Source organism: Apium graveolens, chromosome 9 (genome assembly GCF_009905375.1).
Source record: "Apium graveolens cultivar Ventura chromosome 9, ASM990537v1, whole genome shotgun sequence".
Classification (NCBI taxonomy): domain Eukaryota; kingdom Viridiplantae; phylum Streptophyta; class Magnoliopsida; order Apiales; family Apiaceae; genus Apium; species Apium graveolens.
In genome coordinates, this window is record NC_133655.1 from 224,632,155 (window position 1) to 224,704,243 (window position 72,089).

Below are 72,089 nucleotides of genomic sequence, written 5' to 3' on the forward strand. Positions count from 1 at the left end.
TATCACTTTGTGCCTAGAATTTTTATTCTTTGTATAATCGTAGGATTGCCTTGAGGATAGTCTAGTCATAGTAATTGGTCTAGTTCCGAAGCATATCTGTTAAGCATTTGCACACAACACGTTTCTGGCTGTATGTCCGTTTGCATGAGTTTATTGATCTTTAGTTGTCTAACTGCATTCGTTGAGATGTGACAATTTGGTTGGTTAATTGTAGTAAGGGGGATCGTTGCATTTTCATATAGATTGCATTCATGCATATTTTTATTTGTTTTGAGTCTGTGACACTTGAGGACAAGCATCGATTTAAGTTTGGGGGTGTGATAAGTGGCATTTTATACCACTTAGAACGTCTTAAAATGGCTTAAATTGGTGTCTTGAAATCAAGTATTTTGTGTATTTGATGCGTTTTTCTAGTGTTTATGCATTTCAGGGTATTAGTTGCATTTCGGAGGAGGAATCATCAAGAATAAGCCTTGACATGTGTTCACCATTGCGAGAGGAAAAGAACGGGCAGATTACGGCGAAGAAACGGAGCAAACCTGGATTTTTTCCAGTAGGGTCCTGCGCGCCCGCGCAGCAATGCTGAGCGGCCGCGCAGCAGCCTTGCGCGCCCGCGCAGAAATGCTGAGCGGCCGCGCAGGGTCGGGGAAAAAGCTGAATTATTTTAGACTTCTACTTCTGTTTGGCTTCCAACTTCTATGTAATCTGAGTTTTATGGGACTATTATATAAGTAGATTTGAGACGTTTTCACAGAGGATATGAAGGAGATTATGTTTTAGATTGTGTTTTGCGCAAGAAGCGAAGGAGATAAGGAAGAAGACCGATTTAGCACACTGCAGCGAAGAGGAAGCATATTTTCTTGTGATTCTTGTTTCGTTGTAACGTTGGATGCTAGTTTTCTTGCTTTGACTTATTTACTCTTGTGACGTACTCTGTTTTAATATAATTAGTTTAGTTATTATTTTCTTGTGTTGTTTATTATGATTTCATATGAACCCATGGTGGCGATAAGTTCTATTATGGGCTAATCGTGATCATGGGGTTGCAACGGATTTATTATGGAATTCTTTAGTTAATTGTTTAATACTTTAGTGTGTGATGATTACATGATATCTAGTATTGGTTGTGCGTATTCGTCTTATGTGCGTCGCGAACATATAAGATAGGGTGTTAATCTCTTGTGAAGCGACGGTGGATCTTGAGATTTAGAACTTGCCATGCTAGCATAGGTTCATGTACGTTGAGCATGATTAGTGGGTAATTCTAACAGTTTTATTTGCCCTATGTAATCAAAAGGAATAACTTGTGCTTAAATCGTTGTGTTGTCAATTTCTGTAGACATATAGGAACTCAACATAATTGATGACTATTCAACTTCTATCTTAATTGTGGATGTTTGGTAGAATGGTATTAGTACAATGAAAGTTGGCTTTTATCAGTTTCGTGTTATTCGATTAATGTCATCACTGTCACATGTTAAAGGTAATAACAATGGCTATAGAAGGAAGTAATAATGAAGTTGTGATCTCATGAGTGTTTTATTATTGATAAATTGAAGTGTTAGTTAAGTGGTTAATTAAGTAGTTAATTATAGTTAATATTTAATCAACAATTTTAAGTGTTATCTTAACATTGAGAAGTAGTCATACATTGGTGAGTGAGTTTAATTAGACAATAACTTAGTCTGAGTCTCTGAGGGAACGAACTAGAAAGTATTCTATATTACTTGCGAACGCGTATACTTGCGTGAATATTAGTGCGTGATTACGCCCTAACACTCGCTCTTTGTCAATAGGAGTGGGCTCGCGTCTTAGAAGCTCCTCTACTTCAAGTGATGCAGGAATCTTGGAGAGGTCCACGGGTATATTTCTCCAATCATAAATATTGGTCTCTTTGGTGTACTCTTCAGGATTGGGATCAAGGTGGATGTTCAGCGAGCTGGAGCCACTGGCTCGCATCGAGTTTTAAAGTCGAGCAATATTCATGGCCCTTTGTGGGGTGATGGCGGAGATGGGAGAGATGGGTTGACTAAGACGGCCAGAAAGAGAGTTCAACTCATGTTGGATATCTTTAGAGCCTCGCTGCTCAGGTGGATATTGATTGAGGGGAGAATGGGTAGCTGAAGAGCGAGATGGGCTCGAAGAAGAGCGGGACGATCCGTAGGAGCGAGCTGAAGATGCACTCAACATCTATAAAATATGGTGAATATTAGTGTATGGCCTTATAAAATGAAAATAAAAATAGGGTCGCATCTAATTGTCCTCGCATCGTACACAAAAAAAGGCCAAATTTAAAGTTAAGCGAGCCCATGGGTTCGCATCGTGATTTTATGAACGTCTGTGTTAAAGCGGGCTCGCATCGAACGTGTGGTGTATACTCGCATGTGGCATGGTAGATGATGAACAAACAACAATGAAAATACATGATTTTGGATTAAAATGGTACATGTGGATGATTCGAAGGATGATCCTGATGAATCAGTTGCCGGAGAATAACGTCGCTGGTAGACGGTTCTTGTGGTGATGATTGTTTTGGCCATGGTAGATCCTTAAGCAAAATGGCAAGAGTTTGTTTCCCTTCATTCCTCCTCTATGTTGTTTATGAAATCACACCCTTATCTCCTATCAGAAAAATTCCTAATACTGTTCTTGGAAAAGTGAGAAATAAAATGTAGAACTCACATTTTATAGAGGTTAAGAGAGAGAAGATAGTGTTGACACGTGTCATCATCTCAGAGGGTGACACAGATCCACATGCCAGCTATCTTACAGCTGTTAAACATTCAAAAGTCACGACCTTTGGAAGGAATGCGAGGCGGTCGGATGCGACCTCGTGGGCTCGCACTTGTAGGAGCAGAAAAACAAATGTTGGAAAATTACTAGCCCCAAAAATATGACCAGGAATTTTGGGGGTAGTTGTTATGCCCGCTTTTACGGCATGGGCCCTAAACAGGTCCCTATGGGTATGTTGTATAATTGGCCTTCAATAATTGGATGCATAAGCTGGGTTTATGAGCATATGCGTGCTGGGCTAGCAAATGCGTGTTGGGAGCATGAGCACATGCGTGCTGGGCTGATGAGCACATGTGTGCTGGGCTAGCACATGCGTGCTGGGATCATGAGTTGATGTGTGAGCTGGGCTCACAACATGTGAGTTGGGCTCACAACATGTGAGCTGGGCTCAAAACATGTGAGCTGGGCTCAAAACATGTGAGTTGATGTGTGAACTGGGCTTACAACATGCGAGTTGGGCTCATGGCCTGGTAGTGCGAGCTGGACCTGTATTGTCTACGCTGGACTCGTAAGCTCATCATTAAATGAAAGATTATATTCACACATGAGCTGGGCTCTTGTGCTAGCATCTAATGGAATAACGAGGGGAAAACCCCCTAGTAGATTGAATAAAAGTAGGTGCGGGCTGACGTGACTAGGTCAGCTCGTACTTAGATAATTTATTTGGAATAATATAAAATGACTCATAGATGACTGAGTTATTCGTAAATTTCGCGACCGACACGGTATATTCCTACAATCACGGGAAGAAATGCGGAGATGCCGCGAGATTATAGGAAGCGTGTGGGGCCGGTCGAGGTTTACGTGACTAATTGGCTGAAGGCCTGATTTAGGTCTGGGCTTGGGTTGTGAACGTAGAAAAACCCTAACCCTAGCCTAGATGTCTTGTTCCCCAAGAACTACGTGAAGTTTGATCCGTATAAATATGGTACGTAGGCACTTGTATGAGACATGAGTCGACACTTGAAGAAGAATAAAGAAAATCCTATTCTTTTTTGAGGGGTCATCATACAAGCTCAGCCACCACCACAAAAAAATATTCCTCCGCACTTAACACACCGCCCTTGATCTTTATTCCGGCTAACAACCTCCAAAATACGGTTATACGAAATTCTCTCTATAACATTGCCCAATAATATAAAACTGCAGGACTTCTGGTGATGTGCTGTCTGTTGCTCCAGGTAAAAGTTACTTGAGAAAATATTAGGTAGCCAAGGTGAAGCATGAGTGAATCTGAGTTCCGCATGGTTCATTATTTTATCATGCATAAAATTAATTATCCTCTTATTCAGTTTCCAATCATTATCAATCCAATGTGCTGTCAAACACATATAGTTGATATTTTGAATTGAAGTCCATGTATCAGTTGTGAAGCACACTCGTTCACCTTTTAACATATTCTTTAACTTAGCTTTTTTCTCCCCGTAAATTTTCATACTGTCTCTGGCAATCGTTACTCACGATGGGATGGTAAACCTAAACTTCAGAGTGTTACTATATGCTCTAAATCATTCCCCTTCCACGAACCTGAATGATAACTCATCACAAATTATCATTTTAGCCAAAGCCTTCCTACAATCTTCGTATTTGTAAACATGAGTTCTTAATAAACCAGTGCTATTAACTTTCTCATTATTTTTAACTGTAAAATTCAGCACTGATTATTTATCACGATTTAGCCTAATGGATATTTTTGCACTGACTCTCCAAATATGTCCTCATATTAGTATTTTCGTTCCTTTTCTGTTGACGAGCATACAAAACTCCACAATAATTACAAACATTTCGAGAATATTTGGGATCTAAATTTTTGGTAAAATGATCCCAAACATATGACGATTTCTTATTTGTACGAGGAGTTGGCAGTGACTTACCTTCATCAATGGTTTCTAATGGTGTATCACAATTAGCATCCCCCTGTCATGTTGGCAATGATTCGTCAATTTTCTTAACACCTAATATTTTTTCTTCATTGAACTACATAAAATAAAAGACAAATTAGACACACATCATTAAATTAGATATTATCATACATATTCTATAATCTATACACCTATTATATAACATATCCATTCAAAGAAATTTAGTGAGGCGCAGTGAGAGGTTGAGCACAGAGACGTAGAGGAAACTTGAAAATTGAAGTTGAGAGAGGGTTTGAGAATGAATTGGGATGGGTGGGTAGTGGACTACTGAATTGGTCATGACTAGTTGGGCTTGAGTAATGGGTTTGGTAGGAGTACAATTGACAAATATTTGTTATTTTAAGCTTTTTTTAAAAGAAATTAATATGTTCACGTATTAATTTATATAATATTAAATATATTTTTTGAAAATATATTTTATTATTAATATATATCGCGGCTTGCAGTTGCGATTTAAAAAATATGAAATCGTATCCAAACCGCGAATAAGGAATTTTTAAAATTTAAATCCGTAACTAACCTGCGTTTTGCGATTATCCACAAAATGTGATTCGGTTGCAAGCGGTTGAGCGATTACCAACGGTTGAGCGATTGACAGCGGTCGGATTTCGAAACGTGGGTCAAGGGGAGGCTGAAGTTGATTTATTGAGAGGAAATTCAAAAATTGAATCCGTATTGATCTGTTAATTTCTTTACACATAAATATTCAATTTTATTACATTTTGAATAATTTACGAAAGGGAACACAATCCAAAACCAAAACTAACATTGTAGACCGTTTACGAAAGTGAAAAAGAAATTGCCCCCCCCCTGTCAAAACAAACCGGTAAAAAGCTACGTACAAGCTTAATTTATGGCAGTAAAAACACGAAAAATAGAAATATAAGGGCAGTAAAAGACTAAAAGTAGAAATTAGTAAACAGTTCCAATATTCCTTGTTTCTGTTTTGTCTGTGGCGCTCACTCCTTTCAACTTCATTCCTCTGTACCCCGTCCCCTCCTTTGTATATCTAAAATTTAAAAACACACCACACCATTTATTTAGTGTAAAACAAGCTATCCAATTACACACACTGCTACCTCTACATACAAATAATAAATATACTTACAGCTAGAGAGAACCATCACTTGCACCACCTGAAATGACGGTGTTTGGCCATTCCAGCGGCGGCAGCAGCAAACAAGTTGTTCCGTTGGACTACGAAACCGAGGTTTCGCAACACCTTCTCGAATCAGCACACTTGAATGATAATGTATCGGCTTTTCAATGTATTGCCGATCCGTTAGTAGATGTTAATTACGTCGGTGCTGTGTTGCTAAATGTTCGAAAAGCTGAGCTGGTGTGTTGTGATGAATCGCCTATTGAAATCCGGTTTGAGTCGGACAAGTTTAAGACGGACGTCACGCCGTTGTTTCTCGCTGTTCATAACGGAAATGTAGCTCTTGTCAACAAACTTCTGGTAATTTTGTTAAACTAATTTTGTTAAATTTTTTTCTTTGTATGTGTCTATGATTTTAGCTTATCATCTATCGGGATTTCATTATCGTACAGTTAACTGTTGATCTGTTTATAGTATATCAATTGCTTGGATTGGAGTGTTGAATTTTATAGTAATCTTATACGTTTAAATCTAGTAATGTTTTTTAGCGCACTTTTGTTTCAAGTTCAGATAAAATTTCAGGTGAATGACGGCTAATTTAAAAGGATTTCTAATGGAAAGAATTATCAAGTTTGAATATCTGTTTGTGCTCGAATTTTTTTAGTAAAAATTGGCTGTCTTCATTTGTAATCAGCTGTTCTGTTTTGGTTCACATTTTTGATGATACGAAATACATTATTTTGATTCTGACGATTTATGAATTCAAATAGTTGTTTTATAAATAGTTTGATGAATAGGAGAAGTTCAGGTTGCACCTGTTATCGACAATTCTCATTGATTCCTTACATTTTTTTTCAATTTTTTCAGTTAGAATGTTTATTAACTTCGAAGAACTGAGTCCTGTTAGTTACTCAACGTAAAACTTAGTTATTCTAATATAATGTACCAATCTCCTCTCTCTGAAGTTTACACAGATTTGGACAGGATTATTTGTACATCTAGTCATGATGGCTAATGCGTTGTATGCTGAAGTTAATGTCATTTTGTTTTTGCTCTATGCTAATGCATTATGTTTATACTAAATGCATTTTGAATCTTTGATGCATAACTATCTAATGAATCTGAAATTTTTGCATTACTAATTAATTTGGTGAATTTAGCCTGGACTAGATTTAGGCAGGAAAGAGGAGAAGAAGGGGATTTTGCCATTTTTCTTGGCTGACATATACATCTGTTTGTAATCTGTACTAAATTTTAATTAGCTCATTGGCTTCAATTCCTTATTATTTCTGAAATGAGATGCTAATTCTTCTGTGGCTACCTTCAATATTTTAATGCAATTTTTTTTTGATTTCTCAGCTGCCATCTGCTCATATTTGTAACATCTTTCTTAATCTCACTTTTTTGCTAGAACCCTCCTCAAAGATTAAGCTAGAATAAACTCTTATATGAAGTTTCTTACAAAGAGTTCAAAATCATCAACTCTAATAAAAATGCTACATGTTTAGTTATTTCTATATACCTCATTGATTCTGAAAAAGAAGCAGCATAGATCTGATCTTAGTCACCTAAAGATGGTGAAAACACACACTCTTTCCCTGCTCTATGCATTGAGCGTGCCATACATGATTCATGTAATTTACTTAAAACTTGTTTTTAAATTTTAGCAAGCTACATAAAATGTAAATTTGTGTAGGCCATGCACATTTGGGTTGTCTAGTGCAGTATGCATGTACAGATGATACATTCCCCCCTTTACTTTTGTATTAATTTCCTCTATGTCCTTCCAAACGGGATTTCCATGTTCCAATGTCTGCCACATCACTTATGTTCCCTGTTATTACATAACGTGGCTACGGTTGCCTGCATATTGTGAAGAATCCAAGATAACTCACACATGGTAGCACAATCATAATAGTCTTGGAAGACTAGAAACGAAACTAATATTTGTGCAAATAATTCCAAACAGAAATGATTGTATTGTATTTAGAGTGCTTTTGTCATCAAGCATTGTATGACCGTGTTTCATATTTTTTTGACAATGAACAGAGTTCTGGGGCTGATGTGAATCAGAAACTATTCAGGGGCTTTTCGACAACCGCAGCAATAAGGGAGGGTCACCTAAAGATTTTGGAGATCCTACTTAAATCTGGGGCATCCCAACTGGCTTGCGAGGAGGCTCTCTTAGAGGCTAGCTGTTATGGACATGCAATGTCCGCAGCGCTGCTTATGGGATCTGATCTTATTCGGCCCCATATTGCCCTACATGCCCTTGTCAATGCATGCAGCAGAGGCTTTGTGAATGTTGTCAATACCCTTATCACGGTAAATACTTTTTAAGCATACACTCATATCAGCTTTTGAACAATCGTATAAACATTGAATAATATGTTGACCACTTCAATTATTAATACTACAGTCCAAATGAGAAAGTAATATAACATCAAATTGGTCCATATTTTAAATTAGTTTCATATTTGTCCACAAGTAGTTTTAACTCAGCTGTGACTTTCTCGTCTCTAATCTGTACCGACAGAGAACATTTTTGCAACCACAAAAATCTCATGCAGCTATTAATTAGGGGCGGAATATCTACATTGAATAGGCATGGTTAAAATACATATAACTGATGCTATTCATGCGCACAACCAGTAAGCTTTGGAATTTTACTAGTATTGGGTACTGGGTAGTTAAATATTAGAGATTGTGTCAATCAGAGACTTCTTAATTAAACCGGTGTTTCAAGGAAGTCTTCATTATGCAATTTTGACATGGTTTTTCTTGCTAAATTGACAGTGTGGAGTGGATGCTAACACAACCAGTCGTGTGCTGCTCAGATCATCAAAACCATTTCTGCATGCAAATATTGATTGTACGGCTCTTGTAGCTGCTATTATTAGTAGACAGGTCTCTGTTGTAGATCTGTTGCTACGGGTAAACTTCCTAACTTGTATGACCAAATTCAATGTCTTTTAATTTATGTGCTTGAGATCTCAGAAGGTCATGTCTTTTATGATGATGCCATTATGGCATCTCAGTGAATATAGTCATGTTTCCTGCTTATATTCATTTAAAAGCTTTTATTATATGAAGCACTGTCTGCACATAAAAAGACTATTGCAACCACCTGAAGGACAAAATAGTTCAGAAAGTACCCAAATAATTTACTTTTATATAGAATAATAAGGATTTTTTTGTAAACAGTCAGGATGAAAGGACTATTGCTAGTTGCAAACACCTGAATGAAAATATAATTCTGAAAGTTACCCAATTAAATTACCTGTATATCAGAACATTAGAATAATTACAACCAATCAGCATGTAAGTGAAACAGTGTAGAAGTAACATCTCAAAAGATTCCTCAAGGTTAGTGGTGCAACATATGTGCTGTATTCTTAATAATTTTCTTAATCATACTGTGCATTGTGCAATGGGTTACACCAGAACCCTAACATAGTCTGTTACCCCCCGGATCGTCATTCTGTTTCACTTATATGGAGGAGACGTTGATACTAGGACATCGGCATGGACACTCGGACACTTCATTTAGGCAAAAAAACATATGTATTTTTTAAAAAATTGTCAAGTCCGACACTTGGACATGTATCCAAGTTGGACACTTCTGGCCGATTCTGGCTGACAAAGCTGTCATATTAATTATTTGAAGTGTTACACGGGTATGAAGTGGAGTTATTAAGTTTTTTCAAGATTGACAAAAACATATATTCCAGTTCCCTTTTTATCTTTAATGTTCTCATCAGTTATTTTTAGTTGTATTGCATCTGTTTACAGTACAGAAAAATGATAAAATCTTTATTTTGTTGTAATGAAAAATTTAAGGCTGGTGCAAGCACGGATATTGAAGTACAATTAGGAGCATGGTCATGGGATACATGTACAGGAGAAGAAAGCAGAGTGGGTGCGGGGCTTGCAGATCCCTACGCCATCAGCTGGTTGGCGGTGGAGTATTTTGAAGCTAGTGGGACAATCTTGCGCAAGCTGCTCCATCAACTACCCCTCAACACCCGCCACCTTGGAAGAACTCTCCTCCACCATTCCATTCTCTGTGGAAACACCGGAGCTGCCAAGTTTCTTTTAGATGCTGGAGCTCACATAGAAGCCCCAATTGAAACATTTGAAAAGGCTGATTTCCGCCCATTGCACTTGGCTGCCCGTGTTGGATCATCAACTATTCTCCAGCAGATCATTGACTCTGGCTGTGATCTTAATGCAACTACAGATGATGGAGACACTGCTCTGATTTTATGTGTTAGATATAAACAGGAAGACTGTCTTCGTGTGTTGGCAAAAGCTGGTGCTGATTTTGGCCGGCTTAATCTAGCTGGCATATCTGCGTCTTCATTAGCTGTATCAAATCAGTGGTACTGTAGCCTCCGACAAGCTCTTCTAGATACAGTTAAGGTTGGAAGGGTTCTCAAGTCAAGCAATGCTTTTGTTTTTTCACCATTCTTATTTGTAGCCCGGTCTGGCGATGTACAAGCATTGAGATCTATTTTCAAACACGGAGATATCAATTTAGATGAGCAGGATGAAAAAGGGTTTTCAGCAGTCATGATTACTGCAATGGAAGGTCATGTTGAAGCCTTCCGTTTACTTGTTTATGCCGGGGCTGATGTAAAGCTTAGTAACAAGTCTGGCGAAACAGCTATCACACTTTTGAAGTTGAGTCCCAACTATGATCTAATTGAGAAGGTAATGCTTGAATTTACCCTCGAGAGAGGCAACCGTAGTGGTGGATATTTTTACGTGTTACATTATGCAGTTCGGCAAGGGGACTTGGATGCAGTCAAACTGTTGGTGAGTAGAGGTTACGATGTTAATGTTTCTGACGGGGATGGATTCACACCTCTAATGTGGGCAGCAAGAGAAGGCCATAGAGACATGTGTGAACTCTTGATCTACCTTGGAGCACATTGTGAATCTAAGAATGCAAAAGGTGAGACTGCACTTTCACTTGCGAGAAAGGCTGGTAGTACACGACATGATGTGGAACACGTGATACTTGACCAGATTTCTCTCAAGATGGTCCTGACCGGTGCCAATGTGTTGAAACATACCAAAGAAGGAAGAGGAGCTCCACATAAGAAAGTCATCAAAATGGTAGGACCTGAAGGAGTACTAAGGTGGGGCAATTCCAAAAGCAGAAATGTTCGATGCCAAGACGCAGAAGTGGGATCAAGCAATAAATTTCAAAGGCTAAGGCAGAGCAAGGGCGATGCTAATAGACCTGGATTGTTTAAGGTCATAACAGCGAAGAAGAAGGAAATACATTTTCTCTGTGAAGGTGGACTTGGGATGGCTGAGCTGTGGGTAAGGGGAATCAAGCTTGTTACTAGGGAAGGTTTATCTAGCCATCAGTAAATTTAGACATACAAGTAATTTCAAGCAGCTTTCAAGAACTTATTGAAAAATATTTGATTATGTTCACAGAGTACTTCATCTCGAGTACTAAATTTTTATAAATGCTCTCAAGCACTAGGATTAGTTCTTCTGTGGTAAATTTTTAACAGTTAAAATGTTTGAAGTTTCGTGAAAGCGAAAAGATCTTAGGATGGTTTAAAATTAACGGTGATATGTATGTACCTTCCTTTGTAACCAACAACAAGAAAGTTACTGCCAACTTATCCATGTTCTTTTCTGAATTCCTGAACCGATGAATAGTAGTAGCAATGAATAGTAACCGATGAATAATGAATAGTAATAGTAGAAATGAAATATTAAATTAAATGAGACCTCCAGCAAAATTATTAAAAAATAAGAATAAAAGTTATAAATCTAAAATAATAGCAAATCTATTAATTTATTTTATAGTAGAGAATAAAGAAACGAAACAAATGTGTAAGAAAAATCTATATAGACAATTAATATATTTATATAAATAAAATAAATATTATATTTATGGAAGATTATAAGTTAGAAAGTATTAAACTAATAGCAGATAAAAACTTTACTTTTAATAAAGATATAAATCAACATATTGAAAGTTGTAAAATAAGTATGCAAATAATAAATGAAAAATTAGATATTATAGTTAGGTTACGAACAATGTTGGAAGAGAGAGATGAAAAAATTAGAAGACTAGAAGAAGAAAAACTTTTAATAAAACGAGAAAAATTTATTAAAGAAACTAATTTAGAAATTCAAATAAAAGAATTAAAAGAAGTATTAACTGAACAATATAAATTAATAAATGATTTAAGGCAAAAAAATTTAAAAAATGAATTGGATAGATCCAAATGCAATAACTAGAAATAATAGAAAAATAAAAGAATTAATAAAAAATCAAGAAAAACTAGAAATAGAACTAGATAAATTGCAAGAAAGAAAAAATAAAATTGAATGGACAAGAGAAAATAGGGATGAAATAATAAGATGTTATCAACAACTTGGAAATATGATAATAACATTTAGAAATAATAAACTAAGAATTCAAGGACTTAAAAGAATAATTTTATCAAGTAATATAACTGGATAATAATACAGTTTGAAAAATGTCATTAGAGAAATCAAGTGAAACACAAGATGTATATCAAAACATCATATTTTGAAAGAAATAAAAAAGTTAGATATATAGTTCAAAAACATGAAAATATAATAGACATAGATACAATAAATGGAAAAGCGAAAATAAATTTAATAACAGATGGTTTGATAAAAAGAGAACTATCTAAATTAAAACAAAAAGAAGCAAATAAACTAAAAAATATTTATTTTGGAGCAATAGAATTTACAATAAAAGCATATTTTCAGTAAAATATTGATACTCCTATACAAATATATGTACTAGACGATAGAATAATAGGAAATATACAAGATTCATTAATAGCAGTGGTAAAAGGAAACTTAATATATCAGAAATTAAAATTTATAATACAACCTGATTTTAGCATATCATTAAGAGATGAAAATAACAGAAAGATCTTTAACATTATATTATAAATTAGATGGAATAAAAATGCAAAAGGGAAGTAAAGTAATTAGTATAGAAACTAAAATAGTATATGCTATGACTGGAAACCATCATGTAAAGAAACAAACGGAATTAGGAATAATAGTACCAAAATTATATAATGATATATTAGAAAAAATTGAACATAAAGAAGAATCTCAAATAACAATCCCAGAAGAATTTACAATAGACTTTAGTAATAGACAAATAATTCCAACACAAAGAATTAAACCAATATTAGAAGGATCTAGATTAAGTTTTAGAAGAGAACACAACCCTATAAAATTAGTTAGATCAATGAGTATGACCAGTAGAAAATTAGATTTAATAAAATTACCGTGTTACGAATCAGATAAATTACGAATAAAAACAATAATATTTAATGGAATATTTGCCAAAGAAGTCATAACAGAAATAAATACCGGAGCAACAAAAAGTCAAATACATATAACTGAAGTTGACTCAAACAAATGTGAGGAAATAGAACCTCAAATAATAACTGAACCAAATAGTTCGAGAGAAACAATAATAACAAAAGGTATAAAATTAAGATTAAAAATTTTAGACTTAGAATATAATATAAGCCTAGGAGTAATAGAAAATGACGTTAGTTATCAACTATTATTAGGAATGGATTTCTTAAATGAAATAAAATATAATATAACCAATGAAGGAATAGAAATAAATGATCAGAATAAATTAAGATTTATAGACAGAATATGAACCCTGAAAAGGAAATAAATGAAAAGAAAGATGAAATAGAAACTATTAATAGGATAATAAAAGAAACATTAATTATGTCTCAAGAAAAAGAACTACAATACTTAAAAGAAAAAGAAAAACTAGAGGAAGAAGTAAAAGAATTAGAGAAAATAAAAGGTAAGAAAAGAAAAATATGGATAATTAAAGGAGAATGGAGAAAACGAGTCTATAAATATGAATAATACTGAAAACCAAATAAAAGATATTTGGAACGAAATATTTATAAAGGAAAGTTTAAACGCTATATTAAAAAAGATGGAAGAAAATCAAGAAATTAGTAGAAAGATAATTAAGGAAGAAATAACAGCGTTATGGAATATATCAGAAATCCCAATCTTTAAACAAATATTAGATAAGTTAACTATTATACAAAATAGTTTAGAACAAAATAAAGAAAAGAAAATAATTAAAGACGAAACAGAAGAACCAGAACTAGTACCTATAACAGTAATAGGAAGAACTAAAGAACCTATATTAATGGATATAAGCAAATCAAAACCGAAAATAACTATAGGGGTTAAAAGAACAATAAATGGTTTAGCAGAGCTTCATAAATCAGGAAAATTCCAGGAAAATGTCTATAACAGAACATAGTGCTATAACATTTCTTAAAAAACATGGAAAAGAGTTACTGGAAAAAGAAAGACAAAAATATGAACCTATAAAACAAGAAATAAGAGAAGATGAACTAAAAGAATTAAGAAAAGAAAATGCTAAATTAAAAACTAAAACTAATATAGAATGATTAAATAAATATAAATTTTATAAAAAAAAATATAAAACCCAAAAGAAAGAATTAAAAGAAACAAAGTTAGAAGTAATAAATGTATTAAAAGAAATAGATAATTTAAAAAATGAGATTAATCAATTAAAAATAGAATTAAAAGAAAAGGAAATTATTAAGTCTGACGATAGTAATTCAGAAACGAACAAAGAACAAGATGAGAGCAGAAATACAAGTAAATCAGATAGTAATCTAGGAGAAGAAGGATTAAATTACTTAGAGGAATCAGATAATGAGGAAAAGAAAATAGTAATAAAAGAAAATAAAGAAATATTAGAAGCCCTCGGAAAAACCGTAAATGCAATAATAACAAATGAAGAGAAAAGCGATGAAAGTGATATTGAAGAAAGAGAAACTTCACATAAACAAACAAATTATGAAACCGAATCAGATAACGATGCATACCCAGAAGAAGAAATAGAAGATCATATAATAACTAAAAATAATATTAAAATGCCAGGAAATATACCTATAGGACAACAAAATGAAGTACAAGATTTCATAGGATCAATACACCAAGGAATAAATATAAATGGATATTTTCTAGATTTAGATAATGTCTACGACGATCAAGAAATAAGTAGAAGAATAAAAGACTGGAATTTAGGGATGTATATAGCCTTAATGAATTCAAAAAATATAGAAGATCTGGATTATGTTTTTGAACTAATATCAAAAACAATTATAGGAAAAGCAGCATTTTGGTTAGAAAATATTATTTATGAATTAAAGGGACAAGTAGGAACGTATGCTAGAAGCTGGAAAGATACGTTAAACGCATTTGATATATTATTAAAAAGAGAATTTCTAGGAGAAAGATGGTTTGTAGCTCAAGAAAATATAACAGTAGAAAGAAAATTAGAAATAACAATGTATCTAAATAATATGAAATGTTGTAGGATTAGTAAATTACCAGAATATACTATAAGTTTTACTAAATTCTTTTATGAAGCTAAGTTTTTACCTAATGAAAGCTTAGTATATCAACAACTGTATTATGATCATCTACCTTCACCTTATAATACCGAAATAACTAAAGAATATAATAATCTAGAACCTAAAGAAAATACATTAGGAGAAAGAATTAGATTATTAAGAGTATATTTAACTCGAAAATGTGAAGAATATAGAATTCAACAGAAAATTAAAAAGGATAAAAAACAAGGGTTAAGAGAAATCTGTAATTTTACGGAGAAAAAATTAATATTTGGATGTGATAATCAAGATTATAAAACTAGAAAGAAGTATAGGAAATATAGGAAACTAGATTATAATAATCAAAATGAATATTATAGAAAACAAAATAAAACCTATAGACCTTATAAACCATTTAATCGAAGATTTAAGAGAAGAAAATTTAAAAAATATAGAAATACTCCTGAAAATAGAAAGAGATTTAGATATAAGAGAAAGTTTAGAAAAAGAAATAAAACAAAAATAGCAGATTGTAAATGTTGGAATTGTAATGAAAAGGGACATTATGCAAATAAGTGTCCTAAATTACAGCAAAAGGAGTAAAATACATAGATACCACCGAATTAATAATGAAACTAGAATATATAAGAGAAGATAACAATAACTGGTATGATGAAGAAGTATTCTATATAAGTGAAACAGAACCAGAAGAAATAAATTACATAAATGAAAATGATAGTAATAATGAAAGTTTAACTACTGAATAGAATAAAATGGTAGCTATATATATTGAAGCACAGGTAGAATATAAACCTACGAAATATATAAAACAAAAGATATTTATAGATAGCGGAGCAGATATTTGTTTAGCTAAAGAAGAAGTATTTACTCAACACAAATGGAAACGTACAAAAAATAGAATAATAGTAACAGGATTCAATAACCATAAAAAAGAGATAGATATAATAGCAGAAAATGTAAGATTTATATTAGGAAAAATAAGGTTTAGGTTACCTATAATATACCAAGAAAATAATATGAAACAACAAATGTTACTAGGAAATAACTTTTTAGATTCTTTTAAAACTCAAATAATAAAACAAGATAGGATAAGTTTGCAAACACCTTGCGAAAAATGGATAGTATTAAAAAGAATAATACCTGTAAAATCAATAGAAATAAGTAATATTAAAACAGAAAAAAAAATGAATTTAGAACTATTAAAACAAAAATATTTAAAGGCCTTAGAAATAAATTTTGGAGAACATCCAATGAAGTTATGGGAAAAAGAAAAAATATATGCTGAAATAAAACTAATAAACCCTAATGATATAATTAGAAACAGACCAATAAGATATAGCCCAACAGATCAAAAGGAGTTAGGAGTTCAAATAAAAGAATTATTAAACTTAGGACTAATACAAGAAAGTAAAAGTCCGCATAGTAGTCCAGCGTTTTTAGTAAGAAATCATAATGAAGTAAAAAGAGGAAAAGCTAGAATGGTAATAGATTATCGAGAACTAAATAAAAAGACTATATTTGATGGATATTTTTTACCATATAAAAGAAATTTAATCAACCAAACGAGTAATAAAAAATGGTTTAGTAAATTTGATTGTAAAAGTGGATACTGGCAAATAAAATTAACTAAGGAATCTAGATGTTTAACAGCATTTAGCGTTCCACAAGGACATTATGAATGGATAGTACTACCATTTGGATTAAGAACAGCTCCACAAATATTCCAAAGAAGAATGGATAAAATATTTAGAGAAATGAATGATTTTATTCTAGTATATATAGATGATATATTAATATTTAGTGATAATTTAACAGATCATTCAAAACATCTAGATATATTTATTCAGACTATTAGAAAACATGGAATATTATTATCAGAAAAGAAATCAGAAATATTTAAACACAAAATAGAATATTTAGGATATATTATAGACTCTGAAGGAATTCAATTACAAGAACATATATCAACAAAAATAAAGAATTTTAAAGAAATTTTAGAAAATAAAAAAGAAGTACAACAATTCTTAGGAATAGTAAATTACGCTTCAGATTATATAAAAGATTTACCAAAATTAAGAAAACCACTACAAGATTTAATAAAGAAAAATAAAACTTTTGAGTGGAAGGAAGATCATACAAATGCAATAAGAGCATTAAAAACAAAGGTAGAAAATTTACCTAAACTACGATTACCCAAAGATAGTGATCAGTTAGAACTATTTACAGATGCTAGTGATATAGGATGGGGAGCAGTATTAGTAGCTTTTGAAAAAGATGATATTGATAAAGAAAACCCTTTAATATGTGGATATGCAGCTGGAACGTGAAAACCCAATGAAAAGAATTATCATATTAATGAAAAGGAACTATTAGCTGTAAAATTAGGAATTAAAAGATTTCATTATCATTTACTACCTGCAAAATTTGTTGTAAGAACAGATAATACTCAAGTAAGATCATTTATATTCAATAAAATTGACCCTTTACCAGAATTAAATAAAAGAAGAAATTGGCAAGCATTTTTTAGTTGTTATGATTTTATTATTAAAAATATATCAGGTACTAAAAATATTCTTGCAGACTATCTTAGCAGGGAAAATGGAAAGTATTAGCAGTATTATGATACAGGTGGGAGAAGTAATTCAGAAGATAAAGGAAAAGAATGACCAGATAAACTTTATTAACGAAGAAATCAGCCAACTTACTACTACTTTAGAAGGAAAACTCAGAATATTAAACAACCTTCAAAAAACCCCAGAAACCTTTGTATCAAGATTAGCCAATACTCCTACTATCAAAACAATAACCATACCAGATAATACTATCAACGTCATTACCCTAAAAGATCGTGTAACCTTTACCAAAGAATATACCGAGTCCTTTGAAAAGATGCAAAAGTAGTATGATTATAAAACCAATACTACAATCCTGAGAAATGGGAAATTCGGAAAATACCCAAGGTATATCTGTAGGGAAAACGCAGATTCAACTGTAGTAAAAAACCTATTACTCTTAGGATTTATTGACAAAATAATGGTAGATGAAACCTTATCAAGTATAGCACAACTACCATCAACTATAACACAAAGCCTTCAATCTTACATGAATTCATACGGACCAGGAGGAATTTATGGTATACAGGTTTTTGATGCCTGTACTGACTTAACAGGAAAACCCATATTACTCTGTCAAATATTTAAGTATGGCAGGAATACTACTATAGAAGGTGAAAATACTAGCCTAAAGACGGACATGGCATGTACAATAGAGCAATTTGGCGACTGGTTGTGTAACAAGAGAGCAATCGGCATAGCAACATTGAAGTCTAAACTTGAAGATATGATACGAGGAGGAAAGGCATGTGTCATTGGCACAAGTAAAGGTGGATTAGCAGAAGAAATACTAACTATTTATTATAATAATGATATAATTAGCAGGGATACTACAGCTTTGAACGAAATGCATGCAAGATTATCAGATTTAAAGCACAATCATGCTCAGAAGACAAAGGAAATTTATCAGAATTTATTATCAGGCCAAAGACGGAGACCAGTGGCAACTCTAAAGAATATAGCAACAAAAGAAGAAGGATGTTCTGATCCCTTTGCATAGATATTTGTTAGGCCCTGAAAGGGTGACCTAACCATATAATACAATGTAATACTATTTGATGAAAGTTAGGCCCAATAAAATTTGGTGACCTAACAATGTAATAATAACGATGAATTGATAGGCCCAATGAGAATTGGTGACCTATGGATATTACAAATGATATTTCGGCCCAATGAGAATTGGTGACTGAAAGCATATTACAAATGATATTTCGGCCCAATGAGAATTGGTGACTGAAAGCATATTACAAATGATATTTCGGCCCAATGAGAATTGGTGACTGAAAACATATTACAAATGACACTACGACCCAAATTATATTGGTGACTGTAAAAAATCAATAATTTTCAGGAAAAAGAAAAAGACAGCAGCAACAAAGAAGAAAGGTTACTAGAAGAAAAAGATAGCAGCAGAAAAGACAAGGACATTTACCAGAAATTTTATCTCTAAAGTCAAAAAGAAGGTGGAATGGCAGACAAATCACAGAAAGTGGATTCAGCTTTTGAAAAAGAGGAAAGAAAAAGAACGGAGGAAATTAAAAGGGAATCTTAGAAATAGAAATTAGTAGAATCAACAGAGATTGGAAAACTCTATAAAAGCCATCTTGTAAATCATTAAGAGATATCGAAAGTTTTCATTAATAGAAATGGCTGTTTATAAATTTTCTATGAGTAGCTAAACCCTTTACTCTACAATCTCTATACAAAAAAATATTGTGAGATCGAAGTAAATATTATACTATGTCTATGTTTAGTAATTGTTAAGACAAATATAATATTTTATTAAGTGTTTTAGAGGATATCCCAAGGCGATCCCAAGGTCAGGCTATATCCCGAAGCAAGGAAGCGAGAAGGGAAGGAGAGCCAAGACAGGTTGACAGCCATAGGTGATCTAGGATACTTATAAGGTATTATTCTAAATTTATGATTGCTAAATTATGATATTAGTAGAATGTTTATGGAATAGATCACAATATGAGTATTGTTATGAGGTTGTAGACATTTAAATGAAATATGTTGATTTTTGGATTTAATCATGAATATAATATTAAGCGAGAAGGGAAGGAGAGCCAAGACAGGTTGACAGCCATAGGTGATCTAGGATACTTATAAGGTATTATTCTGAATTTATGATTGCTAAATTATGATATTAGTAGAATGTTTATGGAATAGATCACAATATGAGTATTGTTATGAGGTTGTAGACATTTAAATGAAATATGTTGATTTTTGGATTTAATCATGAATATAATATTCTTTTATAATTGTTTATTATATATCTGTGTGCCTTCCCTCTTTAGGGTTATCAGATATAAAAAACGATCCCCGCAAATCTGAATCTGGTATTAGAGCTAGAAAATAGGCCGGAAAATGAACAGTAAATTACTGTAGCAAAATTTCGGAATGAATAGTAACCGATGAATAGTAGTAGCAATGAATAGTAACCGATGAATAATGAATAGTAATAGTAGAAATGAAATATTAAATTAAATGAGACCTCCAGCAAAATTACTAAAAAATAAGAATAAAAGTTATAAATCTAAAATAATAGCAAATCTATTAATTTATTTTATAGTAGAGAATAAAGAAACGAAATAAATGTGTAAGAAAAATCTATATAGACAATTAATATATTTATATAAATAAAATAAATATTATATTTATGGAAGATTATAAGTTAGAAAGTATTAAACTAATAGCAGATAAAAACTTTACTTTTAATAAAGATATAAATCAACATATTGAAAGTTGTAAAATAAGTATGCAAATAATAAATGAAAAATTAGATATTATAGTTAGGTTACGAACAATGTTGGAAGAGAGAGATGAAAAAATTAGAAGACTAGAAGAAGAAAAACTTTTAATAAAACGAGAAAAATTTATTAAAGAAACTAATTTAGAAATTCAAATAAAAGAATTAAAAGAAGTATTAACTGAAAAATATAAATTAATAAATGATTTAAGGCAAAAAAATTTAAAAAATGAATTGGATAGATCCAAATGCAATAACTAGAAATAATAGAAAAATAAAAGAATTAATAAAAAATCAAGAAAAACTAGAAATAGAACTAGATAAATTACAAGAAAGAAAAAATAAAATTGAATGGACAAGAGAAAATAGGGATGAAATAATAAGATGTTATCAACAACTTGGAAATATGATAATAACATTTAGAAATAATAAACTAAGAATTCAAGGACTTAAAAGAATAATTTTATCAAGTAATATAACTGGATAATAATACAGTTTGAAAAATGTCATTAGAGAAATCAAGTGAAACACAAGATGTATATTATCAAATGGATGAATACGAAGAAGGAACATCACAAACTCTAAGTTTTAAACCAGATATATATAATCAAATCCAAAGTGAAACAGAAGAACTAACAATAAAAAAGATATTCAAAACATCATATTTTGAAAGAAATAAAGAAGTTAGATATATAGTTTAAAAACATGAAAATATAATAGACATAGATACAATAAATGGAAAAGCGAAAATAAATTTAATAACAGATGGTTTGATAAAAAGAGAACTATCTAAATTAAAATAAAAAGAAGCAAATAAACTAAAAAATATTTATTTTGGAGCAATAGAATTTACAATAAAAGCATATTTTCAGAAAAATATTGATACTCCTATACAAATATATGTACTAGACGATAGAATAATAGGAAATATACAAGATTCAATAATAGCAGTGGTAAAAGGAAACTTAATATATCAGAAATTAAAATTTATAATACAACCTGATTTTAGCATATCATTAAGAGATGAAAATAAAGAAAGATCTTTAACATTATATTATAAATTAGATGGAATAAAAATGCAAAAAGGAAGTAAAGTAATTAGTATAGAAACTAAAATAGTATATGCTATGACTGGAAACCATCATGTAAAGAAACAAACGGAATTAGGAATAATAGTACCAAAATTATATAATGATATATTAGAAAAAATTGAACATAAAGAAGAATCTCAAATAACAATCCGAGAAGAATTTACAAAAGACTTTAGTAATAGACAAATAATTCCAACACAAAGAATTAAACCAATATTAGAAGGATCTAGATTAAGTTTTAGAAGAGAACACAACCCTATAAAATTAGTTAGATCAATGAGTATGACCAGTAGAAAATTAGATTTAATAAAATTACCGTGTTACGAATCAGATAAATTATGAATAAAAACAATAATATTTAATGGAATATTTGCCAAAGAAGTCATAACAGAAATAAATACCGGAGCAACAAAAAGTCAAATACATATAACTGAAGTTGACTCAAACAAATGTGAGGAAATAGAACCTCAAATAATAACTGAACCAAATAGTTCGAGAGAAACAATAATAACAAAAGGTATAAAATTAAGATTAAAAATTTTAGACTTAGAATATAATATAAGCCTAGGAGTAATAGAAAATGTCGTTAGTTATCAACTATTATTAGGAATGGATTTCTTAAATGAAATAAAATATAATATAACCAATGAAGGAATAGAAATAAATGATCAGAATAAATTAAGATTTATAGACAGAATATGAACCCTGAAAAGGAAATAAATGAAAAGAAAGATGAAATAGAAACTATTAATAGGATAATAAAAGAAACATTAATTATGTCTCAAGAAAAAGAACTACAATACTTAAAAGAAAAAGAAAAACTAGAGGAAGAAGTAAAAGAATTAGAGAAAATAAAAGGTAAGAAAAACAAAATATGGATAATTAAAGGAGAATGGAGAAAACGAGTCTATAAATATGAATAATACTGAAAACCAAATAAAAGATATTTGGAACGAAATATTTATAAAGGAAAGTTTAAACGCTATATTAAAAAAGATGGAAGAAAATCAAGAAATTAGTAGAAAGATAATTAAGGAAGAAATAACAGCGTTATGGAATATATCAGAAATCCCAATCTTTAAACAAATATTAGATAAGTTAACTATTATACAAAATAGTTTAGAACAAAATAAAGAAAAGAAAATAATTAAAGACGAAACAGAAGAACCAGAACTAGTACCTATAACAGTAATAGGAAGAACTAAAGAACCTATATTAATGGATATAAGCAAATCAAAACCGAAAATAACTATAGGGGTTAAAAGAACAATAAATGGTTTAGCAGAGCTTCATAAATCAGGAAAATTCTAGGAAAATGTCTATAACAGAACATAGTGCTATAACATTTCTTAAAAAACATGGAAAAGAGTTACTGGAAAAAGAAAGACAAAAATATGAACCTATAAAACAAGAAATAAGAGAAGATGAACTAAAAGAATTAAGAAAAGAAAATGCTAAATTAAAAACTAAAACTAATATAGAATGATTAAATAAATATAAATTTTATAAAAAAAAATATAAAACCCAAAAGAAAGAATTAAAAGAAACAAAGTTAGAAGTAATAAATGTATTAAAAGAAATAGATAATTTAAAAAATGAGATTAATCAATTAAAAATAGAATTAAAAGAAAAGGAAATTATTAAGTCTGACGATAGTAATTCAGAAACGAACAAAGAACAAGATGAGAGCAGAAATACAAGTAAATCAGATAGTAATCTAGGAGAAGAAGGATTAAATTACTTAGAGGAATCAGATAATGAGGAAAAGGAAATAGTAATAAAAGAAAATAAAGAAATATTAGAAGCCCTCGGAAAAACCGTAAATGCAATAATAACAAATGAAGAGAAAAGCGATGAAAGTGATATTGAAGAAAGAGAAACTTCACATAAACAAACAAATTATGAAACCGAATCAGATAACGATGCATACCCAGAAGAAGAAATAGAAGATCATATAATAACTAAAAATAATATTAAAATGCCAGGAAATATACCTATAGGACAACAAAATGAAGTACAAGATTTCATAGGATCAATACACCAAGGAATAAATATAAATGGATATTTTCTAGATTTAGATAATGTCTACGACGATCAAGAAATAAGTAGAAGAATAAAAGACTGGAATTTAGGGATGTATATAGCCTTAATGAATTCAAAAAATATAGAAGATCTGGATTATGTTTTTGAACTAATATCAAAAACAATTATAGGAAAAGCAGCATTTTGGTTAGAAAATATTATTTATGAATTAAAGGGACAAGTAGGAACGTATGCTAGAAGCTGGAAAGATACGTTAAACGCATTTGATATATTATTAAAAAGAGAATTTCTAGGAGAAAGATGGTTTGTAGCTCAAGAAAATATAACAGTAGAAAGAAAATTAGAAATAACAATGTATCTAAATAATATGAAATGTTGTAGGATTAGTAAATTACCAGAATATACTATAAGTTTTACTAAATTCTTTTATGAAGCTAAGTTTTTACCTAATGAAAGCTTAGTATATCAACAACTGTATTATGATCATCTACCTTCACCTTATAATACCGAAATAACTAAAGAATATAATAATCTAGAACCTAAAGAAAATACATTAGGAGAAAGAATTAGATTATTAAGAGCATATTTAACTCGAAAATGTGAAGAATATAGAATTCAACAGAAAATTAAAAAGGATAAAAAACAAGGGTTAAGAGAAATCTGTAATTTTACGGAGAAAAAATTAATATTTGGATGTGATAATCAAGATTATAAAACTAGAAAGAAGTATAGGAAATATAGGAAACTAGATTATAATAATCAAAATGAATATTATAGAAAACAAAATAAAACCTATAGACCTTATAAACCATTTAATCGAAGATTTAAAAGAAGAAACTTTAAAAAATATAGAAATACTCCTGAAAATAGAAAGAGATTTAGATATAAGAGAAAGTTTAGAAAAAGAAATAAAACAAAAATAGCAGATTGTAAATGTTGGAATTGTAATGAAAAGGGACATTATGCAAATAAGTGTCCTAAATTACAGCAAAAAGGAGTAAAATACATAGATACCACCGAATTAATAATGAAACTAGAATATATAAGAGAAGATAACAATAACTGGTATGATGAAGAAGTATTCTATATAAGTGAAACAGAACCAGAAGAAATAAATTACATAAATGAAAATGATAGTAATAATGAAAGTTTAACTACTGAATAGAATAAAATGGTAGCTATATATATTGAAGCACAGGTAGAATATAAACCTACGAAATATATAAAACAAAAGATATTTATAGATAGCGGAACAGATATTTGTTTAGCTAAAGAAGAAGTATTTACTCAACACAAATGGAAACGTACAAAAAATAGAATAATAGTAACAGGATTCAATAACCATAAAAAAGAGATAGATATAATAGCAGAAAATGTAAGATTTATATTAGGAAAAATAAGGTTTAGGTTACCTATAATATACCAAGAAAATAATATGAAACAACAAATGTTACTAGGAAATAACTTTTTAGATTCTTTTAAAACTCAAATAATAAAACAAGATAGGATAAATTTGCTAACACCTTGCGAAAAATGGATAGTATTAAAAAGAATAATACCTGTAAAATCAATAGAAATAAGTAATATTAAAACAGAAAGAAAAATGAATTTAGAACTATTAAAACAAAAATATTTAAAGGCCTTAGAAATAAATTTTGGAGAACATCCAATGAAGTTATGGGAAAAAGAAAAAATATATGCTGAAATAAAACTAATAAACCCTAATGATATAATTAGAAACAGACCAATAAGATATAGCCCAACAGATCAAAAGGAGTTAGGAGTTCAAATAAAAGAATTATTAAACTTAGGACTAATACAAGAAAGTAAAAGTCCGCATAGTAGTCCAGCGTTTTTAGTAAGAAATCATAATGAAGTAAAAAGAGAAAAAGCTAGAATGGTAATAGATTATCGAGAACTAAATAAAAAGACTATATTTGATGGATATTTTTTACCATATAAAAGAAATTTAATCAACCAAACGAGTAATAAAAAATGGTTTAGTAAATTTGATTGTAAAAGTGGATACTGGCAAATAAAATTAACTAAGGAATCTAGATGTTTAACAGCATTTAGCGTTCCACAAGGACATTATGAATGGATAGTACTACCATTTGGATTAAGAACAGCTCCACAAATATTCCAAAGAAGAATGGATAAAATATTAAGAGAAATGAATGATTTTATTCTAGTATATATAGATGATATATTAATATTTAGTGATAATTTAACAGATCATTCAAAACATCTAGATATATTTATTCAGACTATTAGAAAACATGGAATATTATTATCAGAAAAGAAATCAGAAATATTTAAACACAAAATAGAATATTTAGGATATATTATAGACTCTGAAGGAATTCAATTACAAGAACATATATCAACAAAAATAAAGAATTTTAAAGAAATTTTAGAAAATAAAAAAGAAGTACAACAATTCTTAGGAATAGTAAATTACGCTTCAGATTATATAAAAGATTTACCAAAATTAAGAAAACCACTACAAGATTTAATAAAGAAAAATAAAACTTTTGAGTGGAAGGAAGATCATACAAATGAAATAAGAGCATTAAAAACAAAGGTAGAAAATTTACCTAAACTACGATTACCCAAAGATAGTGATCAGTTAGAACTATTTACAGATGCTAGTGATATAGGATGGGGAGCAGTATTAGTAGCTTTTGAAAAAGATGATATTGATAAAGAAAACCCTTTAATATGTGGATATGCAGCTGGAACGTGGAAACCCAATGAAAAGAATTATCATATTAATGAAAAGGAACTATTAGCTGTAAAATTAGGAATTAAAAGATTTCATTATCATTTACTACCTGCAAAATTTGTTGTAAGAACAGATAATACTCAAGTAAGATCATTTATATTCAATAAAATTGACCCTTTACCAGAATTAAATAAAAGAAGAAATTGGCAAGCATTTTTTAGTTGTTATGATTTTATTATTAAAAATATATCAGGTACTAAAAATATTCTTGCAGACTATCTTAGCAGGGAAAATGGAAAGTATTAGCAGTATTATGATACAGGTGGGAGAAGTAATTCAGAAGATAAAGGAAAAGAATGACCAGATAAACTTTATTAACGAAGAAATCAGCCAACTTACTACTACTTTAGAAGGAAAACTCAGAATATTAAACAACCTTCAAAAAACCCCAGAAACCTTTGTATCAAGATTAGCCAATACTCCTACTATCAAAACAATAACCATACCAGATAATACTATCAACGTCATTACCCTAAAAGATCGTGTAACCTTTACCAAAGAATATACCGAGTCTTTTGAAAAGATACAAAAGTACTATGATTATAAAACCAATACTACAATCCTGAGAAATGGGAAATTTGGAAAATACCCAAGGTATATCTGTAGGGAAAACGCAGATTCAACTGTAGTAAAAAACCTATTACTCTTAGGATTTATTGACAAAATAATGGTAGATGAAACCTTATCAAGTATAGCATAACTACCATCAACTATAACACAAAGCCTTCAATCTTACATGAATTCATACGGACCAGGAGGAATTTATGGTATACAGGTTTTTGATGCCTGTACTGACTTAACAGGAAAACCCATATTACTCTGTCAAATATTTAAGTATGGCAGGAATACTACTATAGAAGGTGAAAATACTAGCCTAAAGACGGACATGGCATGTACAATAGAGCAATTTGGCGACTGGTTGTGTAACAAGAGAGCAATCGGCATAGCAACATTGAAGTCTAAACTTGAAGATATGATACGAGGAGGAAAGGCATGTGTCATTGGCACAAGTAAAGGTGGATTAGCAGAAGAAATACTAACTATTTATTATAATAATGATATAATTAGCAGGGATACTACAGCTTTGAACGAAATGCATGCAAGATTATCAGATTTAAAGCACAATCATGCTCAGAAGACAAAGGAAATTTATCAGAATTTATTATCAGGCCAAAGACGGAGACCAGTGGCAACTCTAAAGAATATAGCAACAAAAGAAGAAGGATGTTCTGATCCCTTTGCATAGATATTTGTTAGGCCCTGAAAGGGTGACCTAACCATATAATACAATGTAATACTATTTGATGAAAGTTAGGCCCAATAAAATTTGGTGACCTAACAATGTAATAATAACGATGAATTGATAGGCCCAATGAGAATTGGTGACCTATGGATATTACAAATGATATTTCGGCCCAATGAGAATTGGTGACTGAAAGCATATTACAAATGATATTTCGGCCCAATGAGAATTGGTGACTGAAAGCATATTACAAATGATATTTCGGCCCAATGAGAATTGGTGACTGAAAACATATTACAAATGACACTACGGCCCAAATTATATTGGTGACTGTAAAAAATCAATAATTTTCAGGAAAAAGAAAAAGACAGCAGCAACAAAGAAGAAAGGTTACTAGAAGAAAAAGACAGCAGCAGAAAAGACAAGGACATTTACCAGAAATTTTATCTCTAAAGTCAAAAAGAAGGTGGAATGGCAGACAAATCACAGAAAGTGGATTCAGCTTTTGAAAAAGAGGAAAGAAAAAGAACAGAGAAAATTAAAAGGGAATCTTAGAAATAGAAATTAGTAGAATCAACAGAGATTGGAAAACTCTATAAAAGCCATCTTGTAAATCATTAAGAGATATCGAAAGTTTTCATTAATAGAAATGGCTATTTATAAATTTTCTATGAGTAGCTAAACCCTTTACTCTACAATCTCTATACAAAAAAATATTGTGAGATCGAAGTAAATATTATACTATGTCTATGTTTAGTAATTGTTAAGACAGATATAATATTTTATTAAGTGTTTTAGAGGATATCCCAAGGCGATCCCAAGGTCAGGCTATATCCCGAAGCAAGGAAGCGAGAAGGGAAGGAGAGCCAAGACAGGTTGACAGCCATAGGTGATCTAGGATACTTATAAGGTATTATTCTGAATTTATGATTGCTAAATTATGATATTAGTAGAATGTTTATGGAATAGATCACAATATGAGTATTGTTATGAGGTTGTAGACATTTAAATGAAATATGTTGATTTTTGGATTTAATCATGAATATAATATTCTTTTATAATTGTTTATTATATATCTGTGTGCCTTCCCTCTTTAGGGTTATCAGATATAAAAAACGATCCCCGCAAATCTGAATCTGGTATGCGTTTTTCTGCAAATTACTGTTTTACTTTTTACCAGGATAACTACATTACTATATATTAATAAACTAAAATTAATTGAAAAGTGCTTGTGAGGTTTCAATTTGCCAATCTGATACAATAAGAATAAATTTTTAGATATCTCAAACAGAAAATGTAAGAAAATTTACACATGTAATGTGAATGGTTTCCTAATGCTGAAATTGCCGAGCCATGAGAAGATTGATCAAATTCTCTTATAGTTGAATCGGCATCATAAATGCTGAATGATAAGAGGAAAAATGGTATTAAAGAGAAATAAAATGATGAAATGGAGGGTAACTTATTTAAAAAATGTAATTTATGATTTAAAATAGAGAAGTATCATATAACTAATATGAACACCATAACTTATGGATTTTGGATAATTTTACATATAGATTGAAGATATATTTAATAAAGAGGGATTTATAAGGTAAAAACTAAATATATATATATAAAGTTATTTTAATAAATGAATTTGATAAATTAGGCTTTATATATTAAAAGGTCATATTTATTAATTATTTTGATAATTTATAACTTACAAGTTATAATCTTTTTAGCACATGAATGTAAATAAAATGAATATTACCTCTATCCCATTCATTTCTATACAGTTTCTTTTTTTGGATGTTCCACTCAATTCTATACATTTCAAATATTACCCAAAATAGTAAAATTTTAAAATATAAAAATTAACCCATCGGCTTATATCCACTCATTTCTTCTGGTACATCCACTATATACACTAAATATATTGTACATACTACTTTATCCACTATTCTTGTTTTTCTCACAAAATTACACATTTTCTTAATGTAATATTAGTAATTTTGGAGAATAATAATAATAATAACAATAATAATAATAATGGATAGGAATAAATAAATTTTGATTGTGTAATTAAATATTACATTAATTATACATGATTTGGGCTACTAAGCCCAATAAGAAGATGTATGACATTCACACCAAAAAGGTTAACACATTGATCAGGCATGATGGACCGGATCAGGCCTGATAGAACAAAGAAGGCCCAAAAAACCCTGAATATTAATTAATTTCGTAATTAATTAATAAGGGAAAAATCAGGTATTGAGAAAAGTCCCAATAAAGACATAAATCCTTGCAGATTAGCCTCTAAGGAACCTGGAAGGATAAGGAATCAGTTTACTACTATTTAGGACTCCAAAGTCCATTCTAATTCTGAGACTTGGCTACCAAGTCTCCTAACCCAAGTCCAATTCAAGGACCACCAGCACCTATATAAGGGGCCTCACCCCACAAATCAGAATTACGTTTTTTGACTTGATCCTTGGCAATCAGCAAGGTACGTAGGCATCTTGTTAAGGCAGATTGAGTCACGAAACACAAGAGCAGTCAAATTGAGCCTCGAAGATCACGTTCCTTAGTAGTTAATACAGCAATCATATACTTTAATTTTTAATCCACAACATTTGGCGCCGTCTGTGGGAAACCACAACAACAACCATGACGAGAACACGGAGAACAGTTAGAGCCCTTGAAGGAGGAACACCAACAGGGACAACCCAAATGATTTCGTCAACCATGGAGGAACCTCCTCATTCAACTTATGCAGCCACGCAAGGAGAAGCCCAGATAGGGGCAACTGAACCTCAACCACAAGGGACAATTCCCTCGGCTACTCAAGGTACGAATCTCCAAGTTAAACAACTATATGCACCTTTGAATTCTCGACCCATTGGGTATGAGTATTCAACTATTGTGACTACTAACCCCCATATGGGATGCAACTTTACCCCGAGTTTGGAGGAAGCGGACATACTGGGCGGAGTGAGGCATGAGGGCGATCGCCCCCCTATATACAAGGTTTGGCTCCAATCCCTGAGGATCAGGAATTTTCTGGTCCTTACACTGAGAGAGACTCTGAATCTTCAGATGATGAAGTGGCCCCAAGAAGGAGGCCTGCTGGCAAAGAGTCGATGGCTGATGGTCACCAACGTCCTAGGAGCACCCAAGGGACGAATTCCCAAGAAGTGTAGGAAAGGATCAGGGCTCATGAGGTTGAGATTCAAAGGATGAAGCACGACTTGGAGTCACTCCAGAACACCAGACCCCCATTACCCCCAAGGGGGAGGAATCCTCCCCAAGGAATCCTCCCCCAATCATAGACCTGGATGGTCCGATATAGAGAAGGATTGTTGTCCCAAGGGATGATCCGAGCAATCTTCTTCCCCTTGGAGATCCTGATGATCCTACTCCACCATTCACTGAAGAAATAATGAATGCCCATATCTCAAGGAAGTTCAAGATGCCCACTATTAAAGCTTATGATGGTATTGGAGATCCTGCCAATCATGTCAGGACATTCTCCAATGCACTGTTGCTACAGCCCGTGAATGACGCTATTAAGTGTCGGGCCTTTCCTCAAACCCTGTCGGGTATGGCTCAAAGGTGGTATAGTCGTTTACCCCCAAACTCTATTGGGTCCTTCAGAGAATTAAGTCAGGCTTTTATTAAGCAATTTATCAGTGGGAGAGTGCATGAGAAAAGTTCAGCATCCCTCATGAGCATTGTGTAGGGGGCGAAGGAATCCTTAAGAGACTACCTGAATCATTTCACAAAGGAAGCTTTAAAACTCCCGGACCTTGATGACAAGGTAGCCATGATAGCACTGCAACAGGGAACTAGAGATGAGTTTTTTAAAATGTCCTTGGCCAAACGCCCCCTTGAAAGCATGCTGCAGCTCCAAGATAAGGCAGGGAAGTATATGAAGGTGGAAGAGAGTATGAGGAAGACAGTCGTGAGCAACGAGCCCGCTGGAGGCAAGAAGCGGAAGACCGGTCTGGAATACATCGCTAAGGACAAGTATCCTAGAACTGAGCAGAATCTTGATTCAACTCCCAAGAGCGGAGGACCTGGACAAAAATTTACTGAGTATGCTAAACTGAATGCTCCAAGGAGCCAAATTTTAATGAAAATCGAGAAAAATCGAGATATTCGCTGGCCTAAGCCCTTGAAGGCCGATCTCGCCAAGTTAGATAAGAGCAAGTATTGTAGATTTTACAAGGATGTGGGTCATGACACCGATGAGTGTAGGCAACTGAAAGATGAAATTGAGTTCCTTATTAGAAAAGGGAGATTGAACAAGTACACTGGAGATGGGGGAGACAGGAGCAATAATGGAATAAAGAACTTTGAAGATCGTAGGAGGGACCAAGACGATCAGGGGCGGAATCCCCAGCCTAGCCACGACCCCGAGGGCCTGTGATAAACATAATTTTTGGAGGACCAACTGCTGCTGGGTTATCCAAGAACTCCAGGAAAGCGTATGCCCGAGAAGTTATGCATATTGTTGGGGAAGCCCCGAAGAGCGTCAGGATAAGAGTAACAATGTCTTTTGATAATTCTGATCTCGAGGGTGTGAAATTTCCCCATGACGACCCGTTGGTTATAACCCCGATAATAGGGAATAGCCCAGTGAGAAGGGTCCTTGTAGATAATGGTGCTTCAGTGGATATCTTGCTCCATGACACCTTTTTGAGGATGGGATATAACGACTCCCAATTAACCCCAACCGACATGCCGATATATGGATTTGCAGGAGTGGAGTGCCCCGTAGAAGGGATAATCAAGTTGACAACAACCATAGGACATGAAACAAGGCAAGCAACTCAGATGTTGGACTTCGTGGTGGTGAAGGCTAGTTCGACTTACAACGCTATCATGGGAAGAACTGGGATACACGTCTTCAAGGAAGTCCCTTTTTCCTACCATTCAGTTATGAAGTTTCCCACCCGGGATGGGATCGGAGAAGAGAGAGGAGATCAAAAATGGCTAGAAGCTGTTATGTGGCCTCTTTAAAGGCAGATGGAGTTGGGGGGCAGGTTCTTCATATTAAAGATCTGGATATCCGAGAGAATGATGAGAAAAGAGGAAAACCAGTAGAAGACTTGGTTTCAATTCCTTTAGCCCCCGAAGATCCTGAGAAGGTGACTTTTATTGGAGCCACGCTCGAGGAACCCCTTAGAGGGAAGTTGGTGAAATTTTTGCAAGAAAACAGTGACATATTTGCATGGTCAACAGCTGATATGCCAGGCATAGACCCGGAACTGATTACTCACAAGCTGAATGTGGACCCGAATCGGAACACAGTGAAAAAAAAGAAGTTTTGCTCCAGAAAGGCAAGAAGCTATAAAACAGGAAGTGGAGAAGCTCTTAAAGGCTGGTTTTAATGAGGAGATTCAATTTCCAGAGTGGTTAGAAAACCCTGTAATGGTGAAGAAGGCCAATGGAAAATGGATGATGTGTGTGGACTTCACTGATCTAAATGATGCTTGTCCTAAGGACTGTTTCCCGTTACCAAGGATCGATACTTTGATAGATGCCACTGCTTGGCATGAGATGCTTAGCTTCATGGATGGATTTAGTGGATACAATCAGATCAAGATGCATAAGGATGACATTCCAAAGGTATCATTCATCACTGACTTTGGTGTTTATTGTTATCTTGTTATGGCATTTGGTCTTAAGAATGCAGGAGCCACCTATCAAAGGTTGGTAAATAAAATATTTAAGGATCTTATTGGCAAGACTATGGAAGTTTATATTGATGACATGTTAGTCAAGAGTCTAGTAAAGACTGATCATATAACCCATTTGAGGGGAGCTTTCGAGGTCCTGAGGTACCACAAGATGATGTTAAATACTACGAAGTGTGCTTTTGGAGTAGGATCTGGAAAATTTTTGGGATTGTTGGTCTCCAAGAGAGGGATCGAGGCTAACCCCGATTAAATAAAGGCAATCCTGGACATGGAGCCACCAAAAACTGTCAAAGATGTTCAGAAGCTCACAGGAAGGGTTGCTGCGCTGGGACGATTCATCATCAAGTCAGGAGATAAGTGCTTGTCGTTCTTCAAGTCCTTAAAGAAGGTCAAAGATTTTCAATGGAGTGAGGAAAGCCAGAAGGCATTTGAGGAATTGAAGAAATATATGGCTCAAGCCCCATTGTTGGCCAAGCCAGTTTTAAACGAGGTTCTATACTTGTACTTGGCCGTTTCAGAAAATGCCTTGAGCGCTGTGTTGGTTAAGGAGGAACTGAAAATCCAGAAACCCATATACTATGCCAGCAAAATTCTGCATGGTGCTGAGTTGAATTATTCAACCATTGAGAAGTTTTTCTTTAGCTCTGGTATGTCTTCAAGAAAGCTACGTCCTTACTTTCAGGCTCATCAAATTGAGGTTCTAACAAATCAACCCTTGAGAAATATAATCCATAGTCCCAAGGCTAGTGGGAGACTGATCAAATGGGCAATAGCTTGGAGAATTCGACATCAAGTATAAGCCACGAGCGGCAATAAAATCCCAGGAATTGGCTGACTTCGTGGTGGAATGTACCATACCCAACCAAGAAGTCGGGGGGCAGGAAGATACCATACCTCAAGACAAGGAAGTTGATAAGGGGGACAAAGAAAAGGATGATAAGGAGAAAGAATATTGGGTTCTCTATTTTGATGGAGCATCAAAAAAAATTCAAGTGGGGCAGGTTGGGTTTTACAAAGCCCTGATGGGTTCTTGATTGAGTATGCCATGAAGTTAGACTTCCCAACCATAAATAATAAGGCAGAATATGAAGCTCTGATAGCTGGTCTTGGCTTAGCAGGGACACTTAGAGTCAAGAACTTAAAAGTATGTGGAGACTCGAAGCTGGTCATATCCCAGATGAAGGGAGAGTATGAGGCAAGGGATGATACGATGGCTAAGTATGTCCGCCTAGTAAGGGCCGTAATGACCCAATTCGATGAATGCCATGTTGAGCACATTCCAACGGAGGAAAATGCTAAGGCATATGCATTATCAAAGTTTACTTCATCTGAGATAGAAGAAAGTTCTGGAAGTGTATACTTTCGCGTTTTGAAAACACGGAGCATTGATGTTAAGCTTGTGGCTCCTATAGGCCTGGGACGTCATGAATAGATCCCATTAAGGTTCACATTCAAACCGGTTGGTTGCTAAACGATGCTACTGAAGCACGAAAATTGGTTGTTCGAGCACTAAGATACTCTTTGATAGATGGAATTCTGTATAAAAGATCTTTCGTGGTTCCCTACTTAAGGTGTCTCAGGCCCAATGAGGCACGCTTGGCCCTTGAAGAAGTACATGAAGGCATATGTGGACAACACTTGGAGGGCAGGGCCTTAGCTCATAAGATAACCCGTTTAGGCTTATATTGGCCAGAAATGATGGCTGGTGCCAAAGAATATGTGAAAAAGTGTGACCGCTATCAGAAGCACACACCAGTCGTTAGACAACCCCCCGAGATGCTGACCTCCATCAACTCACCCATCCCCTTTGCTATGTGGGGAATGGATATACTGGGGCCATTCCCCATGGCCACGGCACAAAGGAAGTTCCTGATTGTAGCCACTGATTATTTTACTAAGTGGATTGAAGCCAAGCCTTTGGCCAAAATCACAACTAAGCAAGTTGCACAATTTCTGTGGGAAAATATCATGTGCCGTTATGGAATTCCCCGCATCCTAGTCACTGACAACGGAACACAATTCAACAATGAGGAATTCAAGAAGTATTGTGAGGAGAATGAAATTGAGTTGCGATTCACCTCTATGGCTCACCCGCAAGCCAATGGGCAAGCGGAAGTGGCGAATCGAATAATCCTGGATGGACTAAAAAAGAGGATCGAGAAGTCAAGGAATAACTGGGTGGATGAAATACTCCCAATACTATGGGCCTATAGGACTACCTGTAGAGTCACGACTGGAGCAACTCCCTTCATGTTAGCATATGGTGCAGAAGCAATTGTTCCTATAGAGATATCATATTCCTCCCCCAGGATTCAAGCTTTCAATGCTGAGGAAAATGAAGAAGGGCAAAGGTTAGCCCTGGATCTAATTGATGAAGTACGAGATGAGGCACATGCAAAGATAGTGGAATGTCAGAAAAAAGCTTCATTCTACTACAACCTAAGGGTTAAAGAAAGGTTCTTCAAACAAGGTGACTTAGTTTTGATGAAAGTGGAAGCTTCTGGTGTAGGGCAGAAAGGGAAACTTGCCCCAAATTGGGAAGGGCCATACAAAGTCAAGGGCGTTCAGGGTAGAGGAACCTAAAAGCTGGAGACTATGAATGGTTTTGAAGTCCCGAGAACTTGGCATGCCCAAAACCTGAAGGTTTACTATGTGTAGAACAGTTAAAGTACGATTCTCACTTATCAGAGTGACAAGTAGGTTTAAAAGCACCTTGAAGCTTTGCTTGCTTAGGATTTTTTAGAAGATATGTTTAGATTTTATCAGGGTTGAACCCATTTCATGTAAGGTATCAAGAATACCAAGTTATAATAAAAAGCGTTCGACTTAATCTTAGCCTATTAGATTGATGCATTGTGAAGGATAAAACCAAGTTATAAACTTGGGTTTGAAAACTCAGAAAAAATACGATGATACTTGGGCAAATACAACTGAAAATAATAAAAGTCAATTACAAAGTTCAATATTGTCTAAGAAAGAAGAAATACATAAAACTTAGGCCTTGGAAGGCTCAGATTCTTCGGAACCACTATCCGAAGTCTCCTCGAACGTCTCTTTAGTCGGTCCCTCAGAAGTCTCTTCGGAAGTCTCCGCAGAAGTTCCCTCGGAACTATCCTCGGACGCTTTGGATGCCGCAAGAGACGCTGGATTAGGGGATGCTGGTTTTGGAGACTCTTCTACCCTGGCCTTCTTTATAACGGGCTCAGGCTCCTCCTCAGAAGAAGATTCCTCCTCTTCAGAGCTGGATTCAAGCTCCTTCCTTTTTTGGCCTTGGCCTTGACTCCCCGATGGGTCGTCCTTAATCAGATCGGCAAGCTTATCTGCAACGCCCCCAAGTGCTGGGACTTTCACAGGGCAGGGGAAACGAGATTATTCAAGAACCTCAGGAAATTCTTCCTGGATAACCTCCACAGCAGCGTCCCAGCCTTCCTTATAGCTGACTGGATGTAGGAAGGCGTCATGCTCCACCATTAAATCCTTAAATTCCTGAGTATCCATCCAACCGTCAAAAGCTTTGTCTTTTTGAGCCTTGAGGATAACATTCTCAGCCCGGGCCGTTTCAAGGTCAGAAGTTGATGAGGCAAGTTGGGCTTCAAGAGCCTCTATCCTGTGGTTGGCCTCCTCCAACTTCTTGTTTGCATCCTCTAGGCCAACTTTCCAAGCCTTGGCTTGGTGAATCGCCCTTGAAAATGGACATTCGCCTACAAAATACAAAGTATAAGTGAGAAATGAGAAAAATTAAGGCAAAAGCTATGAATGCCAAAAGAAAAAGACGTACCATCGCCAAAGCTTGAGCTCCGAAAAGCTCGTTAGCCTCCAAGTCCTGTTGAAGGACAAGGTCATGATAGTCAACCAGGGAAATGGAATGCATAGACAATTCCTTGGCAAGCGCTGTGTTGCCAACAATCGAATCCTTGCCCCGGATTTCCCAAGCGGGTTGGAAGAAAGCCCCTGGTTTTTGTTTAGTACGTAAAGGTTGACTGGGGCCTTCCTCGCCTGGTTCCTTCGCCTCGAGTAGGAACTCCAGGAAATGAACCCCGAGGCGCGGGTCTTTGAAGACCTTCCCAACACGTTTCATCCTGGTTGTCTCCAGGTCTTTAGGCCTTGTAGCCTCCTCAATCTTCTCAGCCACTACAACAAATAAGATAAGTGAGTTGAGAAGTTAGCAAAGTAAAAGATGGAAGAAACAAAGACATCTAGAAAAGGAAGGAAACATACTCTTTCTAGGAACGGGAGAAAGGCCTCGTTCTACAAGAACGGTCTCCCTGATGAGATCCCAGGAGTGGGAAGTCCCATTATCTTGAGTAAAGAGGTTGAAAGCTCTGGTCTCCTCCTCAGAAAAAACTATATCATTAGGGCTCCCATCTACAGCTAGCCCAAAAGACGAACGAAAGAGGGTGCCCCAATCGCCGCCCTCCCAAAGAACGTACAGAAAATCTTTCTTCCACCCCAAATTATTATCAGGGATGGACTTCCCATTCACTATGTGGGGAACGGTAGGGCGCTGGTTCAAAGAGACCCACCCCGGATTCTTGTCGGGACTGTTCTTGAACTAAAAATCTTTCTAAAAATGGCAACCGAAGTAGGGGTGTTGTGCTTGGCGCATTGTGACAAGTAGCACAGAATCAACCTCCAAGAGTTTGGAGGGAGTTGTCAAGGGTTGATGCCCACATCAGCTAGAAAAACAGGGGTAAATGGGTGAAAGGGGAGTCTAATACCTGCCCTTAGAGTGTCCCTGTAGATGCATAGTGTGTCCTTCCTCCATTGACAGGCCCTGCCGGCCGGACCCGCAAGAACTAGCTTGAAAGGTTCCTTGATTTTGAAATAAGCACTCAACTTATCCAGCTCCCTTGGATCCCGCAAGACACTGATATGGTCATGCGCGTCTAAATGTGCATCAGACGGGTACTCATCCCCTCGGGTGTTGATCATATCAATCAGGGAAGTGTACCTTGATCGAATGGGGAATTCATTAGACTTTCTGGCCACGTTCATCTTGGCTAAAGGAGTCATTTTCTTATCAGCCATCTGAAAAAGGGCACATAAGAAGACAATTTTAAACGCAAGCTGTGCAAAAACAAGCACAAGAAAGAAAAAGGGAAAAGTGTTTCCCTGAAGTAATGCTGCTAAAATAGGCTGGCTTGCTTTGGGGCTCGAAGAACTCCGACCTGCAGTTATTTCTCTGAGATCCTTAACAGAAGAAAAGAGAAGGAGAAGTTAGAAATGAGAAAGTGAGGAGCAATAGACTCTACTCACTCCTTTATATAGGAGAAAAAGTGAAGTTGAAGGGACAAAAAGCCCATTAAGATTAAAAGCCCAAAAAAGAAAGCCCATAAATGGAACGTTCCAGAATACTCCAAGGAATTCCAAAGGAAATAAATAAAAATTCCCGAGAATTCTAGAGAATTCTAAAGAAGGTGTTTTAATATATTAAACTCCAGATTAATATGGAAGAGGCCCAATAGGAGGCCCAAATCCAATTAGGATTTGGAAAAATAGAAGGCCCAAATCCAATTAGGATTTGGAAAAATAGAAGGCCCAAATCCACTTAGGATTTGGAAAAATAGAAGGCCCAAATCCAATTAGGATTTGGAAAAATAAAGGCCCAAATACAATTAGGATTTGGAAGAATACAGGCCCAAGTCAAGGCCCAAATCAAAGCCCTAAAGAGAGAAGGCCCAAACAAGGCCTAATCCAAATTGAATTAGGAAGAAGCCCAATACATATCAGGATTGAGGTCGAATTCCAGGTCGTGAATTCTATTCGAATTCTTTCGAACAGGTGCCCAAAAATTATGAGTAAAAAAGACCAGGATTGAGGTCGAATTCCAGGTCGTGAATTCTATTCGAATTCTTTCAAACAGACACCCAAAAATTACGGGTAAAAAAGACCAGGATTGAGGTCGAATTCCTGAATCAAGCACAATATTTTTCGAAGATAAGTACAGAAATTTCGACCAAAATTCAGGTCGATGGTTCGACTAGGATCTTGGTCGAAATCCAGGTGGTGAATCCTAGTCGAAACCTTACGACCAGGAAACAAATAAGTACAGAAATTTTGACCAAAATCCAGGTCGAGGGTTCGAGTAGGATCCTGGTCGAAATCCAGTTCCTGAATCCTAGTCGAAACCTTACGACCAGGAAGCAAAGAAAGACATAGATTTCGACCAAAATCCAGGTCGAAGGTTCGACTAGGATCCTGGTCGAAATCCAGGTCGTGGATCCTAGTCGAAGTCCTTCGACCAGGATTGAAAGGCTGGCCCAAAATTCGACTAGGATCCAGGTCGAAATTTCGACTAGGAACCTGGTCGAAAAAGGGCTGAAAATTTAAAAATATTCGTGAAAAATTACAGAAAATTTGGAAAAATATCGGAAAAAAGGGAAAATTCCTGAAAAATACCAGAAAATTCCTAAAAATAGGGAAAAGGTAAGAAAATAAAAAGGAAGTTTTTAAACAACCCTGAAGCCGTGTACAAGGCAAATCGTTGTAAACGTGTAGGTCGCTCCACACTTTATGCAAAATGATACCCTGACAGGGAATGAACGAACTTAACTTTTGCGAAATCTTATACGGTTTCCCAAAAGTTGGGGGGCAAATGATAGGGATAAATAAATCCTGATTGTGTAATTAAATATTACATTAATTATACATGGTTTGGGCTACTAGGCCCAATAAGAAGATGTATGACATTCAGACCAAAAAGGTTAACACATTGATCAGGCCTGATGGACCGGATCAGGCCTGATGGAACAAAGAAGGCCCAAAAAACCCTGAATATTAATTAATTTCATAATTAATTAATAAGGGAAAAATCAGCTATTGAGAAGAGTCCTAATAAGGACATAAATCCTTGCAGATTAGCCTCTAAGGAACCTGGAAGGATAAGGAATCAGTGTCATACTATTTAGGACTCCAAAGTCCATTCTAATTCTGAGACTTGGCTACCAAGTCTCCTAACCCAAGTCCAATTCAAGGACCACCAACACCTATATAAGGGGCCTCACCCCACAAATCAGAACTACGTTTTTAACTTGATCCTTGGCAATCAGCAAGGTGCGTAGGCATCTTGTTAAGGCAGATTGAGTCACGAAACACAAGAGCAGTCAAATTAAGCCTCGAAGCTCACGTTCCTTAGTAGTTAATACAACAATCATATACTTTAGTTTTTAATCCATAACAATAATAATCTCTTTTTTATATATAAAATTAGAATTAAAAAGAATAAGATTAGCAGATAGCGAAGTTAACTATTTCTATTAGTCGGTATTTTATGATTACGTTCGTATATATATACACGTCTCTCCTTACATTTAAAACCCTACAAAGAAAAGATAAAAAAAATAGAGGAGGTTAGGAGCGGCGAGAGGGTATCGATATTCGAGAGGGAAATAGGCGACCAACACCTTGGCTTGACAACAGAAGGGCTGTTCACATCAAGCAAACTAATTTGCATAAGGGTAACTCATTTGTACTATTATTATATTTATATAAATAATCATATTTGTCAATTTGTGAATTATGGCTACACATGTAACAAATCAAACTATTCATTCAATTTATTCGTGAAAGTCAAATTCTATAATATTGTATCATACATAATTTCATTGTGTAGACATGCGAGTTCTAGAAATTTTTTGATTATAAATTGATTACAAGGGTTTGGATTTTATTGAGATTTATTGATTTTATAAATTTTATTATGTTAGTTGGTACATTCATACATTACAGTTTTATTAATGGGAGAGTTCGTGTGTCATGTCTATGTTATTGTAATAAAGAATATAAGATTAAAGGTTGTCAATTGATATATAGGTAATTATTTATTTATTTTGAAAATTATTTTTAAATTATAATATATTTATTGTCAGGTTTTGTAGATGAGGTTAAGAATGTACGCTACATGTAGTGTAGTGTAACTTGTAACCAATGTCACGTGGATCAAGAAATTCAAATAAATTAAAATAATATTAAATTTTGTATTTGATTCTACTTTTTGTATATTGCATATGCTTAGTATATGTACGTGTATAAATTAGTTATTAAAGATATATTCAGTCACATGATTGTCGAGCACACCATCATTTTTCTTGGTTAAATATTTGATTAGTACGGAGACCTTGTATTGCTCTAAAGGTATAAACCGAAGTTTATAAATTAGTTATAATTTATTCGAGTATTAAGGTTTAGTAAATAAAGGAAAACATTGTATAAATTGATTATTAATAATAGACTACATTTTGTAATTAGATCGAGAGCCGAGAATTTAGCGGATCTTTTACGGATTTCATGAGTGTTAGAGTTTGTGACATTCGAGGTACGGATTTTGTCCACTTCTTATTGAGCGTTACTCCTCTTTGAAACTAAACATCTCTGATTCGTTCAATTTCATATTTTTGCATTAAATATTGTTTGATCATTTTGACTTCCGAAAATTATTTTAAAAATGATTTGAAAAATTTTAGATATCTGTTTATGCGATTTTCAAAATTATTTATGCCACCCTCTATTTTGAAAATCTGAATTATTTGACACATATGATATTAAATATTGCGAGAATATTTTTATTTTTAACCCTTAGCGTGAGATAGGGTATACCGAGTTAACCAGCTGTAGGGGTACTACAGCCATGTCATTGTGGCACCAGTGACATGACATTTCCGTGATAGTGTGATTGGTCACGGCGTATCCTTCTGTTAGCTCTTGGGAGGAACTCTTGCGCATTTGATATTTGTTCAGGATACGTGGGTGCACCAAGAATTTGATTTGTGATTTGATTTATGGTGATGTCATATATGTCGTACACGTTATCCATTATGTTGCACGCATTAGGTACCCTATGATGTGTGTATTTGTATATGTTCTGATCTCGGTATGAGATATCCTAACCCCTCTTTGTTTCAGCCATGCTTGTTTTTAAAATTATTATTTTATTATAAATTATAAAATCTTCATTTCTGATTTTTGTTTTTTAAACTATATTCCGAATCCGTAATGGGCGTTTGGCTCATGCCGTATTCTTTTTATGGAAGGTGTTTAGGGGGATCTGGGGCTGTGTGATGGAGAGCTACCCTATTTCATTTATTAGAATTTCAAACTTTATCATTATATAGACTTAATTATTTATTTAGAGAATACGACATTTATATTATTGGTTTAGACAATTTGGAGATTTAATATTAATTTAGAGATTTTTATGTTTAATTATTATTAGAAATATATTAGTACTCTATTTGCAGGTTTATGGATTTTAAGTAAAATCCCCTTTTATTATTAAAAGGGGGGTGTTACTCTTAACCTCTGTGCCCAACTGATTTGTATACAAATCAATGTGAAGGGGGAGTACAATTCAAACCTTGCAAAAGATGCTAACTTTTTCATTAAGTTTATTGCTAATTTTTCATGACAATATAATAACGCTGAGGAGCTCTTTATCTGCTTGGATACAGACCAAACCAGTATATAAAACTATAAATTACTTAACTAGGTAATGGCGCCGGTCAAAATGACAACGAACCAAAAAAATGACAACTTGAATGTTGGGCATGTTTAATTTTTCCGTTTTGAATCAAAATGGGCAGATAAGCACGTTTTGCTTTTTTTGCCTAATGTCACGCTAACTTGATAACGGATATTCAATCCAATATAAGGTGAAATGAGGTAGATCTAAACATGCACTACATAGGACATATTTGGATGACCGCCGCTCCAACTTATATTTGATGATATTTGGTAAAAAAAACCTAGAACAGAGTTTATCAAGTCATTTTTGTTCATAAATTGAATGTGGCTCACACTAACAATCAATTTCTCATTTCTTTATTTTTAATCTCAGCGTCCCATTCTTCTTGTTATTAAAATATTTCATTACACTTCTTAATAAAAATTATCATTTTTGTTATTACTTGTGGAATAAAATAAGTCTCTTCATTTTATTTTATTGTTAAAATATTTTATTTAAAAATTAAATTTTAATAGATTTCAAACCGTTTAATAATTATTCTCATTATATGTTAAATTTTAGAATTCAGTTTTTTACGATTCTATAACCCATATATTTCATAATATAATTGTTATGGATAAAAACTAGGGTGTATTTATTGTTAGGATTCATGAATTTCGAGATTCGATTTGATTGCTTTTTTGCTTCGTGACTCAATCTGCCTTCACAAGATGCCTATGTACCTGCTGTATGCTAAGGATCAAGTCAAAAACTGTAGTTCTGATTTTGGGGTGAGTCCCCTTATATAGGAATGAGATGCCTTTGAATTGGGTTAGGGTTAGGAGACTTGGTGGACAAGTCTCAGATTTAGAGTGGACTTTAGAGTCCTATAATGCAGGAAATCGATTCCTTATACCATGAGGTTTCTTGGAGGCCAATCTCCAAGAAATTATATCCTTATTTGGACTTTACTTATTAGCTAATTTTACCCATATTAATTAATTATGAAATTAATTAATATTCAGGATTTTGGGCTTTTTATAGTGCGCCTTATCGTCAGCCCAGACTGGACATAATTAATGCGACATTAATTACACAACCAGGGTTTATTTTACTCCCTATTATTTGCCCCTCAACTTCTGGGAAATCGTACAAGATTTCGCAGAGGTTAAGTTCATTTGTTCCCTTATAGGGTATCATATTTTTAACGTACAGTGTGGAGAGACCTACACATTTACAATGATTTACCATTCTCGAGGTTTTAAACTATTTTTTGGTAATTTTCCATACTCATTTTCCTTACAGGCTTCCTATACTAGAATATGCCTTGAATCGATTAATGCTTCCAATGCTGGGACTTCGACCAGGATCCACGACCTGGAATTTGACCACGATCCTGGTCGAAGAACTAGCAATTTCCTGTATTGTGTTCAAAATCCCTCAACCGGGATTTTTGACCTAAATCTCTCCTTCAATCCTAGTCGAAACTCATTGTATTCTAGGTCTCCAATAGTACGAACATAATTCACTACCTAGGTCTCGACCTCGATCTTGGTCATTTCTATGGGTCTTTTTTGGGCTCCTGTTTGAAGTATTTCGAACAGGATTCATGACCTAAATATCGACTTCGATCTTGGTCGATTCTATGGGTCTTTTTTGGGCTCATGTTCAAAGTATTTTGAACATGATTCACGATCTAAATCTCGACCTTGATCCTGGTCATTGCAATGGGCCTCTTTTTTGGGCTTTTTATTAAATTGGGTCTTCAATATGATTTAGGCCTTTATAATTCTATTGGGCTTCGGTTTTCCTAATCCAATTTGGATTGGGCCTTGGTTTTCCTAATCCAATTTGGATTGGGCCTTTAGTATTTTTAGAATTCTCGAAAATCTTCAAGAATACTCCAGAAAGTTCTTGAAATTGGGCTTTATCTTTTATGGGCATTTTGTCCTTTCAAATTCTCCCCCTCGCCTATATAAAGGAGTGAGTTGAATCATTTCTTCCCACTTCTCATTTCTTGTTTTCCTGTTTCTCCTCTCAAAAACTCTAAGTCTTTTTGGGTATTCAAAGCCTTTTCCTGCAGTCCAGCATAGTTTTCGGTTCAAGGACCTTCGATCTTCAAGTTTTCCAGGTATATTCAGCTTATACGAGTATTTTGATGTGTATTCTGGATTTTTTTTGCATAATCCCCGACCTTCTGCATTTTTATGCATGAACTCTACATGAATTCGTGCTTTTCTGCCTTTATATGCCTAATCGCATGATTTTCTGCATCTCAGATGGTAGATAAAAAATCAGCTCGTTTAGCTAAGATGAACGTGGCCTGAAAGTCAAATGAGTTCCCCATTCGATCAAGGTATTCTTCCTTGATCGACATGATCAATACCCGGGGGATGAAAATCCGTCCGACGCTCATTTCGATGCATTTGATCATGTCAATACGTTCTACGATACGAAGGAGCTGGAGAAAATGAGGCTTGCGTTCAGAGTTAAAGAGCCCTACAAGCTGGTTCTCACAGGTCCGCAGATAGAGCTTGTCATTGGAAAAAGGACGCTTTGTGCATTTTCAGGGACACTATAAGGGCTGGTACCAGGTTCCCCTTTCATCCTTTCATTCCCGTTTCATAAACAGATGTTGGAATCAATCCGTGTCAACTTTCTCTGAACGCTTGGAGGTTGATCCTTTATTTTTTGTCATAGTGTGCTAAACACAATGTGCCTCCACGGTCGCAGTCTTCAAAAAGATTTTTCAATTCAAGAATAGCTCTGACAAGAATCCGGGGTGGGTCTCCTTGAATTAGCGCCCTACCATCCCTCATATCGTCAACGTGAAGTCTATTCATGACAACAACCTGGGTTGGAAGAAGAAATTTGTTTACTTGCTTTGGGAAGGCGGCGACTGGGGCACGATTTTCAGTTCATCTTTTGGGCAGGTAGTCGATGTGAGCCCAAACGACATCGTGTTTTATGAAGAGGAGGCAAAGGCCTTCAATCTCCTTACTCAGTATAATGGGACAACTCATTCTCGGGATCTTATCAGGGAGACAGTGTTGATTGAACGCGGCCTTTCTCCCGTTCCCATGAAAAGTAAGTTTTTAAATTTAAGTTTTAGATTGGAAGTTTCTACCTTTTGACTTGCTTTCTCAACTGTTATTTTATCCCTTCGTGCAGTGGCTGAGAAAATAGTGGAGGTGACTAAGCCTAAAGACTTAGAGACCACCAGAATGAAGCGAGAGGGGAAGGTCTTCAAAGACCCGCGCCTTGGGGATTGCTTCCCAGAATTTCTGCTTCAACTAAGAGAAGGGGATGAAGAAGGCCCTATTCAACCTCTGCGCACCAAACAGAAGCCATGGGCCTTTTTTCATCCTGCATGGGGAATCTGGGGAAAGGACACGATCGTTGGTAACACGAAGCATGCCAAAGAATGGTCGCTCCAGTCTATTTCTCCAGTAGACTACAAAGATTTTGTCCTTCAACAGGACTTGGAAGCTAATTAGCTGTTCGGCGCTCAAGCCTTGGCAACGGTATTTTGTCTTTTACATACCTCTCTTTACTTTTTTACTCATCTTTTATTAGGCCAGACTCGTTTTTATTTCATTCCTTTCCTTTCATTCCAGGAAAATGTCTATTTTCAAGGGACGCTTCACCAATCTAAGGCTTGGAAGGTTACTTATGATGACACAACTTAGAAGCTTGAGGAGGCCAATCAACAGATTGAGAGTCTAAAGGCCCAGCTTGCCTCCTCAACTTCTGACTTAGAAACGGGCCAAGATCGTTGTTTTAAATGATGAAAAGGAAAAAAGGTTCGATGTCTGGATGCATACTTAGGAGTTTAAGGATCTGATGGAGGAGCATGACGCCCTTACTCACCCCATGAGCTACAAGGAGGGCTGGGACGCTGCGGTTGAGGCCATTCAAGCCGAATACCCAGAAATGCTCGAGGCCAAATCCTTCCCTTTCCCTCATAAGATCCCAAGGCTAGGGGGTGTCACAGACAGGGTTGTGGATCTTATTCATAAAGAGGAATGATCCATCCCTTCTCCTGATCCCAGATCTTCTTCGTCCAAAGTGTCTGTTGAGAGCCAGGGCCAGAAAAGGAAAGAGCCCGAGTCTAGCTCCGGAGAAGAGGAATGCTCCTCCGAGGAAGAGGCCGAGCCTATCGTGGAGAAAGTCAGAGTGGAAGAGCCTCCAAGGCCAGCACCTCAAAAGATATTTGAGGATACTTCCGAGGAGACTTCAGCGGAGACTTCTGAGGAAATCTCTGAGGGGCCAACTCATGAAACTTCAGAGGAAACTTTAGGGAGTGGTTCCGAGGATGGCTCTGGCGAGGAGTCCGGGCCTTCTAAATTAAATGCTTAGCTTCTCCCCTTTGTATTTTCTTCGTTTTGTAAAATACTTTTGAAATTTTGACCTTATTACCCTTCGGGGTTTTATTTATATTATTTCCCCTGCTTTAAATGATTTTTGATTGATTAGCAATCTGAACTACACAATTCTAACAGTCATGCATTGAATAATGAAAACAAGACTGAAAAACAGATGGATATGACAGACTTGCAAATGCTGCCCAAGACATTTTTAGAATAGGAGAATTTCTGAACTTTCTTTTGTTTGTTTATTTATTACTCTGTCTATCAAAGCATAAATTTTGTTGAATAAACAAAGCATAATCCGATTCTTCAACATTTGAAATAACATAAACTCAAAAATATAACTTGGTCTTTCAAGACCTTATATAAGATGGGTTTGACCCTAATAGTTATAAGTTAGAATGCAAATCCTACTAAAACTGAGATATAAAATCCTGAGCAAGCAAAGCTTCATGGTGCTTTTGAACCTTGTTTCTATAAGTACGAACTATATGTAGTAAATCTTCAGGTTTTGAGCATGCCAAGTCCGAGGTACTTCTTCTTCGTCCATGGTCTCCAATTTGTAAGATCTTCTTCCTTGAACATTCTTAACCTTGTATAGCCCTTCCAAGTTTGGGGCAAGCTTCCCTTTCCTCCCAACTCCATAAGCTTCTACCTTCCTTAGAACCAAATCTCCTTACTTGAAGAATCTCTCTTTCACCCTTAGGTTGTAGTAAAAGGAGGCTTTTTTCTGATATTCCACAATCTTTGCATGCGCTGCATCTCGTACCTCATTTATTAAATCCAGGGCTAATCTTTGCCCCTCCTCATTTTCCTCAGCGTTGAATGCTTGGATCCTTGGGGACGAATGTGATATTTTGACTGGTACAACTGCTTCTTCTCCATATGCTAACATAAAGGGCGTTGCTCCTGTTGTGACTCTATATGTAGTTCTTTAAGCCCAAAGTATTGACAGTATTTGATCCACCCAATTTTTATGGACTTCTCAATCCTCTTCTTTAACCCATCTAGAATAATTCAATTTGCAACCTCTGCTTTCCCATTAGCTTGAGGGTGAGCAACAGAAGTGAATCTCAAGTCAATTTCATTTTCTTCACAATACTTCCTGAATTCCTTATTGTTGAATTGTGTTATGTTGTTAGTCACCAAGATTCAGGGAATCCCGTACCTACACATAATATTCTCCCAGGGGAACTGAGCAACTTGCTTAGTCATAATCTTTGTCAAGAGCTTAGCTTCAATCCACTTGGTAAAGTAATCAATTTCTACAATCAAGAACTTCATTTGAGCAATGGCCATTGAAAAAGGCCCAAGAATATCCATTCCCCACATAACAAACGATATTGGGGAGTTTATGGAAGTGAGTATTTCGGGAGGCTGCCTTACTATTGGGGCATGTTTCTAACAACGATTACATCTCTTCACATATTCTTTGGCGTCAGCTATCATTTCTGGACAATAGAAGCCTAAGCGGGTAATTTTGTGGGCTAAGGCCCTGCCCCCCAAGTCTTGACCACATATACCTTCATGTACTTCTTCCAAGGCAAGTCGAGCCTCATCTGGCCTTAGACATCTTAAATAAGAAATTACGAACGATTTTTTGTAAAGAATCCCATCGATCAGAGAATATCTTAGGGCTCTTATAAACCACTTTCTTGCTTCCAGGGCATCACTAGGAAATCATCTGGTTTGTAGATGAGCCTTAATGAGATCTATCCATGACCCGCCAAGCCCTATGGGGGCAACAAACTTTACATCTATACTTCGTGTTTTTAAAACACGAAAATACACGCTCCCAGAACTTTCTTCTACTTCTGACGAAGCAAACTTGGACAACGCATCAGCCTTAATATTTTCTTCCCTTGGAATGTGCTCAACATGGCATTCATCGAACTTAGTCATCACGACCCTCACTAGGTGTATATACTTTGCCATGATTTCAACCCTTGCTTCAAACTCTCCCTTGACCTGGGATACCACGAGTTTCGAGTCCCCATAAACTTTCAAGTTTTTAACTATCAATGTCCCTGCTAGGCCAAGGCCAGCTATCAAAACTTCATACTCGGCTTCATTATTTTTAGTTGGAAAGTATAATTTCATAGCATATTCAATCAAAAATCCATCGAGGCTTTGTAAAACTAGCCATGCTCCACTTAAATTTGTTTTTGATGCTCTATCAAAATAGAGAACCCATAATTCCTTGTCTTGGTTTTGTCCTCCTTCCTTACCTTCTTTTCCCTCCATGCCCTGAGGTTAGTATCTTCCTGCCCCCCGACTCCTTGGTTGGGGATGGTACATTCAACCACGAAGTCAGCCAAGACCTGGGCTTTTATCGCCGTTCGTGGCTTATACTTTATGTCGAATTCTCCCAGCTCAATGGCCCATTCCATTAACCTTCCACTGGCTTTAGGACTGTGTATAATATTTCTCCAAGGCTGATTTGTTAGTACCTCAATCTTATGATCTTGGTAGTAAGGACGCAACTTCCTTGATGCCATCACCAAGGCTAAAACAAACTTTTCAATAGTCGAATAATTCAACTCATCTCCATGTAGAATCTTATTGACATAATATATAGGTTTCTATACTCCAAGTTCCTCCTTAACCAATACGGTGCTCAGGGCATTTTCTGAAATGACCAAGTATAAGTTTAAAATTTCGTTTAGGTCTGGTTTGGCCAACAACGGGGCTTGAACCATGTATTTCTTCAATCCTTCGAACGCTTCTTGACTTTCCTCGGTCCATATGAAATCTTTTACTTTCTTCAAGGATTTGAAGAACAGCAAGCACTTGCCTCCAAATTTGGAGATAAATTGTCCTAAGGAAGTAACCCTTCTGGTGAGTTTTTGAACATCTTTGATAGTCCGTGGAGGCTCCATGTCCAAAATGGCTTTTATCTTATCAGGATTTGCCTCAATTCCCCTCTTAGACACCATCAATCCCAAAAAATTTCCAGATCCCACTCTGTAAGTACACTTTACAGGATTTAGCATTATTCTATGGTATCTCAAGACCTCAAAGGCTTCCCTAAAATGGGTTATGTGGTTAGTCTTCACAAGACTCTTGACCATATACTTCCATTATTTTGCCAATAAGATCTTTAAAAATCTTATTTACTAAGCTTTGATAGGTAGCTCCTGAATTCTTGAGACCAAACGCCATAACAAGATAACAAAAAACACCAAAGTCAGTGATAATTGATACCTTTGGGATATCATCTTTATGCATCTTGATTTGATTGTATCCACTGAATCAATCCATAAAGCTCAGCATCTCGTGAGTAGCGGTCGCATCTATTAGTGGATCTATCCTTGGTAACGGGAAACAATCCTTTGGGCATGCATCATTCAGATCAGTGAAATCCACACACATTCTCTATTTTCCATTAGCCTTCCTTACCATTAAACGGTTTGCTAACTATTCCGGAAATTGTATCTCTTCAATGAAACCAGCCTCTAAGAGCTTCTCTACTTCTTGCTTGATTGCTTCCTGCCTCTCAAGGGCAAAACTCCTTTTCTTTTGCTTCACGGTCTTTCGATTTGGATCTATATTTAGTTTGTGAGTGATCAGTTCCGGGTCTATGCCAGGCATATCAGCTGCTAACCATGCAAACACATCACTATTTTCTTGTAAAAACCTCACCAACTTCCCTCTAAGGGGCTGTTTCTCTGGATCCTCGGGAGCCAAAGGGATCAAAATCAAGTCTTCTGTTGGCTTTCCTCTTTTATCGTCATTCTCGCGAATATCCAGGTCATCATTAGGGAAAACCTTCCCCTAACTCCGGCAGCCCTAAGGGAGGCTACATAACAACTCCTCGCCATCTTTTGATCTCCTCTCTCTTCCCCAATCCCATTTCGGGTGGGAAACTTCATCACTGAATGGTAAGAAGAGGGAACCTCCTTGAAAGCATGTATTCCCATCCTTCCCATGATTGTATTATAAGTTGAACCAGCCTTTACCACCACAAAGTTCAACATCTGTGTTGCTTACCTTGGTTCCTGACCAATAGTCAAAGGCAACTTAATTATCCCTTCCACGGGGCACTCGACTCTAGCAAAACCATATATCGGCATATCAGTTAGGGTTATTTGAGAATCGTTGCAATCCATCCTTATGAAGGTATCATAGAGTAAGATGTCTACCGATGTTCCGTTGTGTACAAGGACTCTTTCATCGGACTATTCCCTACTATGGGTGTTATGACTAGGGGATCATCATGAGGAAACTTGACCCCTTCAAGGTCAAAATCATCAAACACCATTGCTACTCCTGTCCTGGCTCCTTTCGAAGCTTCCCCCACTATATTCATGACTTTTATAGTATAAGCTTTCCTTGAGTTCTTAGACAATCTAGCAGCAGTTCATCCTCCAAAGATCGTGATTATTACTGGCCCTCGGGGCTGAGGTCCTCCAATGATTGTGTTTATCACCGGCCCCCGGGGTTGGGGATTTCGCCCCTGATCATCCTGATCCTTTCTACGATCATTAAAGTTCCTTCTTCCACTATTATTCCTATCTCCTCCATCTCCAGTATACTTACTCAGTTTTCCTTTTCGATTAAGGAACTCAATTTTATCCTTCAGTTGTCTACACTCATCGGTGTCATGGCCAGCGTCCTTATGAAATCGCCAATACTTACTCTTGTCTAGCTTAGCAAGATCGGCCTTTAAGGGTTTAGGCCAGCAGACTTCTCTATCTCTCTCTATCTCCATCAAAATTTGGCTCCTAGGAGCATTCAGCCTAGCATATTCGGTAAATTTTTGTCCTGGCCCTCCCTTCTTTGGGGTTGAGTCATCGTCTATCTCAATTCTAGGATACTTGTCCTTGGCATTGTATTCAAAATTAGTCTTTTGCTTCTTTCCACCAGCGGGCTCATTGTTCACTACCATCTTCTTAATATTTTCCTCCACCTTGATATATTTCCCGGCCCTATCTTGGAGTTGTAACATGCTTTCGGGGGGGGGGGGGGGGGCGCTTGTCTAAGGGAATTTTGAAGAATTCATCTCTAGTTCCCTGCTGTAGTGTTATCATAGCTACATTTTCGTCGAGATCTAGGACCTTCAAGGCTTCCTTTGTGAAATGGTTCAGATAGTCTCTCAAGGACTCCTTTGCTCCTTGCATAATGCTCATGAGAGATTCTGAACTTTTCTCATGTATTCTTCCACTGATAAATTTCTTGATGAAAGCTTGACTCAAATCCTTAAAAGACCCAATCGAGTTTGGGGGCATACGGATGTACCACCTTCGAGCCATACTCCAAAGGGTTTGGGGAAAAGCTCAACACTTAATAGCATCGTTTACGAGCTGTAGCAACAGTGCATTAGAGAATGTCCTGACATGATTAGCGGGATCTCCAATACCATCATATGCTTTGATGGTGGCCATCTTAAACTTTCTTGAGATGTGGGCATTCAATATCTCTTCAGCTAATGGTGGAGTTGGATCATCGGGATCTCCTAAGGGCATAAGATCACTTGGATCAACCCTTGGGACAACAACCCTTCTTGGTATTGGACCATCCAGGTCTATGATTAGAGGGTGGTCTCTCCGTCTAAGAGCAAGTAGGGGTCTCGGAGTCAGGTGCACCTCTAGGTCGTGCTTCAGCCTTTGGATCTCAGATTCATGAGCTCTATTCCTCTCCTGTACATCTTGAGGATTCATCCCTCGGGTGCTCCTGGGGCGCTGGTTAGCATCAGACATCGGTTCTTTACCAGTAAGCCTCCTCCTCGGGGCCACATCATCCGATGATTCAGAGTCTCTTTTAGTTTAAGGTCCAGAGAATTCTTGATCCTCCGGAATAGGAGCCAAACCACGTATGTATTGGGGCGTTCGCCCTTGTGCTACACTCTGACTGGAGTGTCCACTTCCTCCAACCTCGGGGTATAGGAACATCCCGTAAGGGGGGTTAGTGGTTATAATTGTTGAATACTCTTACCCAACGGGTTGAGGGTTCACAGGTGCATGTAACTGTTGAAATTGGGGATTCGTCCCATGAGGAGTCGGGGGATTCGTCCCTTGTGGCTGAGGCTCAGTTACTCCTACCAGGGTTCCTCCTTGGGTGGAGGCGTAGGTTGAGTGCGGGGGGATCTCCACTGTTGATGAAATTATTTGTGTTAACCCCTAACAATGCAATAAGAATTACCGTTTGGGGGTTGAATGTAATACTGGCTTCTTTTCTTGATTTTAAAATGTTCTAACTTAATACATATAACAGTGCTTGATTGACTAAAGTGCGGAATAGAAAGATAATTGAAATCAACACACTAAGTAATAAAACCCAAGGCTTTCAAACTTTCTGGTGGATTTGAATGTATCCACCTTATATATATATATATATATATATATCAGAATGAGAACTCTGTGAAGCTTTGAATAGCTCACAGCTGCTTTACAAGTAGAACAAACAAACTACAGAGAAATTCTTATAGAATACAGCTTGATCTGTTTCTCAGGAAAATGTATTTGCTTAGTTAATTGTTTTACTTGTTGTACTTGGTTTATATATTACCAAGTTTACATGACAGTAGGACAAGATAATAAAACAAAACATACCTGGTCTAACTCCATGCTATTTCACTACTCTATTCCAGCATCTTTGAATATATTCACATTTGCATGAAAATGGTAATGCTTCTTTGTTCTCAAAGTCTTGCTTAACAGGCTGCCACATTACTTTTGCAAGCACCCAACGCATGTGACTGTATTGTCACTGTCAACAGCTATTTTAAATTTGATCATTCGTTAGGACTATGTTTGTCATCTGTCAGGAGTCTTGATGATTTTTCGTAGGGAGCTTTGTTGATCATCCGTCGGGAGTCTTGTAGATCATCCGTCGGGAGTCTATCTTCCACTTGACTCTATTTCACTTATATAGAATTACAAAACATCTCATATTTACAATTGGTCAACCTATTCTGCATATCAATCTAGTAGTCAACATGACTTAGATAACCCTATAGAATCTACTAGACTAAAACATGTTTGCAGAAATGCGTTACAGTACTTATTTGTTACATAAGCTACACTCTCGATGGATGTCAGATTGTCATCCATCGGGATTATAAAATTCAACCGTCAGGAGTATATTAGATCATCCGTCGAGAGCTACAAAATTCACAAAGTTAAATCTACTAAGGTGTTTTGTTTGACTTATCATCAAGTTCATAACATATTCTTAACAATCTCCCCCAATTTATGTCTACTGGAATTGTAGCCATAAATTAAGAGAAACTTGATGATAACAAAACACCCTAAAAATATAGATTAAAAAATAGTAGATAAAACTGATAAGTGCTACAAAATTTATTGAAAATTGAACAGAGCAAAGTGAACAAAGAGTTCTCACAATCATTTTCAAGGTGCTCCTCTAGTATGAGCAGATGATTTTATTTCCATGATTGTCTTGATTTCTTCCTAAGCTTCCTGTTTTTTTCTTCTATTTGATTCTGGAGTTGTCTGTGGAATTCAAGTTCATCAGCTTCAGATAGATCCAACATTTCTTGCATTTCCAATAGAGTCTCATTGCTAGAGATGCTCAATTAATCATCCAGTCTGAAGAATCTTCTGACTCCCTTATCATCCATGAATTTCATCAGCCAAAAAGGCCTCAAATGCACTATTTTTCCTGTAAAGGGAATTGATAGAGTCTTTGGGAGTGCATCTTTGGTTCTATTGCTCCTTATATCTTCTATTTTCTTTAGGACTATTCTCTTTGAAGTCACATTAAATCCAAAGTTCTTCTTGAAGGATGAATAGACCTTTATCAGTACATATTGGCTTTCTTGAAGAATCCTATGAAGTGGCCATGTGATTTCTTTCCCTCCCTTGTACTTGAACACTAGCCTTTCAAGAAGATGTCTATGAGCATTAATCCCTCTTACTTCTTTCAATTCATCCAATTCATCCAAGTAGAGGTTTATTTGAGAAAACTCATTGATGTTACAGATGTATAAGAGATCCTCCTTGTTGACTGTGGGTTGAGATTTGGTTAGGGTCTTGGATCTAAGAGTCATAGGCTTCACTTTCTTGGTTGCTCTAATCTTTTTCTTCTTTGGCTTGTTGAAGATAGGTAAGTTGAATTCAGGAATTGGCAAACTTTCCCAGTCTATTGGCTCATCTTTGGGAATAATAGGCTCACCATGAAAGTTCTTCGTTGGATCCACCTTGAATTCCTCATGCACCACTGAGGGCATGGATGTTTGAGTTGATGTTGTAGACTTTTTGGGAATGTAGTCCTCCATTCCCTCATCACTAAAATCCAATTTTCTTTTGGAGTGAAGCTTGTATATGAACTTTCTTTTCTGTGGAGGTTCATTTTGCATTTGTTGATCTTGAGCTTCAGTAATCACAGGTGATTTTTCAGAAATCTCAGTTGTAGATTTGATAGCTTGAAGTTTGGCCAAGATAGCAGCTTGCTCCTTCTTTTGTTTGAGCTTCTTAACATCTAAAGCATCCTGTTTCTTTTCTTGCTTGATCCTTTCTTTTTCTTCTTTCTTAGCTTCTACAAACAAAGGGTGTCCAGCCACCACACAGATCTCTTTTCCATTCCTGTAAATTTTGGAAATTCTCTTCTTTTGAACTGAATCAGATGGATCCTTGTAAAATGCAATTGAACTTGCCAACCACTTCTTTTCATCTGGCCTAAGTGTCTCAAACATAAGATACACATGATTTTTGTCTGAGAGCTTTGAATAGTTCCTTTTAGGTTTCAAAATAAGATTAGCTTTTGGAGATTTGATGCATGAAGTTTGGCCTTTTTCCAAGTTGCCTAGACTCATTTTATGCACTGAGATATGTTTGACTTGAGAATGGTGATGAAAAGTCTTGTCTAGTTTCTGTAGCTGACCAAATTTCTTCTGAATATCTGCATCAATCTTCTTCCATTTTTCATCTAGTTCCTTCTCAATAGCTGCAACATCAAGCATCGTTGGATTTGTCTTTGAATCAAGTTTAGCAGCTGCTATTTGGACCAGATTAATGTTGTCCAATACTGGTGGCTTTGGTAGAGTAATTTCTGGAACAATTACTTGACTGATTTGAACATTTACCACATGCTCCCCTTCAGTGGTTGGCTCTGCTTGATTAACTTGGATTATTGATTCTTTCTCCCCCTTTTTGTTATCATCAAGTAGAGTGGAGGTAGAAGTTTGTGCAGCCACCAGCTTTTGCAGTAAGTGAGTTTGCTGTGCTTGATGAAGATGAATAGCTGTTAGAGAGGCTTCTACTCCTTGCAGTCTAGTGTCCAAAGAGTCCACTTTGGTTGTAAGATTAGAATTTCTCCTCAACTTTCTATTGATGTCCAGGATTGTTGTATTTGGAAATGTAGCAATCTTTCAGAGACACTCTTCTTGACTTGGTCAATCTCTGTCTTGATTGAATTGACAACTAGGTTATGTTGAAGAGCTTGTATTTGATGTAGTTGCAGAGAGTTGAGATGTGCATGTAGAAGCTTCTTGGTGCTAGAATTGGTAGTGGCTTGAAGAGCATTATGTGTCTGTTGGATGATGTGAAAAAGAGTTGTCTTGAAATGCTACTTATCACACTCTTTAGAAAACACCCAAGGAGGAATGTTTGATGTAGAGCTAGGGTATGATTCTCCCCCTATGTCCATGAACTCTACACCATCATCTCCAAAGAAGTCTTCAGACTCACCAGTACCATAGTCAACATCATCACCAGCTTTAGGTGGCATGGCTGTGATGACATCCTTTGCTCTTTGCATTGATTCAGTTGTATGTACCAAGTTAAGCATTTTTTCTGCATTTTCATTGCCCTGTCCAGAAAAAAGTTGATATGCTGGAACATGATGAGTAAATGTCTCAGCATCTAAGGAGATAGAATCTATGGCATCTTGATCATACTGAAGTAGTTTCTCTCTGTCTGTATCATTAACATCAATTGACTCACTAGCAATGGTGTCCACCCTTATAACTCCTGTACCTACATTTCTCTCATGATCTATCTTTTGTTGCATCAAGGGCTACCCTTGGCTCACCACCCTCACACCCTCACCTTCACCTTCTAAGGTGGAACTCCTCTCACTTTCTTTTGCCAGGCTAGAAGAAATAACCTGCATTTGGTCACTCCTTTCCTCTCCTTTTGACTGGGAGCAACCCAGCCTCTCACTCATTTCACTCCATTCCCTCAGTCCTAAGAGTGATTGTAAAACTACTAACTCATCTACACTTGTCACAAATGTTGAATTTTCAGTGTGTATAGAGAGTACTAACAGATGAGGAACATCCATCGGGATAGTAGTTAGGCTAGCCGACAGATGACTGCTATTAGGCACATCCGTCGGGATACAATCACTAGCCGACGGATGAATAATATCCACCGGAATAGAAGAAATAAATGAGTTTGGAGTGGAGACTATTATAGACTCTGTGTAGATTGATAAAAATTTGGGCACAGATGTCTCAATAGATCCTGAAAGAATTGGCAAGTGAGCCACATCCAGAGAAATTGTGGGTGTAATAACCCCAAAAATTTTGGACTTTTTGTAAACCTTATGAATAGTGATTTTGCTGATTATGCTGAATAAGAAATTTTTTCATGCCACACAATGTAGCAGTTCTTTTATTGATATTCTGAGGACTTATTAGTATTCTATATGGTATATAAGTGTATGTAAAGATCGTCATAATCCAAATCCGAACACTTTGATTTTTTCCGAAAATCCACCAGATACCGAAAGAATTGAGTATAAGGTAACATGATAAAAAGGATTTAAATTCAAGGATTTTTAGAGAGGATCATAAAAGGAATATAAAATATTGAGAAAGGTTTAGGGGAACCTAAGTAATAAGATCCCAGGTATGATCCCTCAAACGATAAACGAGAACGAAAGTTAAGCGAACCGTATAACAAATCAGCAATCATTAGCCAAGTAATTAGGAGTTAATCAAAGTGGTTAATGATGATGATGTCATCACACCAACAAGAAGAAGACAAGTGTGGGAAGATGACATAAGTGGATGACATAAGCATGACAAAATGGGAAGGATTTGTTGGTTGATTATAAGCCACACAATTTTTACCATTGTAACAATTTAATTAACAAACCAAAAAGGAAGCAACCAAGCAAACACATTCATTTCTCCCCCTCCCATCTCCTTGCTCACGGTTTTTTTGAAGAAAAACAAGAAGAAAATTTCCAAACCCAAGCTCCACTCAATCATAATTCAAGAGGTTTGTTTCCTTGGATTCTATATTTTATAACTAAGAAGAGCAAGTAGTTTGAGTGCTTGAATCCAAGGTTTTCTAGCTCAAATAAATCATTTTAGTTTAGGGTGAATAGTAACTTTCAAGAACAAATTTTTTATTCTTGATTTTATTTGTAAGGTCAAGGTAGCTTAAGCATAGATTAAGGCTTCCATGGGCATTCTAATGATCTTTCATGAATTAAAAGCTTCAAGGAAGGTATAAAACTTCAAACCCTAGTTTTACTTTGAATATTTAGGAGTGGTTTTGATTAATATAGTTCATGAGAAGCATGATGCTTGTGTGTTTAAAGTTTGTTTGGGTTTGTAGTGATTAGATTTTAATTGAGGTGTTGATAATTGTTAATGGAGGAGTAGTGGTGTAAATGTTTGAGCATGAATTGAACCTTGTTTGATTTAGTAGTTTAGTTGAATTTGAAGATAGTATGATATTGGATTAAATTGAGATTCTTGGGCTTATTATGACTGAAATCAGTAGCATTGATGTGTATCTTGATTTGTTGTTGATTGGTAGTTGTATTGACATGATTTGGAATGGTAAAATTTGGGAAATCGCGTAAATATAGCCGTCATAATGCCCGATTTACCTTAGACTATTTTGTTCTTAACTTCAGCACCCGTGAACTCACTGTTAGATTATGACCATTTCCATGTTTAGATAGTTCATGTTACGAGCTTCGTTTTGATATGTGGTTCGTTTGAATCCAATGTACGGTTGGAGAAACGGCCGTTTTAAGTAACGACATTTCGCGAACGAACCATTACCCCTCGCCTTACTTTGAAACCTTGGTTAAGGCCCTTAAATGACTAATTGGAGTATGAAACAATTATGCAAGGTGGACTAGGCAGTTGGTAGGGTATTCGCGAAAGCGTCGCCTTAAAATTCGTAACGGTTAATTTATTAAAAATGGTGGAGCCGAGGGTACTCGAACAACTTATGTGATTTGTTAAGCGTAGAAATGACCATAAGCAAACGTTAGGGTTTAATTGGTTAAAGTCTAGTTTCTTAAGCGACCGTGGTTTAATTCCGGATTATGTTTTGTTCATAGGTTACCAGATCCACTCTAAGCTTAAGTCTACCCCTGAGCACTCAGGCAAGTATTCAACCCGTTATACTGTTGTTGTGATGTATATATGTATATGCATTATCTTGTGATAAATGCATGCTTGTTATTAGCAAATCTTGCGATATATTGGAGCATGCCGATATAGTATATATGCATGCATATTTCGTAATCTTGATATCTAATTGTTGATTCAAATGCTTATAAGTTGCATAATACCTATGTTAGAGAAAAGTAGTAGTTGCGTATACCCTTAGTATAGGGGACCCAATGGTGAAAATTTTCTAAATCGGGAGTCGATGTTCCCGAGTATATTATATATATATATATTTATATATATATAGATATAGTTTTCAAAACTATTAATCGAATAAGGTTTATTCGATTACTTTATTTTAATTGATGAATATTAGTTTGAATATTCATTCGAGGACTTAAGACTCCGTTTATTTTATTTAATGAATATTATTTTGAATATTTATTCGAGGACTTATGACTCTGTTTATTTTATTTAATGACTATTATTTTGAATATTCATTCCAGAACTTACGACTCCGCTTATTTTGTTAAATAATATTCTTTATTTTATTAAAGAATAATGTTTCGATAATCAAACTTATTTTCGATTATTCAAATAAAGATCGTACTTTCGTATAAGTATATCTTTGGTTATTTATTATTCATTTCAAGTATGAGTTTTAAAACTTCTACTTTAAATTATTTTTATAAAGATTATCCTTATGGAAATATTATTTAAATAATAATATTCGGATATTTTCTAATATATCGGGACTGATTTATTTCATTAAATCAACATTACTCCAAACATTCTTAAAAATGTTTTCGAGTCTTTAAAATGATTTTTAAAAGTTAGAGCGGATCCCAAAACTCATTTTTATATTTAGGATCTTCCTTTCGAAGGGGATTTAAATACTCGCTCAAAACCTGAGGGATCCGGCTATGTGGTGTATTTTATATTCACAAAGAGGTTGCTGTTTTGAGAAAACATTTTGATTACTTGCCCAACGTTCGGGAAGTAAGTCCATTTATTTGAGTCGGCATAAGCAACATGGGCTCAGTGGGCGTCCATGAAAGTATAAGTGGCTCAGTTGGAGTCCATCAATGCATAAGTGGCTGAGTGGCAGTCCAGCATAGGTCCTAATGCGTCCAGGGTGATGACCAGTGGGGAATTCGTCCATCTACTAGTAGAATAGGTTACTTATTGGTATTTTTGTCTGATCAGCAAGATATCAGGTTTATGCCAAGATTTTCTCCTTTCCAAATCCATTGGATATTACAACTCTGTTTATAATTTTCATAACAGAGGTATTCAAGGAGTGTATAAAATGTATATATATAGGTGTATATATATATCGGGACTTAATAAAGTATCTCATAACTTCATTATTTATAATGATATTTCAAGGATTGAATCTATTCAAATTTTATCTTGTAGTCTCATCTATGTGATGAACTTTTGAAACGGATTATACCTTGAACGGTGGTAGTTCAAGTAGTATTCGGAAAATATATAAGTATATTGGAGTATCTCGTAACTTCACCTTTTCAACTTATATCTGGTTTATGATTATCTTATGCATGACAAAGGTTTTCAGAAAAACGTTGAGACAAGGTTAGATATATGAGATCACCTTGCAACGATATTTTTATATAGTTATAAACTGGAACTCTGTGTATATTATACATGGCAGAGGATTTCAAAGATTTTGAAAAGTATATATACATATATACTAAATATTTTGCGACTTGGTCGCATTAAGAGGTCAAACTTGGTTCATTTCTTTTTGACCAAGACTTTCATGAGTGCTATGAGAATTCTCATATATTGTTAATCATTATACATATTATTTTGGTGGGCTTGTTGCTCACCCTTGCTTTCTTCTTTCATCACACAACAACAAATAGACAAGATGAACATGACCAAGCTCCCAATTCGTGAGCGGATAGGAAACGTTTCGCAGTTTTCTGTAGGCGTTGATGCCGCCGTTGCTGAGGTAGGAACTACCAATAGGCTAGGTTTTCAACTATTGATGTACCAGACTTATGTATATTATGAATTGTAATAATGGTAAAGAATATGTAAATTTATTCAGAAACCCTTTTGAGGTGTAATGACTTATAATTGTGGAATAAAATGACTTGTGTTATTTTTGGTATTCATCTCTGAGACTATAATTTGTGGTGTGTGTGTGTATATTGTGGGGTCACAGTACGCAGTAGTTGGTTGACTGTTAAGATTAAGTATTGATAAGGGAAATGGAACTTGTGACAACCCGAATCCCCGACCCCGGATTTAGGGGTGTTACAGAAATGGTATCAGAGCCAAGCGTTATAAACCTCAGAGATGATATGACGTTAAAATAATAAGTTCACTAAGATAAAAAGAACTCTTGTCAAGTTCATAGTCGGACTACCTAACTTAGTATTGACAGTTAAAACCCTTATGGGAACCCTTATAAATATCATGATAGAAGTGTAGTTCGTTATCGTATATGGTAGCGGGACTCCGAACCCTGAGGTTGAGGAGCAACAATGCGTTGATGTCTTATTACTTATTGGAGATCAGATTATGGATCCGATAGAGCGTCCTAACGCGGGACCGGATGATGTTCATATTGAGGATATAGCGGTTGAGGATGTTGTCCTAGAAGGGATTGTTGCTGATAAGAATCCCGTGGAGGATCATGACAAGAATGAATAAAGGACCACTGAGGAATTGATGACTATGGTTAGGGCGACTACCAGAGGTAGGATTGGCCGGTTACTACCGGAGGTTCGTTCAAGTTCGTAAAGATAGTAGCCCCTTTAACGTGCTTACTTGTAAGACTGAGAAATTTGAATGGACAGAGAAATACGAGAACAACTTTCAAGAACTGAAGCAAAGATTGGTGACGACCCCTATGATGGCGTTGCCGGATGGAAAAGGAGATTTTGTGATGTGTAGTGATGCTTCGCATAAGGAATTAGGGTGCTTCTTATACAGCACAACAAGGTAATCGCGTACGCATCAAGACAATTAAGGGAATATAAAATTCGATATCCCCACCCATGAGCTTGGGCTCGTGGCAATAGTTTTTCCTTAAAGATTGGAGGCACTACTTGTATGGAGAGAAGTGCAAGATTTACACAAACCATAGGAGCTCTAGTACATTTTTACGTAGAAAGAACTCAGCATACGCCAGAGGAGGCGGTTAGAGCTAATCAAGAATTATGATTGGGAGATTCTTTATCATTCGAGGAAAGCCAATGTGGTGGCTGATGCCCTTAGTAAAAAGGAGAGACTCAAGATGATAATGTCTTTGGGAGAGTTTATAAGAGATTTTGAGAAAATGGAAATAAAAGTGAAGATAACCGAAGCCGGTACCGAAAAGCTGTTTGAGATTGCAATACAACCCAAATTATTGGAAAAGAACATATTGTGCCAGAAAAAGTGATGAATGAAGGCAGAGAGCCAACAAATAGATAGAAGATTAATACCGAGAAAGATGATAAGGGAATAATGAGGTATTCCTACAGAATTTGGGTTCCAAATGTTCAAGAGCTTAAAGATGAGATCTTAGATGAAAGCTAGTTTGAGAAATAAGATTTAGAGCAAACCCTAAACGTGATAGTCAGGGAGGTCGCCATCAAGATAGAAGGAACCCATAACATAATGAAGTGGAAAATGAGGATTTAAAATATGTAGGATGACCGCGGTTATGGGGAGGAGGAGGGAACGTTCAGACTAAGGAAACAGAATTTGAGTAAGGAAATGAGACCCTAGACGGTACTCCTATACGACAATTTATGGACCTTTCTAGACAGAACTTAGACTATTATCCCCAACCACCACCTTGAGGAAACAATGCAGTGAGAAATTCTTTCAGGACCTTTAAGTCGCTAAGCTCTCAGAGTTCCAAGGAACAAGCTGACCCAGTCGAGGCAAGAGCCTGACTAAAGGAAATATAGGAATCATTTGAGATTCTAAATGATTGACGAATCACAAAAGACTGTTTTTGTCACTTACCCTCCTAAGAGAGAGGCCACCTGCTGGTGAAAGGCCAAGGAAGGCACGGAGCAAGATATTATAATAAACTGATTTAAGTTTAGTCAATTGTTTTCAGGAAAGTACTTCCCTAGGTTATGGAGATAGTGTAAAAGCTTTAGAGCCAGAACAAGGCAGACGAGTATGATGAATTATAAATCTAAGTTGTAAAAGTTGTCAAGATTCATTCTGAGGACACGAATCCAGAATGACGGGATGTTTGAAATCAATGCTTATGTTGTGTTGGTTCATGTAATGGTTGTAATGGAAACAAAAATAAAAGACTGAAAAGGGCAGGAGTATAAAGGGATATAAAGGAAATAGAGTTGAGAAGTGATAAGGGAGTTAGGTATGGGAAACCCTAAGAAACCCTTGCAATAAATATAGAGAAGTGTGTCATCATCAGCGCGATGGTGACTGATCATGAGATAAATTCAAGGTTTGAAGGCATAAGCGATACGTATAATTAATTCCCTTGAAGTTGACAGTATTCGATGAAAATTTGAGATAGATCGATTGATTAATAAGGGAAAACGGATGGACTGAGGAGACAAGAAAGTAAGAAATTAGGAAAATTGGATGAAGGAAGTGACCTTCAAGAATGTGAAGTGTAAGACGGGGGGCATGATACCCAGAAAGGGAGACGCCGGGTATGAAAGATATCCCAACATTGAGATGACTGTTGAGATAAATAAAAGAGGTAAATGAGTAGTTAGAACTAAAAGGTTCACGTTGAACACGACCAATATCATCTAGAACATCCCTGTTATCATTACTGAATCAGGAAAGAAAAGTAGATAACCGTTGTTATCTTTTGGAGGCCATATTGATTAACCTCATTTTGAATACAAATGTTATTGTGAAATTGGTATAGACTATCGAGGTGGGAATGATTGAATAAGATAATCTATCAAGGATATATGACTTGATTTATCCATGGAAGAGTGTAAGTATCTTTTAAAGGTGGAATTAAGGATAAAACCCCGATAACTTGAAATGAATCCTAGGGGAATGCATAAAGGTTGGAATTTCACCCTTAATAGGGAAAGCATGAGTTTTGATAGTATGAATTGGAAAGGATTAAGGTAACAACAACCTTTAAGGATCAGTGGAGAAATTTTTCAGAAGTATATAGACAATGATTCTGGTATTAGTAAATGGTATCTTGATATGCCCTGTGCCTAGGGTGTACCTGATGAAGGATTTAAGAATAACCTTAGAGGTTTTACAAGGAGAAAGATAATATTCAAAGTTCTCAAGAATAGAAATTTTGATGAAGGAAATATGACGTAATTATAATAATGCCAGGTGGGGCACGTGTTGAACCATAAGAAAGTATAGATCGATCCAATGAGGGTCGAGATAGGTGAAAATAAGAAGGACCCAAGATAAGAGATGTCCTAAGTATGATCGAGAGTCAGTCGTGGTAATGTTCACATCTAAAGACTAAGGCAATGACTTATGGAAAAATGGTTTTTTTTTCTCACCAGGACTTAAGAGAAGCATTTTCACATAAGCAGTGATTGAAATGAGGTAGAAAATTTAGTTGGAGGTGGTTAAAATGACATTGATTGTAAGGAAATTTTACTATCAGGAAAGGCCAAAGAGGTGGCCAACACTTTAAGTGTAAGAGGACAATTATCGGCGCTCGTGCCAGAGGAATACAGTGATAATGGTTAATTCCGTGAAGGTTGTATTATGGTGTGAAAGATTAACATTCCTTCTGATGACTGTGCGGTACTCAACCATAATAGTAGTTTGGTAAAGATTTAATTCATGTAATCGCCGTGAGCGGGCTTTCTATCTTAGAAGGTCCTATCTTGAGATAAGCCAGGAGCATGTTACGAAAGGACTAAATGAACCTTTGAGCTTCATGTCTCCCAATAAAGAAATATGGTTAATAATGGTATTAGCCTGCTATCGTTGCTTTGATTGAAACTCTTCTGCAATTTTATCTGCTTCATGTCATGTATGTACGTCAGGATCAGGAATGTTCTTCACGAATCATGAATGGTGATTATGTTACCTCCTTAGAAGGATTCGATATGATATGAATGGACTCCGTATGGTTAGCTATTAAAACTTCATGGAAAATGAATGACTACAGTAGGTCAACGGTGGGCCATAGTAATGCAGGAATGATTCTGTGAGTAATGAGCCGATTACTTACAACCGTGAGAGTTATATTGGAATGGATGTTGAGAGTGAGTACCACTAATCGGGTCGTGGTGGTGTATAAGTTATCATTGATAGGCTAATTAAGTCGATTATCTACCTATTGAATACTTATTCCTTCTTATCAATAGAGAGTCGTATTACTATACGAGGAAGGTTGCGATGCAAGCATAGAATTCTAATAACGATGACGTCTAGAATAAAATCCCAGATTCGATTTTCGATGTCGAGGGAGTTTCAAAGGTGATTGTTTATAAGCTCGAGCAAGAGCATGGGTCCATAGAATGATGGACGGAATAGTAAATATTCAGACACGTGAAATACGATGCTATAATACTTGATGTTGATATATATACGTATATGTTTTGTTCTCCTATGACAAACCTCTATAGTTCAGAGGTAGATTCCAAGCCAGATATTTTGTGGCAGTATATTTTATATATATACAATTCTCTTCAATTCATTCTTCTCTCTCCTTTTCATTTTGTATAAGCTGAGAAGAACAACCCTTCCAGAAGGGGAGGTATTTCCGAATGACTATCTATCTGTGTGATAGAAGCCTAGTAGGATACCACACGTTGTTTAATTGCTTACCAAGTACTAAAGGCTGGCCACCTTCTGTACTAACTATGCGATATAACAAGTGTTCATGATCATAGTGATCTCTCAATAAATTCTTTTACTTCTATATGCAGGACCAAGCTTTCGAAGATGGAGGCAGCTAGAGATGAAGTGGTACCAAGTATGGTGGTATTCCGATTCTAACACCTTCTTGATACTAAGGTTGACGCGATTATTAAAAGGTTATAGAATGCTAACGAGCAAAAGTGTAATCAGTATAAAATTTGGTACGGAAGATAGTAACAATTACGAACTGGAAAAGAGTGGGTATTGAGAAGCAAAAGCTGTAGATCTAGATGAGATAATGAGAGTGTGTACAATAGACTTGAAAGAAATTTAGAATGATCACTTAACGCGGATTGAGTTTTCTTACGATAATCGATCGTATGTCAGTATCGAGGTATCGCCTTATGAGATCCTTGAGGGAAGACAATGTCGATCTCCCTTATGTTAGGATGAAGTTGTAGTGCGCAAGATGCTCGGACCCGCAGTAGTCCAAAGGACCAAGGATATAATAGATCTAATCAGAGGACGGCTGGTAGTAGCCCAAGATGGACATAAGAAGTATGTTGATTTGACACGAAAGGACAAAGAATAGGAAGTAGGGGACCTAGTGCTGTTATAGGTATTCCCTTAGAAATGATGGATAAGGTTCGGAAAGAAAGGAAATCTAAGCCCACAAATTGTTGGACCCTTGGATATATTAAGACGTATTGGGAAATTAGCATATGAGCTAGCCCTACCCCCGAACATGTAGCAAGTTCATAACGTGTTCCACGTATCAATGTTAAGGAAGTGTAATTCGGATGCCAGAAAAATAGGGGCATATGAGCGCATAGACATGCAACCAGACGTAACCTATATGGAGCAACCAGGAAGGGTTATAGATTGAAAAGGAACAAGTGCTTAGGAGAAGGGTTATCAAACTAGTCAGAGTTTGATGGTAGAACCACAATATAGGAAAATTTACTTGAGAGTTAGAAAGTGCAATGCTAAGAAAGTTTCCCTATTCATTTTCTATCTGATTCCGGGACGGAATCCTTTTAAGGAGGGGAGACTGTAATAACCCCAAAAATTTTGGACTTTTTGTAAACCTTATGAATAGAGATTTTGCTGATTATGCTGAATAAGAAATTTTTTCATGCCACACAATGTAGCAGTTCTTTTATTGATATTCTGAGGACTTATTAGTACTCTATATGGTATATAAGTGTATGTAAAGATCGTCAGAATCCAAATCCGAACACTTTGATTTTTCCCGAAAATCCACCAGATACCGAAAGAATTGAGTATAAGGTAACATGATAAAAAGGATTTAAATTCAAGGATTTTTAGAGAGGATCATAAAAGGAATATAAAATATTGAGAAAGGTTTAGGGGAACCTAAGTAATAAGATCCCAGGTATGATCCCTCAAACGATAAACGAGAACGAAAGTTAAGCGAACCGTATAACAGATCAGCAATCATTAGCCAAGTAATTAGGAGTTAATCAAAGAGGTTAATGATGATGATGATGTCATCACACCAACAAGAAGAAGACAAGTGTGGGAAGATGACATAAGTGGATGACATAAGCATGACAAAATGGGAAGGATTTGTTGGTTTATTATAAGCCACACAATTTTTACCATGGTAACAATTTAATTAACAAACCAAAAAGGAAGCAACCAAGCAAACACATTCATTTCTCCCCCTCCCATCTCCTTGCTCACGGTTTTTTGAAGAAAAACAAGAAGAAAATTTCCAAACCCAAGCTCCACTCAATTATAATTCAAGAGGTTTGTTTCCTTGGATTCTATATTTCATAACTAAGAAGAGCAAGTAGTTTGAGTGCTTGAATCCAAGGTTTGCTAGCTCAAATAAATCATTTTAGTTTAGGGTGAATAGTAACTTTCAAGAACAAATTTTTTATTCTTGATTTTATTTGTAAGGTCAAGGTAGCTTAAGCATAGATTAAGGCTTCCATGGGTATTCCAAGGATCTTTCATGGATTAAAAGCTTCAAGGAAGGTATAAAACTTCAAACCCTAGTTTTACTTTGAATATTTAGGAGTGGTTTTGATTAATATAGTGCATCAGAAGCATGATGCTTGTGTGTTTAAAGTTTGGTTGGGTTTGTAGTGATTTGATTTGAATTGAGGTGTTGATGATTGTTAATGGAGGAGTAGTGGTTTAAATGTTTAAGCATGAATTGAACCTTGTTTGATTTAGTAGTTTGGTTGAATTTGAAGATAGTATAATATTGGATTAAATTGAGATTCTTGGGCTTATTATGACTGAAATCAGTAGCATTGATGTGTATCTTGATTTGTTGTTGATTGGTAGTTGGATTGATATGATTTGGAATGGTAAAATTTGGGAAATCGCGTAAACATAGCCGTCGTAATGCCCGATTTACCTTAGACTGTTTTGTTCTTAACTTCAGGATCCGTGAACTCACTGTTAGATTCTGACCATTGCCATTTTTAGATAGTTCATGTTACGAGCTTCGTTTTGATATGTGGTTCGCTTGAATCCAATGTACGGTTTAGGAGAAACGGCCGTTTTAAGTAACAGCATTTCGCGAATGAACCATTACCCCTCGCCTTACTTTGAAACCTTGGTTAAGACCCTTAAATGACTAATTGGAGTATGAAAAAATTATGTAAGGTGGACTAGGCAGTTGGTAGGGTATTTGAGAAAGCGTCGCCTTAAAATTCATAACGGTTAATTTATTAAAAATGGTGGAGCCGAGGGTACTCGAACGACTTATGTGATTTGTTAATTGTAGAAATGACCATAAGCAAATGTTAGGGTTCAATTGGTTGAAGTCTAGTTTCTTAAGCGACCGTGGTTTAATTCCGGCTTATGTTGTTGTTCATAGGTTACCAGACCCACTCTAAGCTTAAGTCTACCCCGAAGCACTCAGGCAAGTATTCTACCCGTTATACTGTTGTTGTGATGTATATATGTATATGCATTATCTTGTGATAAATGCATGCTTGTTATTAGCAAATCTTGCGATATATTGGAGCATGCCGATATAGTATATATGCATGCATGTTTTGTAATCTTGATATCTAATTGTTGATTCAAATCCTTATAAGTTGCATAATACCTATGTTAGAGAAAAGCAGTAGTTGCGTATACCCTTAGTATAGGGGACCCAAAGGTGAACATTTTCTAAACCGGAAGTCGATGTTCCCGAGTATATTATATATATATATATTTATATATATATATATAGTTTTCAAAACTATTAATCGAATAAGGTTTATTCGATTACTTTATTTTAATTAATGAATATTAGTTTGAATATTAATTCGAGGACTTATGACTCCGTTTATTTTATTTAATGAATATTATTTTGAATATTCATTCGAGGACTTATGACTCCGTTTATTTTATTTAATGACTATTATTTTGAATATTCATTCGAGAACTTACGACTCCGCTTATTTTGTTAAATAATATTCTTTATTTTATTAAAGAATAATGTTTCGATAATCAAACTTATTTTCGATTATTCAAATAAAGATCGTACTTTCGTATAAGTATATCTTTGGTTATTTATTATTCATTTCAAGTATGAGTTTTAAAACTTCTACTGTAAATTATTTTTATAAAGATTATCCTTATGGGAATATTATTTAAATAATAATATTCGGATATTTTCTAATATATCGGGACTGATTTATTTCATTAAATCAGCATTACTCCAAACATTCTTAAAAATGTTTTCGAGTCTTTAAAATGATTTTTAAAAGTTAGAGCGGATCCCAAAACTCATTTTTATATTTAAGATCTTCCTTTCGAAGGGGATTTAAATACTCGCTCAAAACCTGAGGGATCCGGCTCTGTGGTGTATTTTATATTCGCAACGAGGTTGCTGTTTTGAGATAACATTTTGATTACTTGCCCAACGTTCGGGAAGTAAGTCCATATATTTGAGTCGGCATAAGCAACATGGGCTCAATGGACGTCCATGAAAGTATAAGTGGCTCAGTGGGAGTCCATCAATGCGTAAGTGGCTGAGTGGCAGTCCAGTATATGTCCTAATGCGGCCAGGGTGATGACCAGTGGGGAATTCGTCCATCTACTAGTATAAAAGGTTACTTATTGGTATTTTTTCCTGATCAGCAAGATATCAGGTTTATGCCAAGATTTTCTCCTTTCCAAATCCATTGGATATTACAACTCTGTTAATAATTTTCATAACAGAGGTATTCAAGGAGTTTATGAAATGTATATATATAGGTGTATATATATATATATCGGGACTTAAGGAAGTATCTCATAACTTCATTATTTATAATGATATTTCAAGGATTGAATCTATTCAAATCTTATCTTGTAGTCTCATCTATGCGATGAACTTTTGAAACGGATTATACCTTGAACGATGGTAGTTCAAGTAGTATTCGGAAAAGATATAAGTATATTGGAGTATCTCGTAACTTCACCTTTTCAACTTATATCTGGTTAATGATTATCTTATGCATGACAAAGGTTTCAAGAAAAACGTTGAGACAAGGTTAGATATATGAGATCACCTTGCAACAATATTTTTATACAGTTATAAACTGAAACTCTGTGTATATTATACATGGCAGAGGATTTCAAAGATTTTGAAAAGTATATATACATATATATCAAATATTTTGCGACTTGGTCGCATTAAGAGGTCAAACTTGGTTCATTTCTTTTTGACCAAGACTTTCATGAGTGCTATGAGAATGCTCATATATTGTTAATCATTATACATATTATTTTGGTGGGCTTGTTGCTCACCCTTGCTTTCTTCTTTCATCACACAACAATAGATAGACAAGATGAACATAACCAAGCTCCCAATTCGTGAGCGGATAGGAAACGTTTCGCAGTTTCCTGTAGGCGTTGATGCCGCCGTTGCTGAGGTAGGAACTACCAATAGGCTAGGTTTTCAACTATTGATGTACCAGACTTATGTATATTATGAATTATAATAATGGCAAAGAATATGTAGATTTATTCAGAAACCCTTTTGAGGCTTAATTTCTTATAATTGTGGAATAAAATGACTTGTGTTATTTTTGGTATTCATCTCTGAGACTATAACTTGTGGTGTGTGTGTGTGTGTGTGTATATTGTGGGGTCACAGTACGCAGTAGTTGTTGACTGTTAAGATTAAGTATTGATAAGGGAAATGGAACTCGTAACAACCCGAATCCCCGACCCCGGATTTGGGGGTGTTACAGTGGGAGAGTTTGGTGTTTGAGGTGCTTCTATCACTAAAGATTTTGGCTATGACTCCACATTTATTGGAGCCACATCAAGCTGAATTTGAGATGGTGCAGTGACTGAGTCTTTAACTCCAGTTTGCACTGTGTGTGTTCCCTGTGCATCCCCAAGGGTTTTAGATCTCTTCTTTCTAGCATAGGTTTAAGGTGAACTTGTGTCCCTTACCCTCTTGGTCTGTGCTCTTGTTTGGGAGCTTGTTTCAATAGCAACATCCTTTTGGGAGGATGAAACTAGAATTGTGCTAATTTTCTTATCAACTACCACAGTTTGTTGGGAAACTGTGGTGTGGCTAGGCTTGGGTACACTTTCCTCACCAACCTTATCCTTAGGGTTTCTTTGATTTTCACCATGTCCCTCACCCAACTCACTACCCTGTACACTCCCCTCTTTAGATTTGGTAGATTTTACAACTGGTT

General features: G+C 35.5%; 1 protein-coding gene across 1 annotated transcript; it reads left to right on the plus strand.

Annotated features, from left to right (window-relative positions):
* Positions 1-5,677: 5,677 nt before the first annotated feature.
* Positions 5,678-11,463, plus strand: LOC141687396 (uncharacterized). The gene is made up of 4 exons (XM_074492648.1): positions 5,678-6,174; positions 7,864-8,139; positions 8,611-8,748; positions 9,655-11,463. The coding sequence occupies exons 1-4, from the start codon at positions 5,857-5,859 to the stop codon at positions 11,194-11,196; spliced, it is 2,274 nt and encodes a 757-aa protein (XP_074348749.1). The 5' UTR covers positions 5,678-5,856; the 3' UTR covers positions 11,197-11,463.
* Positions 11,464-72,089: the final 60,626 nt, after the last annotated feature.

Coding starts and splice junctions, on each gene's coding strand:
- LOC141687396 (XM_074492648.1), top strand. CDS start 5,857: ATGACGGTGTTTGGCCATTCCAGCGGCGGCAGCAGCAAACAAGTTGTT. Junction 8,140..8,610: donor TTGTCAATACCCTTATCACG/GTAAATACTTTT, acceptor CTAAATTGACAG/TGTGGAGTGGATGCTAACAC. Junction 8,749..9,654: donor TTGTAGATCTGTTGCTACGG/GTAAACTTCCTA, acceptor GAAAAATTTAAG/GCTGGTGCAAGCACGGATAT.